Genomic DNA, 72,089 nt, shown 5'->3' with positions numbered 1-72,089 from the left:
GTGGCACTGGCAGATGGTGTGGCAACAAATGTTGTGGCCACAAAGGGAGGTGTGGACATGCTTGTGCTGGTTTGGCGGAGGCATAGGAGTATGTCTCGATGCACAGCAGTAAGTGCATCCCACTTTGCCTCCATGCGGGTATTGTGGGCAGCCTGCTCCTGTTGCATGTCCTTGAGGATCCCCACACCCTGGCCAAATCCTCTGTGCTATTCTGGTACGCATCTATGATCCGTGCCAGTTGGGGGTCATCATGCAGTCCAGACCCCTCTGCAAGGCGCGCCCTCTGCCTCCCACCCCTCCCAGCACCCCTACCCACACGGGCAGGACCAGCGGTGGCACGCACAGGTGACACTGGGACCCATTGGGTGGTGTTGCTGCTGGTGTTGTCTGTAGCTTCCTGGGGGTCCTGTGTCCCTGTGCTGTCGGTGTTCTGTGGCCTTGGTCTGTCTGTGTTGGTGGGGGTGCCCTGTCTGATTCCAGATGCTGGAGTGTGGGTACAGGGGGTGCAGATGTTGGAGCTGCTGATGCTGCATGATGACTCACACTGGAGGTGCCAGGTTGTTCGTCGTCATGCGATGAGGACAGAGACAGATTCAAACCAGAGAGCTGAGGGTCCACCACAGTCTGGGACCGGGACTCCTCTTCATTTGGCGCTGTGTCCCCAGCACCACCTGGAAGAGACACAAAATGTAAGTTAGATTTCTACAGGCATCAATGGTTCACATACATGACATTTTCTACTGCACGTCCAGATGCCTGCCTGTACACTGCTGTGTCCAAGGTTGTCACAGACAGATATTGATATTGTTGTTGCACATTGCCCAGCCAAAATGAAACATTTCAATGTGCATGTCGCAGTGTGTGCATGCCAAGCTCATGTATAGATTTGTCTGGACATGACCATTAGTACTCAAGGGCCATCACGTTGCTGACACAAGTGTGTCATCCCTGTACACATGTGAGCTTTAACAAGGACATACGTGCTATTCCACTGAGGATATGTTGTAAGATTGGGCATGTGTGGTAGCGGATTTTGCTTGTCTTTGTGTGCCACATTGGTGTATCGGTACGACATGGTCACAGTCCGGTATGCCTGTCATCTCTTTGGAGGGAAGTGTTTTTTGACTGTGTTCCTAGTTCTCATCTCATTTCATACAAGTGATGATGTCACCATCGTTAATGAGTCTGGTGCTGAGTTTTGTACATGTATATGTGATTTCACTTGTCAATGTTCTCCATGGTGACATGGGTGGTGGTGTGTGTGTTGCATTTTCGCTGCTGTGAGTAGCATGTCTCCTCCAATGCAGTCCAGGTGAGACCTTGTGTCTACAGTGTCTATGTCAGTGAGTGGTGTGTTGTGTGAAGGATGCATATGTTTCCGGATGATGTTGGAGTGGAATGCAGCTCACAACAGCACCGAGTGTGAATGAGATCAAGCTATGGTGTCGGCTATATTGGTGTGCCCATTTCATTCACTGTCAGATGTCCCTTGTCAATGATGTATATGTGAGTTCCTGTGTGTTATGTGCAATGTACCATATATGGCTCTCCACACTTGTCATCTGCAAGACACACATCCCCAGCCCGGCCAGGGGGCACCCCTGGACACTGCATCCCCAGACAATGAGTTTGAACTTTTGGTTGCAATGGCTGTGTGTGTGACCGTGTTTTGTTGGGTCAGTGCATATGTGTGATTGTCAGACACATCATTTCTCAGGCCCCGTGTCAGACATCTTGCCCGGGCATCATCATTGTGAGTGACTGGTACCACGTGTGCAATGTGTTTTAGCATAGAAGGTGTGTGTATTTCAAGCATCGGTGTTATTTGTTTACAAGTCAGGACCTCCGTCTGTCCCAGGCCAGTTAACCCATCATAAAGCATGCCAACATTGCAGTGGGTGCAGGTTAACTTTCAGGATGCCAGTCAGTGCAGTCCTGTTGTTTGTTGTTGCCCAGTTCCCAGCATGGACCTGTGCTCCCCACAACAGAGCCCAGTGTCAGACATCTTGTTAGTCCATTCCCACTCCCTGTGAGGCGAGCATGGTTCAGTGTGAGCTTGCTGGGCCATGTGGGTGGGTGGGGAATTTCTGTGACTGCAACTACCATCATGCTCTTGGCTACACCCTCCTTCCCAGCATGCCCATACTTCTTCCTTTTTGACTCTGCTTCCCTGTGAGGGGATGTGACAGCAATGGCAAGATGGCTGACTGTGCAGTCCTGGTGTTTGTTGTTGCCCAGTTCCCAGCATGGCCTTGTGCTCCCCACAACAGAGCCCAGTGTCAGACATCTTGTCAGTCCATTCCCAATCCCTGTGAGGCGAGCATGGTTCAGTGTGTGCTTGCTTGGCCATATGAGTGGGTGGGGAATGTCTGTGACTGCAACTCCCATCATGCTCTTGGCTACACCCTCCTTCCCAGCATGCCCATACTTCCTTCCTTTTGACTCTGCTTCCCTGTGAGGGGGTGTGACAGCAATGGCAAGATGGCTGACTGTGCAGTCCTGGTGTTTGTTGTTGCCCAGTTCCCAGCATAGCCTTGTGCTCCCCACAACAGAGCCCAGTGTCAGATATCTTGCCAGTCCATTCCCACTCCCTCTGAGGCGAGCATGGTTCAGTGTGAGCTTGCTGGGCCATGTGGGTGGGTGGGGAATGTCTGTGACTGTAACTCCCATCATGCTCTTGGCTACAACCTCCTTCCCAACATGCCCATTGTTAGACTTGGGGGTCTCTAGTTGGAACAGTTATGCCCTTGTGACAAATACGGACCTCCTCCTCTAGTCAGGGTAAAGGGGGTACACCCCTAAAATAACCCCTGCTCACACCCTTGGTAGCTTGGCAAGAGCAGCCAGGCTTATCTCAGAGGCAGTGTGTAAAGCATTTGTGAACACATACAGTAATCAAGTGACAACACTACAGATGGACACCACTCAGGTTTTTATATAAAAAATAAGTAATCTTTATATAGATTTACCACAAGACCAATAAACGACAAAAACACACAATATTGTTACTTCAGATGGTAGAATTTCGCTTAGTTCTCTTTAGTTCTTAAATTCGACACTTTAAGTCAATGTACCTTTTAGATGCGACACGCGGGGCAACGAAAGTGTTACAACGATGTTGATGCGATGAAGTTTTTGGTGCAAAGACATAAAGACGTGAAGATCTTCCAGATGTAGGACGCTTCTCTAATGTTGCGAGAAGACTCGAGTCAATGCTTCAGCTGCAGCGGTGACACCTTTACGCGATGCGACAACAGCAGCCTTGGCAGTGGCACTCTTCTCCGACGTTTGCGAGACGCTTCCGCTCGATGCGATGTTGCAGCGGTGACACTCCTTTACGCGATGCGACGACAGCAGCTCCGATGGCGGCACGCTTCTCCGTGGATGCAAGGCGCGTTTCTTGATGCGGTGCAATGCAACAACTACGATGGCTGCGATGGCGACATGCTTCTTCCTCATTGCAAGACTCTTCTCTTGATGCGGTGCAATGCGTCAGCTACGATGGCTGCGATGGCGACACGCTTCTTCGGCATTGCGAGGCACTTCCTGGATGATGCGAGATGCTTCCGCTCGATGCGATGCTGCAGCAGCGACACACACTTTACGAGACGCAACGCCAACAGCTCTGACGGCAGCACGCTTCTCCTTCTTGAGTCGCGCTTCCAGCTCCTTGCGACACGCCGTCCCCCAGTAGGCCCAACAACAGCAGCAGGCACTTCCAAAGAACTCTGGGGAGCTGGGGGGTGAAGTCTGTTGTTTCTGAGACTTCAGCAGGAGGCAAGCTCTTTTTCAAGCCCTTGGAGATCCTTCACAAGTTGAGCAAAAGTACACACAAAGTTCCTTTCTCCTCTCTTTGGCAGTAAGGCAACCACTGCAGGCCAATCCCCCAGGTTCAGGGATAGTTTCCTCCTCAGCTTCTTCTGGTTCCTACCTCATCAGAGGTTCTTCTTGTTTTCCCAAAGTGATCTAAATTCTTGGGATTAGGGTCCCAATACTTATACCCCAAAATCCTTTGTCTTCTGAGGGCAGAGGGGCCTTTGCCCAGTCCAAACCAGTTCCTGAGCACTCTGTTTACCATACTTCTCCTTTCCTTTCACAGTGTAGGGCAGAAACATTAGACGCCCCACAGGAGGTGGAGCCAGCATTGTGGAAGGCAAGTACAGCCCTGGAGCACTTTGTTGACAGGATTCCTTCTCTTCATTCACTGTGCAGGCCAGAGACATCAGCCGCTCCCCAGGAGGTGGAGCCAGCATTGTGGAAGGCAGGCACAGCCCTATTCAGGTCCCAGGTGAAACTCCTCCCACCCATCTAGATACAGATCTTTCTATTCACCACTGGGACGCCTCACCCTATCTCCTGGCATTCCCCAGCCCTGTCACTCAAAGAAACCAGACAAAGGAACACACAGCCTAGCAGAGGCAGGTTTGAATGGTTAGACAAGAAAATACCTACTTTCTAAAAGTGGCATTTTCAAACACAGAATGTTAAAACCGACTTCACTAAAAGATGTATTTTATCATCCTGAGTTCAGGCATACTAAATTCGAATTTCTACCATGTTCTCTGAGTCAGTTAAGATTATAAGATGTAATAACCAAACTGCCCATTCTGGCCTATGGAGAACAGGTAGCCTTGCAATAGTGAAAAACGAAAATGGCTGTATTTCACTATAAGAACATGCCACACACACCAGGGCATGTTCTACCTTATCCAATACAATGCACCCTGCCCTTGGGCCTACCATAGGGGTGTCTGATGTGAAGAAAAGGGAAGGTTTAGGGACTGGCAAGTGGGTGCACTTGCCCAGTCAGCATGCCAGTACCAGACTGCACGTAGGCTCTGCAATGGCAGACCTTAGACACATTTTTACAGGCTGCTTCTGTGGGTGGCACAACCAGTGCTGCAAGCCCAACAGCAGCATTTGGATTTACAAGCCCTGGGCACTCCTGGTGCACTGTAGTAGGGTCTGACAAGTAAACCAAACTAACCAATCATGGAATCACAAATCACACATCAATTTACAATAGGGAGCACTTGCACTGTGGCACTGGACAGCAGTGGCACAATGCCCTGAGCAGCTAACACCAGCAAAAATACATGAGGCAACAGCGAAAAATGGAAGGGAGACCCACGCCAAGGTGCCAGGTCTAACACCCATACTTCCTTCCTTTTGACACTGCTTCCCTGTGAGGGTGTGTGACAGCAATGGCAAGATGGCTGACTGTGTAGTTCTGTTGTTTGTTGGTGCCCAGTTCCCAGCAGGGCCTTGTGCTCCTAACAACAGAGCCCAGTGTCAGACATCTTGTCAGTCCATTCCCAATCCCTGTGAGGCGAGCATGGTTCAGTGTGAGCTTGCTGGGCCTTGTGGGTGGGTGGGGAATGTCTGTGACTGCAACTCCCATCGTGCTCTTGGCTACACACCCCTTCCCAGCATGCCCATATTTCCTTCCTTTTGACTCTGCTTCCCTGTGAGGGGGTGTGACAGCAATGGCAAGATGGCTGACTGTGAAGTCCTTGTGTTTGTTTGGCTACAAGTCCAAAGAGAGACCCTGTGCTTCACACAGCAGCACCCAGTACGGTGTATCTTCGGCTGATATTTCACTAAGGTGTGAGTCAATGACTTCTACCTGGTGAGTTGTGTGGGGTTTGTGTTGAGGGGTGTGTGTGTCTCCACATGCTGGTAAGTATGGTCAGAGCTGTCAGTCCTCCTTCCCACCCGGCCAGACATCCCACCATGAAACGTGCTTCTATTGGAGGGCGTGCAAGTTGTCTTTCAGGATGCCAGTCAGTGGTGTCCTGCTTCTGATTGACACACAAGCCGTACCAGGGCCTTGTGTTGCCCACAGCAGGACCCAGTATCAGACATCTTGTCAGTCATTTTCCACTCCCTGTGATGTGGGCATGGTTCAGAGTGGTCTTAATGGGCCAATTTGGAGGGGGAGCATTATCTGTGACTACAAACCCCATCATTCTTTTGGATACACTCACTTCACCTGCATACCCACTATTCCTTCCTGCCAGTCAGCTGCACTGTGAGATAGTGTGTTTGTGGTGGCAAACTGTCTGGCAGTGTTTATTTGGCTTTGTGCCACTGCCTTGCTCTATTTGTTTGTAGGTTGGTACATGTCATGACACAGTTCCAAGTCACTATGCGATAGCAGGTATTGTGTTTGTCTGATTAGCGTACACATCTGGGGATGATTATCTATTGGTTACTGTGGCTTTGCTAACGGTGCATGGTTTCTCTGTCCCCTTGCCACACAATATTGAGTATGTTGTTTGTGTACTCACCAGGCTCTGGTATGTCTGCTAGACCATGGACGCTCTCTGGTGGTAGGATGTCCCGCACCTTCTCCTCCCAGGTCCTGAAGTATATGGGTTTGGCAGGAGGGCCAGTACGCTGACTCAAGGCGTGATCTTTCTCAATGAGTTTCTTGACCCTCCTGCGCACATCATACCACCTGTTCTGGATATCGTCCTTTGTGTGCAACGTTGGTGCTTGTGCATTCACCTTGTCCACAATCATCGCCCACATCTTGGTTTTCTGTGAAATGGGGGTCCTTTGGACCAATGTACCATACAAATGTGGCTCTACTCTGATGATCTTGTCTACCAGCACTTCTAACTCATCATCTGTGAACTTTGGATTCTTCTTTGGGGGCATGGTGATGGGTGGTGGTGGTGAGTGATGTGTGTGTCAGGGTGCAAGTGAGGGTGGGTTAGTGTTGGTTGTGCTAGCTGTATGTGTGGGTGCTTTTGGTGAGGTGCTAATGGTGTGAAAGTTGTGTGATGGGTGAGTTGTGAGTGTTTCTATGGTTGCTGTGTGAAGACTGTGTTCTGCTGGCTGTTGTCTCCTATGATCCACACTAGCATTTTGAAGGTATGGTTGGAAGGTATGGAAAGATGTCTGTAGCTCATGCAGTTCCTTGGTAGAATAAGAGATATGCTTAAAGATGAGGAAGTACTTTTTTTGCCATACAAAACGATATGTGATTGGGAGTTGAACGAGCATAGAAGTGAAAACCAAGCTGCATTCCTACAGGATGTGTACAAAGGCCGGTCATTGGTGTTGTGGGATGTCTGCGACCATGGTTATCATGGATGAGATGCCCAGCACGTGGCACATGGGCGAGTTCACTGTGCGTTACATTGCCAAACAGCTGCCTCTCCCTCCCACGAGCCCCCACACTTTTCTACGGTGCGCTGTTGTATCTCGTGCACTCATACGGCACACAATTGTAATGCCTATTCAGCATGTCCTGCTACATTCAAACTACACGTTTGGAGGTGGTGCATGGCACTTTACAACATCAAGTGCTGTGGCCTTTGTGGCAGGCCACACCAGAATACAGAGACACACTTACCGCACTTCCTGTACACTGACATGTCCGAGACATCCTGTTCCCCTTGCCGGATAGGCACACCCCTGCGCTGACCTGTGTACTCCGGGCCAGCACATGCCGGCTGTGCATGCAGGAGGATGCATGCGTAGCTACATGTCCAGGCTCACTGCCAACACTGAGTTGACAGCACACTGTGATGCTGCAGGGCTTGTGCCTATCATGCTAAGACAATGACCACAGGGACACACTTGCTCAGATGCAAGTTTGGGGGGTGTTTGCGGTCCTGGAGTTGTTGCGATGAGTCTTGTGGCCCTCATGGGTATCCCTGCATCATGCTCATTGATTCTATGGCACCTGTGGGTGTTCTGGTGTGGCTCTTGGCTGTGTTCCGTTTCATGGTGTAGGTAGTCGTCCTGCTTAACACCAGCAGAAAGCAGGTGTAAAATACCTGGTGCTAACGTGGCTTATCGCTGGAATTTGTTTTGCATGGTAGTTGGTAAGGGTGGCCATCAAATTCCGTTACGCTTGCAGAATTTGCGATATTTTGACATTTTCGCGTTGCGCAGCGAGCCCGAAAATGCCCAAATTTCCGCTATTTGCCACGTTCCGAAGATTTTTTTCCTGTTCGCGCTTTGAAAATGCGCTCTCGTGCGCGTGATCGCCTTACCGGGATCCCTGCGTTCGCCAATAAGTTTTCCAATCCGTTCGCGTGCTCCTCGAGATGTTGATAGCCGGTCGCGCTATCCCGTGAGAGTTCGCGATCGCGATCACGTCATTCTCCTCGCCATCAGACACCGCGAGAGTCTGAAATCGCGAACACCTCATTTTCCACCGTGAGAGAGAGCGTGAGGTCGCAAACACGTCAATCTCCACCGCAACAAAGAGCATGGGATCGCAAACATGTCATTTTGGTCGCGCCATCAACAGCCGGCGGAAGTGTGGTGAAGGTCGAGATCGCGAACACGCAAAATTTTCAATTTGGAGAAGAATATTAACTCCAGCTACATAAAACCTTCTCTAAATGATGATTGTAATGGAAAAAACTCCTCAGATTGACATTTGGCTGTCCTTTTTTGTGCAAGGAGTCCTTTTTTAAAAAAAAACTTTTTGGGGGGAGAGGGAGGAAGTGCCACAGAGTCTCCAACTTCCTGTTCCTGTCCATCAGGCTCCTCCCAGCGCTCTGTCCATCTCCTTTTCATTCTGCCTTTGGATTTCAGCTGGATGGATCACTCTTTGTGTCTGCTGCATCATTATCATTGGATTTGAGGACTTTTGAATTTGATATTTTACAAGTAACTTGGTGTTGTGTCTGTTTGATTGGGGGCATTGCAGTTGCTGCAACTACAATTTTGGTACTTATCATTCTTTTTTTTAAATTGTTGGGGGTAGCCAGTAGGCCCAGAGCTAGTCATGGGTGGGTGCATGATGAAGCAACTATTCCTTTCCTTTGGTGTGTGTTGAATGTTTTTCAAACATCATTGAGGGCATGGATGGCATTGGATTGAGTTGGAAAAAGTTTTTTTTTTTTTTTCTGTTTTTGGGTGTGTGTTAAAGAAATGCCTTTGTTGTGTGTGCCTGGTGTGTTGGTGTGCACCCTGCAGACCTTGTTTTGCCCTGTGGATTTTCGTTTTTGCATTTTATTGTATTAAAAAGGCACATCAGTGTGGTTTAGCATGCATCTTTTGCCTGGCTTCTTTATAGGCCTTTTGGCAGTTCATTGTTTCCCAGGCCTCCTGCTTGTTGCTTGTGATTTGCGAGTGTCCATGTGGCTGGTGGCCTTTTCTGCTGGGAGTTATTAGTCTGCTGCTTTTTCCACATATAGGCCTGCTTGGTATTCCTTTGTGGCCTAGGCTTCTTGTTGTGGGCCTGGCCATAAGGCTGGCGGCCATTTTGAAGGCAGGCAGTGTGTTTTTTGCAACAGGCCTGCATTGTCTGTCTTCTGTTTCTTGTAGTTGGGTGGGCCTGGCCATGTGGCTGGTGGCCATTTTGAAGCCTAGGCCTGCAAACTTGTGTGGCCTTTTCTGCCCTATGGCCTGCTTTCATCCAGTAGGCTCAAAGCAGGTAGCCACAGGTGCATTAAACAAGTGTTTATCTGTGTGTTCTGTTGAATTTAAACATCATTTAGGGCATGGATGACATTGGATTGAGTTGGAAAATGTGTTTTTGGGGGGGTATTTCGGTTTTTGGTTGTGTGTTAAAGAAATGCCTTTGTTGTGTGTGCCTGGTGTGTTGGTGTGCACCCTGCAGACCTTGTTTTGCCCTGTGGATTTTTGTTTTTGCATTTTATTGCATTTAAAAGGCACAGCAGTGTGGTTTAGCATGCATCCTTTGCCTGGCTTCTTTTATAGGCCTTTTGGCAGTTAATTGTTTCCCAGGCCTCCTGCTTGTTGCTTGTGACTTGTGAGTGTCCATGTGGCTGGTAGCCTTTTCTTGTGGGAGTTATTAGTGTGCTGCTTTTGCCATATATAGGCCTGCATGGTATTCCTTTGTGGCCTAGGCTTCTTGTTGTGGGCCTGCCCATGAGGCTGGCGGCCATTTTGAAGGCCTCCTGCTTGTTGCTTGTGAGTGTCCATGTGGCTGGTGGCCTTTTCTGGTGGGAGTTAATATGGGTCTGCATGGTTTTCCCATTGGCTTACTGCTTCCATCCATCCCCTTTTCCAGCAGCAGCTCCCTTCCATTACATTTGTATTTTGGTTGTTGTTCTTATTCTTTCCTATCCTTCCTGAGAGTGTAGTGTGTACACTGTACACAGTAAGTAGTATACGATAGCCCTTATTGCCAAAGTCTCACAAATGGCTACACTATATCTTCTATTTTTTTCTTTGTACTAGTAGTAATTGAACCACAACAACAAATGCAACATTTCACTGATGTTCTTCTCCTGGCTTATTTGCTTTTAGGTTCACAAAAAGACAGAGGAGGAGGTAACTATCAACATCATCCGTTGTACTGCCAGACAGAAGTCCTGCTGCGCACCACATCACGTCCAACTGTGACCACAGACATCTCTGGACCTTGTGCACCTGCGTCCTGTCTGACCTCTGAAGAAAATGGGCCCAAAGAATGGTAACAGGTCCTCCAGAACCAAGAAAGATGCCTGTGAGAAGAAGAAGGAACAGAAAAATCAAGAGGCACTAACCATAAGTCTGCAGCAGCAGGCGCAGCCGTAAGAACAGCAGCAGCAGGCGCAGCCACAAGAACAGCAGCAGCTGCAAGAACAGACGCAGCCTCAAGAACAGCTGCAACCGCAAGAACAGCCGCAGCCGCAAGAACAGCCGCAAGAACAGCCGCAGCCGCAAGAACAGCCACAACAACAGCCCACAATAGTAGTTGTTCCTCCTGAAGTAGGGGCATTTCAGGAAATCAAGCTTCCTTCAGACGAAGAGGGGCAAGCCACTGTTTCAGAAGATCCATTGTCTTCCAGACCGCCAGCAAGGAAAAGGAGGGTTAGTCCATCATCTTCTTCTTCAAGCCCCGCTTCTGATGATCTTGATGCCACTTGGACGCCACCAGCTCAGTCTGAGAGGGATGCATGCCACAAGACAAGGCTACTGAAAAGGAAGGTTCCAGAAAGCCTTAGAGTTATGGAGGTAGATGTACAAGAGGGGCATGATGATGATAACAGGCCAATCATCACGGACATCACTCCCGGCCCAAAGGATATGGAGACCAACATTGTTACCCTATCCAAAATGGCTGCAAGGGATGTAGCACAGATACCACCAACACAGGTAACACCACCACGACCTCCATCTTCCATATTTTCATTTGCAAAGGAAAGGCAGGGACCTACATCCCGCTCAACCACCACCTAAGTAGGTAGTGGTAGAAGTCGCAGTGTAGATGCACAGAGTCACATTCCAAGCACACCCTTCAGTTCATCTGGTATTGAAAGTGGCATATCCATCAGCACCAGAACGCTCTCCTCCCCAGTTTGGGACTTCTTTTCGGTCAGCAGTAAGGAGGAGAACATTGCTATATGCTCAATTTGTTGACATACTGTTAGGCGGGGTAAGCTTAGTACAAACTATGGTGCCAGAGGCCAAACAATTCATCTCAAAATTCACCATACTGTCGTGTGGGAGGCTCACCTACTTCGCTTAGAACAAAGTAAAACTCAACCCATTGTTGTTGAGCATGAAGAATCAGGGGACGATATTATCGCGGTGGAAGGGGAACAAGAGGGAGACATTTCTAGCCCTGTCCCCAGTAGTGTAGTGGTACCGCCCCATCCTCCTCAGCAACATCTCAGTGGCACTGCAGTAAGAGTCAGAGTCAGCCTGAGACACCAAGGCGACTGAGTAGTACTGCAATGAAACAAAGTGCGTTGTTGAGCCTAACTGGGTTAAAGAAAACAACTGTACCACAAAGGAAAATAATCCAGCCTACCATTGACAGCATGCTTAGGTTGGAGGGGCAGTACCAATGCAACCACCCAACAGCACGGTTGTACAATTCTGGACCTTTTCCCTTTTTCATTTGTGGAAGGGGTGGGTTTCCTTGAATTTGTGTCAACCATCTGCCCTAAATGGAAGGTTCCCAGACGGTCCTATTTTGCAAGAGTTGCAGTTCCAGCACTACATCATGATGTGCTGGAATTGGTTGACAAGCTTTGCAGCAGAGTGCTGTTCACAATATCCACCTAACAACAGACATGTGGTCCAGTTGCCAAGCCACTGATTACATGTGCATCACTGCACACTGGGTCTTATTTGTGGGGGTTAGAGATAAACTATCTGAAGTAGGTGCTGTTGACACAGCTGAGTTTTTTAAAGCTACTCGGAAACATGCAACTGTATCCATGTTCGCTATGGAGAAATCTCATGCTGCTGTAAACATATTGGAAGACTTTCACAGCAAGGTTTTTGAATGGCTGTGCCCGAGAGGGCTTAAGATTGGTTTTGTTTCCACAGATAATGGCAGTAATGTAATTAAGGCCATGGAGCTTGGTTCCTATTTCAGGTTTCTGTGTTTGGCGCACTGCATTAACATTATTGTTCAAGACTTTCAGAAAAAAGAAGCCATAGTCAGCAACTTACTGAACACCTGCCAAAGAATATGCACTCATTTCAGCAATTCTTTTAAAGCTCGGAAGCAGCTGAGGATAATTCAACGTGACTATAGAATGCCAGTCAAAGCAATCGTCCAGGAGGTGGTAACACATTGGAACTTAACTTATTACATACTTGCCCATCTGTTTGAGCAGTACAGGCCAATCAATGAATATGTCATGCATAGAGGGGATGCTACTGTGAAAGGCATGGTCCTTCAGATGAACCAATGGTGCCTAGTTAAATGCCTGACTGAGATGCTTCTTCCTTTCGCGGTCTTCACACGTGAAGTCAGCAAGGAGGACTGTACTATGGGCCAAGCTATCACATTGTTGCAAATGCTAGAGCATCAGCTGAAGGAGGTGTCTGAAGCATACAAAGATGTAAAGGAAAAAAAAGAAGCATATGAGTTGCTGGAGAGCTTAGCCCGTCGCTTAGCTGACAATACAAGGGTGCAAAATAAGATTTTGTCACAAAAAACATTACATTTGTGCCACAAGTCTGGATCCACGGACAAAATGGGCACTGAAGACATTAATTCCTTTTTCAGAAATGGATGTTGCCCGGTACAAAACTTCGATAGCTGAGTCAGCGACTAAGTTGGAAAATGAACGGCTGCTAATTAAAAGCCCGCTAGATAAACCCACAACAAATACTGCAGCAGGGCATCCGGCATCAAGTTCAACTTTGGAGCCTGAGGGCAGTGCGTTTGGCTCAGAACACTCACCAACACTATTGACAACAGCAAGAACTGGATCTTCAGGCCCAGTAAAATCATTACAGGATTGGTATTTACAGCAAGGCATTGGTAAGTCCAGTTCTGATGCAATGAGAAAAGAGCCCGAAAAAAGTTTAGCACCCCTGAACAATGAGCGGATGGTCTAGGCCTAACGACCCAACAGCGGTGTACATTGATCAAAACCCATTGCGGTATTGGTATGGGAAAGGGGCCAATGGCCACTGCTCAGCAGGCTGACGATAAACTATCTGGTTTGCCCTGTCGCAAGTATCTCTTCGGAACGTGTTTTTAGTGCTGCTGGTTCCATTGTAACAGTGAGAAGGACCAGTCTCTCGCCCAAAAACGTGGAGAGGTTAACAATGATCAAAATGAATCAGCACTTTATACCACTGAATTACACAATACATGAATCAAGGGAGGAAGATGAGGACGGCGGCTCAGGTGATGGAAGTGGTGTGTTAGATGATGATTGCCTACTTCTGGTTGAACCCCCAGAGTTTGAGGACGAGCTATACTTCCCTGACAATTAGGCTTGCACTTCCAGTTCTTACTGTCTTCCTCCCTTATTTTCTTTTATTTTTGTGTCTGTTTTCCTGGTTAGAAACTTCGAATCACAACAAATCTATCACCACCGTCTTCTAATTGTTTTATTGCCATATACAAGTTTCGGCTGTCTGCCTATCACAGTACACTCCTCCGAATCCTGCTCCTCCATCCTACTGAATTTCCCTAAATCCATTGCCCTCAAGAAGACAGATGATGATTGAATGATGCAAAATAGAAGAAAAAAGAAAATATTTCCTAGTCCCTCCAAAAGAAGTGGAACATGATTGATGATGACTACTATAGCTATCCTCCTTTCTGATCTGAGAGAGACTGCCCATTAACTGAAGATGAGAAGGAACAGGTAATGAATGATGCCATGCATTGGACACTGACTGAGTGATTTTGTTGTTGTTTGTTGTGCATAAAGTTACTTCATTGTGTACTTTATGTAATAATCTACACACTAAAAGAAACTCAAGTCCCTTTTCCCTTCTTGTATTTTTAATAACACATTTGTACTTCTACTGCAGGCCAATACATTGCATTTTGAATTTAGGAAGGGGACTCACTCGGTACACTGCAGACTGAGTTGAACAACACCATCATGATGACCACAGTGACATAGTATCTTCACAGTCACTCAGTACACGGATCGGAGATGATTGATGGAAAAAGTCAGTGCGTTTCATGAGTGCCATAAAAGGTAAACAAGTAAACAACAACCACAGCAGACCTAAATGTCTGTGTAGCGATGGAGTCAAGTGTAGCTGTGGTATGACTGCGGTGCATTGATTTAGTCACTTAAATTGTAAATTGCTATGTTGCTGGATATGTGCTTTGTCCAAATCTTTCAAAAAATGTACGCTAAATGGAGGATGTGCAAAGGGTGCCGTCACCGTGGGCCTGCTCTGTCTTGTTGGTGTTGTAGGTTAATGCTGGAAACAGACTAGAGTAGAGATGATGCATCCATGCCACCTCGGAAAGTGTTCTTGTTGCACTACACCATAGCTTGTGCATTTTTTTCAACTTGGTTTCTCAATATCCCTTTTGTTTTTGCATCTATAATTACAGGCCGGGCCTTACCATGTGCTATACTTGGGAAAACAATGAACACTTACCATACCAATGAATCTACATCTGCCAGGCAGGCAGTGGCGTCACCCAAGATTGATGGACGGAGCATCCACGGAAGGGAGAACCAAGAGGAATGCCGAGATTCAACTTGCGCTTGCAACAGTATCAACTTTCATCATCTTTTAAATAATTTGATTCATTTTTTTGTCTACAATCATTACAACAGTGTGTTCTTGTTGTTATTACTATTATTATCATTAGGTTTGCTCTCTGTCTATAATTCATCCCTGCAGATATTTTACAATTTTCTTTGCTATCTGTAAAAGTAAGCCCGGTAACACTGAACACAAACTGTATGTAATCCGGTTCTCCTTATCATCATCATGCATACATTTCCTTTTTCTCCCTTAACACATTGATATGGATATGGTAGTCTGCAAAGATTCAGTCGTTTGATGTTTGTCCATGCATACTGTTTTTCTTTCTCAAACCTTTCCCCAAACCCCCCTTCCCAACCATTCAACAAACCCTAACCCTCTTCCCCCGGGCTGTGTGACTTATTGAGGTATGACTACAGCAAAAGCAACAGTACTTCAATTTCAAGGCAGGGTGGGGATCTTCTTCTGCTTGCCCACCCATGAGCAGTATATTTGTGAGGTAATTTTTTTACTAAAGGAACCTTATACATCAGCATTAATTGCCGGCATTGATTGGATTAATGGATTTCATTTGTTGTCATCCTCCTACACAGCACTAACAGTTACACTTGTGTCCAGTGTACTGTAGGCCTAGTCAAGTGACTCGACACAACTAGAGTTTATAACTCTGTGTACTACTAGGCTATCCCCACCACCATTATGTCTTGTTGAATTTTTGCATATTATTGTTTGGCAGTTAGTTCTGTACTGTACTTCATTCTACTACCCCTCGAAGAGTATCTCTCAGGCTACTGACTGTCTCATTTTCTTTTTTTGCAAATGCTGCTGCCAGTGTCTACTACTACTACTACCACCACCACAACCATGGCATGTTAGGAAAGAAAACCATCATCACCATGCAGCCATTGCTGTGCCTAAGTTAAACATCAAGCAAAGGTAAGAGAAGTTTGGGGGAGGCATAATTAATAATGGACATGTTTTCATTAATTCAATTTCACACACCCCTTTGAGTCCAGTTGCAGAGGGCCTAGAGTAGAAGAGACTGACAGTACTAGTAGGACAAGTCACTCAGTGAGGAGTGCCGCATCTATCTGTTTCTGTCTTACAAAGTCATCCAATTATTAAAATCAAACACTGGCTGTGGGCGGCCCTGCACCAGCAAGGAAAGAAGGATACAGTGTGATGTAAAACAGTAACCCCACCCAGAAAACATTAACAACATCGTATGTAAAGTAGAAATATATTATTTAATACCCTAACAAAAATAAACTATGTAAAAAAATCCCACAACACCTGACCCACCCCTCTCCCTAACCACAACCAATGTCCGTAAAGAAAATGTCCAATTGTCCAAAAGAGAAAAGCGAACGCCCGATTCCCACCCACCCAAAGAATAATTAAAAAAGGGGCAATAAACAGGGTCTAAGTTCGGCGGGCTTGACTCAGGAGGACAAGAACTTGCTCCTCCAGGCGGGCAACACGGCGCTTCAATGCGCGTCAGTTGCATCCACAGGGGGGGCAGCACTGATGGAGGGGCGGCGTCGGGCGGCTGCCAGATGGTGGCGCCGTACCACTGGAGGGCGGTGTCTGGGGCCCGGGGCACTGGAGGAGGCTGCAGCTGCTGCCGCCTCCTCCTCCTCCTCCTCTTCCAGAACCACCAGCCGACGATATTCAGTCTGTATGGCCTCCAGCTTCCGGCGCTGGGCCTTGGCTGCCAACTCCTTGCGGTCGGGTTTCCCCTTGGAAGGAGTAGCTATATATAAAGAAGAAAAAACAAGACTATTGTAAAATATACTCTTAGCAAAGCAGTAAGACAAATTATTTCTACACATAGTGTCACGGTAGCACTAGCAAGCACAGTACATAACATTTGTGGTATGTATCTATCCTCCCACTTTCTTGGACTTTAACATTTGTGGGAGTTTCAGGCATTCAACCAACCATGCATCTGATTCCTATCAGCCACCAATGCATGCTGCATGTATCCCACAAATCCTTCTCTGCCAGTCATAAATATTAAATCTCGCCCGTCCTTCTTCCTTCCACTCTTCCTTCCCTTTTTGTTCAACCCATCCATCAAGGTCATCTGATCTGACTTTTAGTCTTCTCCATAAAACTTTCACAGCTGAGTTGAAATCAGATAGAAGAGGCCATTGGTTACTCAACACTCCCGCCACTAATGCTTTTACTAATGCCAAGTAAAGGTTGTCTTCAACCGTTCACAATAACTTCTTACTTAGTAAGTCAAGTGTATAGTATTATACAGTACACCCTTGCAGTGAGTGTAATGTCAATAAGTAAGGATTAGTAGTCTAACTTACCACCGCCCGCCACTGCTGCTGGCTCACCCCCTGCAGCTCCTCCTGCAACTGCCGCATCCTCTCCTCTGTCAGCAGCCGTGTCGCCTTCGACACTGGCCCCGGCACTTGTGGTTGATGGAGCGCCTTGAAAACACATTACACATTTTTTAGGTGTCATATCCACCTTCCCCTATTTTTCACTGACAAGATTGAAAAATGAGTTAATAGTAATACATACATATACAACATTCATCACTAGTACAAATCAGGTAGTAGTAGAGTAGACACTAGTAGTTATATGGTCCCTAGGGTCATTCTAGTCTTTGCTTAGTTAGCCCGAGCCATGCTACCCTTTTACCTTAGTGTCTTTTATGTTAGCACCCGCATTGTTACCTCACAGCTTGTTGTATAAAGAGTGACGCCTTTGAGCCCACATGAGCTCATACTGCTACTGTCTAAGCGCTGCATACAAGGTCAAACAAAACAAGCCACTTTGTTATGGAGTTCTGGTGTTAGTCCATATTGCTTATCCAAAATGCTACACTTTTTTGGCACGACGGAGAAATGCTTGCAATATACTAACGCACACCATTTTTCTTCTAACAGACGGAAGATTCCCTTCTACGAACCAGAGCTTTGCAGAGCTTATGATGTAACCAATACTAGCTTCTTCTAAGGTGAGGGGTCCAAAGAATTCGCTCAGAGATCTTCATTTATAATTTTATATAAACTATATTCCTACAAAGGGGATGGTGGTGCTTCCACCACTGTTCAGTTATCATGATTTCGCATTTATTTTTCATCGTTCTATGGACTTGTAGTTGTTGTAAGTGTAACTAAGTGTAACAATGTTTATAGTTTTAATCGTATACATTTTGTTGTTGGTGCTGCATTATAGAACAACGTACAGAGCTTGTCAGTTGCAAATAAAAATTTTGAACTTACATAGACTCGGTGATATTTAGTGTGGATGGACTTACACGAGTGAGTGAGCGAAAGGAAGGGTGTGCAAACTGTGCATGTGCATTGCTTCCACGACTGAGAGGTCGGGAGTGTTATGTTCTAGGTTGTCTACTCATTGTGTATCTTGGGGGGTCCGGAGAGCTAATAATAATGAAACACTATTATAACTAGTCGGGCAGGGGATTGTGGTGGGTTCTGTTCTGATTGAGGTGTGAGGAAGGTCCAACCTGCCATCACCAACATCCTATTTTCTTGTGCAAAGTTCTGTATGTGGAAAATCCCTATAACTAGTAGTATGTCCTATCCTATCAAAATAGTAAAACCTGGTTGGGCATTTTGTTGGTGGGAATTGTCGAAAAACATCAAGATTAATAAAGCCTCAAAGATTAAGAAGAATAGAAGGAGTACAAGAGAACAACCCAAAGGACTGGACTCAATGGCTAGAGCTACTGGTGAATCTGAGTTTTATTTAAAACCTTTTAAATAAAGAGTGGCCAACTGGGCATGCTTAGCTACAGACAGGCTAGACTAATAGTAGTAGTACAGAGAGTCATAGCAGAGGCAGTTAGAGGCAGGGATAACAAGAATTTAGAAACAGAGGGGCAGATTTATGTTCCCTGGCACATCCCTGCAAATCAGCATGGATGCGCCAGGGAAGATGCGTCACAAAAGTTTACCCTTGCACCACAATAGATGCGCCGCATTTACAATGCAGCGCATCGTGGCGCAAGGATAAACAGATGCATGACGCATCTGATGGCGGAAGGTTGGCGCATTGCTGGAGTTGTGTCGCAAGCGCGACGCAGCTACAGCAAGGCTCGGGGGTGCCCTATCGTTGCAATGCTGCGTCAATCCTTACGCCTGCTTCAAGCAGGTGCAGGGTTTTGACACAGCATGGCCGGAAAAGTGACTGAGGGAAATCTTGTAGATTTCACTCAGCCACTTTCCAGAGGCGTTCCTGCGCCGGAACGCCCCCCCCCTGTGCAGGTACGCCCACATGTGGCGCAAGCTTTACAACGTGACGCATCTCCCTAGATGCGTCACGTTGTAAATGGGCAACATTGAGCAGGGTTTACGCCGCCGCTGCGTCACAAAACTGACGCAACTGTGGCGTAAAAGTGGCGCAAGTCTGTTATAAATCTGCCCCAGATAGTCTAGATCGAAGGATAATTGTTGGTAAAAATAGCATTAGGAAACGGAAACAATAGCTCGGAAAAAAAAATACGGTGCAGTAAAAGTTAGTGAATAAGAACTATTACATTTTAATATTAAAAACAGGAAGACTTACTGGGGCCAGCAGAAGAGCCCTCGTTCTGGTCCTCCTGTCCGACTGGAACTGCTCCCGCCGACTCTGCTCCCGTCTTCTTGCCCCTGGGTGCTGATCATGAAAGATATAAGAAAGAAAGAGACAAACATTGATGATTGGTGAGAAACAAATAAAATATTTTTATAAGACTGTCAAAAAAACATTTGTGTAAACAACAATTGCAATAAAATTTACCTATCTAATCTGGTCGACAAGTAGTATCTGGGGATTCGTGGACCGACTAGTTATTATTTATCTACACTAATCCAGTGTTCCATTCTGGTTCCAGAATACTAACTAAGGCTAAGTAGTACGCACCACCTGACCTAGCCCACCTATTCCAGGCGTGCCGATTGTACATTAAGTAAGCATTTCCACTTCTTTTAGTCCTCAAAAATGCATAAATGGAGGACATATGCATGCATTTTTGCAAACACCAAATTGTTGGTTGGTTGATGCACATGTTCTGCTAGTGCTAAGCCTATCACCACTCACTGAACAAGCTACAAAGGGTTCTACTAAGGACTGGGGTAAGCACTAGCAGCACTCAGCAGCACGTGACGTAACAGAGGGGGTGTCACGCATCGTAGACCACTAAAAAATTACAAACTTATAATAAGGAACTAAACCTATCTCTTAGTGACAGGACAAAGGAAGGACTAGAGTCACTCTAGCATTACCTGACTTAAGTTTTCTAAAATAAACTCTTACATAATCACGCAAAACGAGCGCAAACGCAAAGTTGCAAATAACAAGATTAGTAGCGCAGAGCACCTGAGTCATAACAATCACAGAAGTCTTTTAAACGTAAATTACCTGTAATGTAAGCAGCAGCATTCTAGCTGGTCGGAAAAAAATATATTCACAATATATAACACAGAGCAGAAGAACAGATACAAAGTAGTAATAATTAAATAGCTACTCACCAAGACCCGGGACCTCCGCTCCTAGCAGGTCCAGCAGGTCCTGCTCCCGGTCCAGGATATCGGACCACCGGTGCGTCAGCTGGTACTGGCTGCGCTGGACACCAGAGCAGCGAAACACTGCCCAGCGCACCTTTCCCCACCGCTGCCGATGCTCCCGGAGCCCATACCCGGACCCAGGCCTGCCGCCTGCTGCCAGGGTTAAGGGGAGGTGGCGCTGCACAAAAAAACCCAGTGCGGCCAACTCCACCTCCCCAAATAAGGCCCGTGCCTGCATCACTTGTGGGTGCCGCCATCTGCCAGGAAGGTGGTCGAGGCTCTGGCTGCGATGCGCCCTGTGGCCCTTTGCCATGGTTCTGGGGTAGGCGGGGGGCGGAAAAGAAAAGGTAAAAATTAAAAAAGTAAGTAAAAGAAATGAAAAAAGCAGGTAATAGAAAAAGAGTGAAAAAGTGGTTAAAAAACACACAAAAAGTAGACAAAAACAAAAAATATAGATTCAGGAAAATAGAGAGAGAGATAATAAATAAAAAAGATCAAAAAAGAGTTTTCAGAAACAAAGGATTGAAAAGATAGAGGGAGGAATGAAAAGCAGGCCCCAGAACCATAGCATAGAGTGAAAAACAAGATGGGCGCGCACATTGCGACTGCATGGGCAAGCTGGCGAGATATTTTCCCCCCGAGCAAGCAAAAAGCGTCGCAAACACGTATTACGCATTCCTGAACAGGAAATACCTTTCGCGAACGGGTGCGAGCATGCATTGCGTGACCCGGAAGAGGAAATAGCATCGCGAGCGGGCGGGACAAGTGAAAACAAGATGGCTGCGCCCATTAGCGACCGCATGGGCAAGTTGGCGACACATTTCCAACGCGATCACGCAAAAAACATCGCGAACATGCGGGACAAAAACATCTGCGTCTTCGCTATATTTCTGCGTGTTCGCGGAGATTTTTAACGTTTTTGTGAAGATTTGCGTAACGCGATTACACAATTTCCACCCACCCTTAGTAGTTGGTGTGAAAGTTGTGATGTGATTTTTTTCGTGTGCAGAACAATATACTAACTGAACAGTGTATCTCGTCAAGATCCAGCACTTGACGCACTATTCCCACTCAATATAAATACAAGGAGAGTTCTTAATTGATTTTGTGTGTACACTGTAAGTGCAGCCACTACCTCAGTGCAATTCAATACAGGATTTTAGTATTTAGAATAAATCGCAAAGGTGCACCTCGTGTCTTTTTGTACGGGAACGGCTAGTCTGCATTTCATTATCAGCACTTTAATGGAAGTAAAGTTAATATATATCTAACACACTATTCAGAAGTTGGTGTAAACTGCAGACATCACCAGTATTCCCACGATAAGTGCCCCAAAATTTAACACCACGGTGGACTCCATCAAAACACAGTAATAAGAACAAGAAAGAGTCACACAGCAGTGAAGAGAACAACCAAAAACGTTATTAATTTTTTTTTAAACTTATTTTTTTTATAAACGTATATGTAAACGATAAACGAAAAACTATTTGCAAAATTTATTTTTTTATTAACATATATAAATGATAGACTAATAAACACAATGTAACAGAAATATTAGAAAACAAGAAGGCGGAACACTCCTGTGGGGACCATTGATGTCGATGACAGAGCCGGGAAAATAAAGCACAAAATAAGGACGTGTGTAATGGGCATATCAAAGGAGAGAGGCACAGAGAAACAGAGAAGGAAAAAAAAGCCAGAGAGAAAAAGAGAGGGAAAGAAAGAAAGGGAGTGAGAAATGGAGAAGGAAGAGAGAGATTTAGAGAGATAGAAGAAAAAGAAGGAAGAGAGAGAGAGAGAGAGACAGACACTGCCGCCTCTGCGCATCCATGAGCAAATAATTACCTGGTGCCACCTGAGTGTGCAGCAGTGGGCACTCCACGTGCCCGTCAACACTCCGCGCATCCCAGATATGTCGCTGAGTCCTGAGTCATGAATGGTGGAGATAACATCAGCTTCTCCACAGATCTCACAGATGTCGCTGAGTCCTGAGTCATGAATGGCGGAGACCACATCATCTTCTCCACGTCCCGGCAGATCTCACATGTCACTATGTCCTGAGTCATCAACGGCGGAGACCACATCAGCTTCTCCGTGGCCCAGAAGATCTCACACATGTCGCTGAGTCCTGAGACCACATCAGCTTTTGGGGCCTCTAAGCCTGTGGAACTCAAGTGTGTGTGTATGTGGTGGTAGGCCTCTGATGGCCATATGAGGTTTGGGTGGTACTAACCCTGTGCATCTGAAGTCTGCGCAAAGGGGGTGGTAGGCCCCTGATGGCTATACAGATCAGGTAACCTTCTGCACAACTTTTCAAAGACTCTTTATGGTTGAGACATGTGGAGCGTCCTCCATCTAGTCAGCACCGGCAATAAAGGATGTGATGTTGTCGATCTATTATATTTGCTTGGCCACATGGCCTGTGACGCGTGTGCCGGATGGGTGTGGTGCAAACCTGCCCTGAGGGAGTGGCCGTGAGATGTTGAGAACTAGACCACTGACCTGCACACCAATAGCGAGTGCCCCTGCGACAGGAAGCTATGTGGGGCCAATGTCAGAACGTAATCGCAGTGGCGTGGCGTGGCGTGGCATACGATGGAACAGGGCAGGGATAGCTACAAGAACGCCGACGGTTCGTAGTACTGCGTCTGTGAGTCGAGCGGACAGGCCGCAGCTGGCCCTCTGCAAGCCTGTGTGCAAACTGTTTCTAACTCACACTACATAAGCATTGAAAAACCATTTTGTGATTCAGTCCGTCAGCTGGCATTTGTCCGAGGCATTTGTGAAAACATATCGGAGTTCTTTCTGTGATAGATACCCCTTTGACACTGCCTCTCCCCACATCAGCAGGTAACGCACTCTCTTCCCAACATTCACATCATACCCCCAACAACCTTCTTGGGCCTGGAAGTGTCCCTGTGTGGTTGGACAAAGAAGAATCTTAGTCATGTATAGATTTACATATAAAAAAAATTATTTAAAGAAAAGAACAACAAATAAGACCGAGGGGAGTCTGGTGCTGTGGTCGCTGCCACAAAGCTGGGGTCACTGCCATTCAGGACTCAGGACACAGTTACACATGTGGGATCGGTTTGTGTTAAAGAGGGTTAGTGGGAATACGTGTCGCCGGCCTTGCATATCGAAATATGCGTCACTGATCGAAGGGAGTGTGGTGCTGTGGTCGGTGTCACAGACTTGGGGTCACTGCCATTCAGGATTCAGTACACAGTTACACATGTGGGATTGGTTTGTGTTAAAGAGGGTTAGTGGTACCAGAAGTATTGAGACTGTATGAGCCTGTGATGATGCTTGGTGTGGACGGGCGGCCCTGGGAGCAATGTGTCTTGGCTACTGGACTGCGTCATGTGGAATTACATCTGTATCGGAATTGTGAGGCCTGCTGATCGTAGTGTAGGCCAGAGGTAGCAGTGAGCAAGGGTCCACAGCCACGTGTATACATTGGTGGCCTCACCGGCCTGCGTAGTACAGGTTCGGTGGCACCACTTGTCGCCAGCCTTCAATATGAAAATACTCCTCACTAATCGAAGGGAGTGTGGTGGTGTGGTCGCTGCCATGAAGTTTTGGGTCACTGCAAATGGAAATATGTCTAACTGATCAAAGAGAGTTTGCTGCTGTGGTGGCTGCCATGGACTTGGGGTCACTGCCATTCAGGACTCAGGACACAGTTGCACATGTGGGATCGGCTTGTGTTGGACAGTGTTAGTTGGCACCATGTGTCCAAAATTCAAATTGTGAGGTCTGCTGCCCACAGTGTAGACTGCTGAGTGTTCATTTGTACTTGAAAATGAATTTGGTCATTGTACTAAAGCTATAACTGATATAAAAAATGTTCAAGAAGAAAGGATACTAAAAGGATATTATGTAGATTTGAGGCCTGTAATAGTTACTTGCCTAGTGAATGAAGAAATAATTTTCATTGTGAGCCCTGCTGAGTGCAGTGTAGGCGTTTGAGGAAAAGATTACATAAGTATAGAATACATTGACGAAGTGATGTATTTTCTGAGTAAAATCTTGTTAGAAATTAGCATTTAAAATTGGAATTGCGAGCTGTACTGCCTGTAGTGTAGACTGCTATTCCATGTTAGTTTGCATTTGAAGATCAATTTGGTCATTGTAGTAAAGCTATAACTGACATAAAAAAAAAATCTTGAGCGAGGATGCTAAAAGGATAATATGTAGGGTGTAGGACTGTGATAGTTAGTTGCCTACTGGAGTCTGTAGTTGCATATGGAAATACCCCTCACTGATCAAAGTGAGTGTGGTGCTGTGGTCGCTGCCACAGACATGGGCTGACTGCTATTCAGGACTTAGGATACAGTTACACATGTGGGATCGGCTTGTGTTAAAGAGGGTTAGTGAGACTACGTGTTGCCGGCCTTGCATATCGAAATATGCCTCACTGATATAAGGGAGTGTGGTGCTGTGGTCGCTGCCACGGACTTGGGTCACTGCCATTCAGGACTCAGGATGCAGTTCCACATGTGGGATTGTTCGGCTTATGTTGAACAGAGTTATTGGCACCACGTGTAGCCACCGTTGCATATGGAAATATGCCTAACTAATCAGAGGGAGCATGCTGCTGTGGTCGCTGCCATGGACTTGGGGTCACTGTCATTCAGGACTCAGGACACATTCCACATGTGGGATTGTTCGGCTTGTGTTAAACAGAGTTATTGGCACCACGTGTCGCTGCCGTTGCATATGGAAATATACCTCACTAATCGAAGGGAGTCTGGTGCTGTGGTTGTCTCACGGAGTTAGGTTCACAACCATTCAGGTCTTAGGACACAGTTACACATGTGGGATTGGCTTGTGTTAAAGAGGGTTAGTGGCACCATTTGTCACCGGTCTTCCACAGTGTAGGCCAGAGGTAGCGGTGAGCAAGGGCCCACAGCCACGTGCATACGTTGGTCACCCCACCGGCCTGCGTAGTGCAGGTTCAGTGGCACCACGTGTCGCCGGCCTTCCATATGAATATACCCCTCACTGATCGAAGGGAGTCTGGTGCTGTGGTTACTGCAATTAAGGACTCAGGACACACATACACATGTGGGATCGGCTTGTGTTGAACATGGTTAGTTGGCACCACGTGTCGTCGGTCTTCCACATTGTAGGCCGGAGGCAGCGTTCAGCAAAGGCCCACAGGCAGGTGACGTTGACTTGAGCTGCACAGATTGGGAGCATGTGGTCTTCTTAACCCATTATAGTGTCTTACACAATTTGCGTCGCTACTAATCTTGAATTGCGAACCGTGTAACCCCAGTGTAGGGCAGAGGCAGCGGTCAGGATGGGCGCACAGCTACGTGGCAATGATTTATGGTGCAGTGAGTTAGTAGCACCTGAAGTACACAGCGTGTGCGCACTGTGTGATGATGCGTGTTCTGGGCGGGCCGCACTGGAAGCAAAGTGTCTTGCGAACTGGACTGCGAGATCTGAAATCGCCACTGCTTCTGAAAAAGTGTTATATTAGGGTCTGATAAGGTGCATCAGATTTTGATTTTGATGATATCATCAGTGATGTCATCAGTGATGTTGTTTGAGATGTCATCAGTGATGTCATCAGTGATGTCACTGACCATGTCATGAATGATGTAATATGTGACGCAATCAGCAGTGCATTGCGGGGCGCGAGTTATAGTTAGCTCAACTAACTATAACAGGGGAATTTCTATGGTTTTCTATGAGTTTAATGTCCAACTAACTATAACATCCCTGAAACCTATGGTTTTTCAGTGAATTTCAAAGGTTTTTTAAATGCTAATTTCTAACAATAACGTGCCTGAAATCTATGGTCACCTCAGGCCCGCCCCCTTCCTTCACCACTGTGCAAACACGTCGTGTGGCGTGATTTAAGTTGGGGAATTAATTCTCTTTCAATACTGAGGGTCTCTGAGGGCCAAATAGCTCAACAGGTATCTCCAGTATGCCCCAGGGAGCTGCGTTGCAGACAGGTGTTCAGAGGCCTCGGCCCTTTTTACACCTTTCTGCAAAGCAGCTCTGTGGTGCTTACTGGATGTACCTAGTGGGCTAGTTGGATTCTAGGGACCCTCAGGATTGAAGGGGAATCATTTCCCCAACTTAAAAAGCACCACAGGGTGTGTTTGCACAGTGGTGAAGCGAGGGGATGGTGTAGGAAAGTGGCTCTATATATACTGGACCGAAGTAAAATCAGTCAAACTACGAATTCCGATTTACTCACCTGTTATCAGGAGAGACCTCAGTGCTGCATCTTTGAGCCCAGTACTGATCCTGAAAAGTAATTCTAACTGTACTTACCAGTAACTTGAATTTCCTTACATAGGGTAACATTGATTTGTTTCACTTGGAAATTCTTCTAAGTGTGGCGTTTTGGAACTTTAAAATATTCCTCTAAAATCAGCCGAACTACGAATTCCGATTTACTCACCTGTTATCAGGAGAGACATCAGTGCTGCATCTTTGAGCCCAGTACTGATCCTGAAAAGTAATTCTAACTGTATTTACCAGTAACTTGAATTTCCTTCCATAGGCTAACATTGACTGGTTTCACTTGGAAATTCTTCTATGTGTGGCATTTTGGAACTTTAAAATTTTCACCTAAAATCACCCGAACAACGAATTCCGATGTACTCACCTGGTATCAGGAGAGACCTCTGTGCTGCATCTTTGAGCCCAGTACTGATCCTGAAAAGTAAATCTAACCGTACTTACCAGTAACTTGAATTTCCTTCCATAGGCTAACATTGACTGGTTTCACTTGGAAATTCTTCTAAGTGTGGAGTTTTGGAATTTTAAAATATTCACCTACAATCATCTGAACAACGAATTCCAATTTACTCACCTGTTATCAGAAGAGAACTCAGAGCTGCATCTTCTAGCCCAGCACTGACCCTGTAAACGAATTCTAACCGTACTTATGAGTAACTTGTATTTCCTTCCATAGGAATCCATTGTCTGGTTTTCACCTGAAAAGTTTCGAAGTGTCAACTTTTAAAATACAATAATATTCCTTAAAAATCACTAGTGTAACCAAAACTCTTTTACTCAACTGTTTACAGGAGATGTCCCAGGACTGAATCTAAGATCCAGTCCTGTGGTCAGAAAAGTGATCCATAAAGTAACTAATTGCATTTAACTAGAAATTCCCATTGAGCTCAATGTTGCATTGGGTTTGAAATTGTGTTGCCCGTTGCAACAACTGTAACTACTGTACTTAAAAGTCTATTGCCTATTTGCAAAGTATTTAAACTAAAGTAATTCATTCTGAGGAAGTGTATTTTGTAATGTAATGTATAATGTAATTATAATGTAATTTAAAAAATAAAATATCTAAAAATAAATAGTTTAAAAAAATGTAGTAAATTTGTATCAAAAAAATAAATATAACAATTAATACATTTGAAAATTTTCATTTACAAAACCTTTGAAATTCACTGAAAAAACCATAGGTTTCAGACATGTTATAGTTAGGAATTAGCATTTAAAAAACCTTAGAAGTTCACTGAAAAAACCATAGGTTTCAGACATGTTATAGTTAGGAATTAGCATTTAAAAAACCTTAGAAATTCACTGAAAAAACCATAGGTTTCTGGGGCATTATAGTTAGCTGGACATTTCCCTCGTACAAAACCCGTGAAATTCCCCCGTTATATTTAGCTCAGCTAACTATAACCCACACGCCCGCAATGCACTGCTGATGACGTCACATATTACATCACTCATGACATGGTCAGTGACATCACTGATGACGTCTCAAATGACATCACTCATGACATCATCCTTGTGATAGAGTGGCAGACCTCCTCTCACCCTAATATAACCTTTGATACACACACTCAAAAATAGAAACTAACATTTTCTAAACAATGGTCATACCAATACCAGTTACAACAACCTATTCAGTAATTCTAAGATCTACATACACATCCACTCATACACCAACAGTCCTATATAGTCCCTCATACATATACTCACTTATCATCTGTACTCATACACCTATACATCCTGTTACACACCGCCACTCATCCATAGAGTTACTCACACACATAGTCTCTCGTGCTAATAAAGAATCAAACATCCATTTACTTGCATATACAGATATACACACACCAGCACACTTACGTCTACAGAAAGTTACACATACTTACTCTTTTAAAAAATCACTTAAAGAAATACATACGTATTCATAGAGGAACTCTTCAAATCTCTCACTCATACTCACTTATATACAGCAATACTCACATATACTAGTTTAAAACATATGTAGTTACTTATAAAGACACTATTGAGACAGACATTCACTCACTAACACACCCATACACACACTCATCCACACATACAGTCCTGCACACATACTGTCTTCAACACATACAAATAGTGATGCACTCATTCATGCATCTATGCACTAAGTAATACCCTCCACTGAACCATAGAGACACTCAGACACTCATACTGATACTCGAAAAACCAAGTAATAACCCATATAGACACTCATGTAGCTACTCACCAACCCATGCAGTCACTTATACACAAAGTGAGAGACTGATACAGATATTTACATATTTAAACATTACTCAGTAACCCATGTTTTCACTAAGATACACTTAATCAGTCCGTTATACAATCAATTTTACACAAAAAAAATCATCCATTTAGACACTTATATACCCATTTATTCTTCCATCGACCTTGAGATCTACATATATAAAAAAATATTTAATTTTCAGAAAGACACACATTCACTGGTTGATGTCATCAGTGATGTCATGAGTGATGTCATTTGAGATGTCATCAGTGATGTCATGAGTGATGTCACTGACCATGTCATGAGTGATGTAATATGTGACATCATCAGCAGTGCATTGCGGGCACGCGAGTTATAGTCAGCTGAACTAACTATAACCGGGGAATTTCACGGGTTTTGTATGAGGGAAATGTCCAGCTATCTATAACACCACTGAAACCTATGTTTTTTTCAGTGAATATAATTAATATATATATATATATCTATATTCACTGAAAAAACAAAAGGTTTCAGGGGCGTTATAGTTAGGAATTGGCATTTAAAAAACCTTAGAAATTCACTGAAAAAACCATAGGTTTCAGGGGTGTTATAGTTAGCTGGACATTTCCCTCATACAAAACCGTAGAAATTCCCCTGTTATAGTTAGTTCAGCTAACTATAACTCGCGCCCCCGCAATGCACTGCTGATGACGTCACATATTACATCACTCAAGACATGGTCAGTGACATCACTGATGACATCACTGATGACATCACTGATGACATCCTCCAGTGAGAATGTGTTTCTGTACAGGGTTTTTCACGGTGCGTGCACCGTGCGTGCACCAGCAATTTTTTTTATTAAAGGAAATGTTTTTTTTTATTTACGAGGTCCTTTAGGGACCCCCTGAGAAGGTCTAGGGGGTCAGGGAGTGTCTTCCCTGCCTCCTTTTTATGTTTTAGAAATCGGGTTAAAAGTTAATCATTTCTAATGCGTGCGTGCACCGTGCGCGCATGCGTGCGAGCACCGGCAATTTTTTTTATTAAACAAAATGTTTTTTTTTTATTTACGAGGTCCTTTAGGGACCCCCTGAGAAGGTCTAGGGGGTCAGGGAGTGTTTTCCCTGCATCCTTTTCATGTTTTAGAAATCGGGTTAAAAGTAATTCATTTCTGATGCGTGCGTGCACCGTGCGCGCATGCGTGCGAGCACGGTGCGCTCATGGTGCGCGCATACGTGCGAGCACCGTGCGCGCACGGCAAGTCATGTGATTACGAAACAACACTTTTCATTGGTTCATAGTAGTTTCTGTTCCAGAATCTTCAAACACCACACCCACTCCCCTCACTATTTCTTCTTACTTCCTGGGACAAGGAGCTGAACAGCTACTCGAGTGAAATCTTACTTGAAAATGGCAGAACAGCAGTCAACTTCAGGGAGTGAGGAGGAGACCTTTGTGGAACCACCAAGGAAGAGCAAGCAAAAACACTCTTTCACCTGGAATTACTTCACCTTTCCAGAGGGCCAAAAGAAGGTGAATGCGCCAAAGGTGACATGCACTATTTGTGGAAAGTATCTTATCTAGAGAAGATCCCAGCAAGAAAAACTCCTTTAGTATTTATTCCATGCTGAGACACTTTAAAACAGTGCATCCTGTACGTTATGCTCATGAAACAACTAGAGCCCTAAGGGACAACCCTCCACCTGCTCAGCCGAGCACATCATCTGCGGCTGCAGATTCACCGTGTACCAGGCCACTGGACATCCGCCCCCTATTCCAGAATGTGCACATACATTGCAATGTGTGCAATGCTGTTCTTTGCTACGGTGAGATCAGTATAAACTTGATTGAAAACAGAATACAGCAGCACACATGCTCCAGTTTTTCATTACCAGTTTTTTTTTGGTGCTCTAAAAAAAAATACAAAATTGTAAAAAAACTAAAAAAAAAAAATATAAAACAAAAAAGACAAAAAAACAGTTCTTTTCAGAACTCACTTAACTTCTACAAGAAGAGCTATATTCCTAATATACTGTGTTGTAATTTTATTGAATTAATGTGTAGTGTATACATGAATGATTGAAATGATTGAAATGACTGAGTGAAGAGGAGGAAGGACAGACAGAATGAGTGAGAAAAGGAAAGTATGATCAGTCATGAAAGGGAAGTGAAAGACTGACTGCAACAAAAGGACTAAGGGTAGAGGATACAGGTAAGAAGAGTGAATGAGTAAGGGAATGGCAGTGAGTGATGGAGAGTGATGGAGGGGGAGTGAGAAAAGGGGAGTAAGGGACGGAGATAGGAAAAAGGAGTAACATATGAAGCGGATGAAGTACAGCAGGGTAAAGGGATTGAAAGTAAGAGAAGTGGAGTGATGGTGAGATAAGGGATATGAGGATTAGAAAAGGGGTAAGGGAAAGTGACAGATGGGGAGTGAGGGGATGGAGGGATTTAGGAAACTGGAGTGAGAGAAAGGGAGTCAGGATTTCAATGGGCAAAGGAGAGTGAGGGAGAGTGAAGGAAAGAATGCGAAAAGATGAAGGGGTGTGAGATACAGACATGAGGAAGTGAAGTAGGAGAATAGGAGTGACTATGAGTAAAGGATAGTGACAGTTAGGGAAGGTGAGGGAAGGAGAATGACGGAGAAGGTTACAAAATTAACATAGATGGAAAATGAGTGATGGAGAGAGGAGGAGTGGTAGAAACAGAGATGTTAAGGAAATTAAGGGTAAGACAGACAAAGGGAGAGAGACAGAAACAGAGACAGAGAGCAAGGAACTGAGAAGGAGTAAGGCAGTTAGAATGACTGAGACATATGGAGACAGGGAGAGAAACATGGCTGAAAAAATAGTGATGGAGGCAGTAAACCTAGTGGAGTAGTAGAGAAGGAGTGAGGGAGTTATGAAAGAGCAGTAAAGGAAGAAGAGAGAGGGAAGGGGAATGAGAAAAGCAGAGTGAGGAGAAGTGAAGAAAAGGGAGCATGAAAGTGAAGGGGTGAGAAATACAGATATTTTAAACTTACCTGACCAACAAAATAACTTAATTAGAAATAAATGTCTTTTTTTTAATTACAAGAAAAATGGATTCAATTTCCTAAATTTTCTTTCTAGATCTGAAAAAAAAGAAAAAAAGTAGTAATATTGAACAATACATTTTAGAATACAGTACACATATTTTCATATCTAACAAAGTAATTTTTTGCCCTTTTTTTGCTGTTTTCAGAATATATTGAATTTCACTGAAAATAGTGATATCAATTGCATTCATCACTTAACAGCGGGCAAAAAAATAAACAATCTGAAAGATTGTTTAAAAAGGCCCTGAATCTATCCTCAGTAAAACATACCTTGATAGAAATGTAACATATATATTAAAAATATCTTCTAAGAACAATAACTATTTGCAATAAATAACTTCTGTAAATCTTGTTGCTTAAGCACATACACCAAAATAATATCTGTCAAATAAGTCCACAATAGAAACATTTACCTTTCCATGAGGCCAAATGGTAATTTTTAAATCCTTTTTAGGTGAAATATCCAATGGTAATCCTATAAAATTGAAATAATGGTTTCTTCAGATGCTGCAATTTGTATCTAAAGTTTTGGTTTTAGAAAAATTAAGTAGGAATTTGGTAATTCTGCAGGCAAACATTGCTTGAAAATCAATTGAGAATCATTACACAGTGTCCACCCGCTTTCACATTTTAGATAAACTGTGTAATGACCAGAAGTTATAGAAGGTCCATCATGGAAAATTATTGCAACTGCAACAAAAGTCTTTCCTGATATTGATAATTGATTTCCTACAAACTTCTTTATTAAAGTGTCCAATTTTGTTCCATCAGCTCTACAACGTTGCATCATTAAAATTATATACTGTCCATATTTCTTTAAAAATAACGTTGATAACATTTCTGATTTACATTGAGAACATTCCATGTTGTGATTTGCATCTTTAACTAATTTACTAAAAGTCACTGATTTACTCTCTGGTAATGTTAAATGTATGAACCTTTCAGAATCAACATTAGTGCTGCATGTGTTCACACAGTTTTCACAACAATGTTCCCATTTATAAGAGAGACCAAACATATTTTCTATTTCTACCCCTTCATCTTCCAGTACCATAAGCATATACATTAAGAATTACTGTGCATCTTGCTGGACATTTTGTGTAAACTGTGTACATCCAGAACATACATTTAAAAGATTTCTAACATCAGAAGCACTTTCTATTTTAGTTTTATCATTACTCAACTTCTCATAAAGGAAACTCAGCAGAGAACAACATCTTTTTTCATGATTTAGTATTATCTGCTCTTGCAAACTTTCAAGATAAACTACAACATTCAGCACTACATTAGCGTAGCAGTTGACACCAGAGCTATTTTAAAAAATGACAACCAACAACCTCTTCAACATTGTCCTTTTTCTTTTTGCTTGCAATCACATCACTCTCCTTTTGTTTTCTCTTCTGTACATCCTCATTACAGATATTCTCAATTCTCCTTTTCCTGCAAACAACACGTTTTTCAAACACAGGATACTGACCTAAATGAGGAGCATAGCTTCTTCTTAATCTATTATACTCCTTTACACAATTTGCATCAGCACTAACTTTTGAGTCATCAAAGTCTATCATGAATAAACCAGATAATGTTTTCACTCGTGACACAGCAACATATGCCATACCTTCTTTAAACGCACTAGATCCAATGTTTACAAAAGCACTATCTACAGTTAATCCTTGAGATTTGTGAATAGTTACAGCATATGCTAGAGAAAACGGAAACTGCTTCCTACATACATATAAGTCTTTCACAAGCAAAAAACGAACTGAACAACGACTAATGTCTTTAACCTCTTCAATCTGATCAAATTTTATTTTTAAAAATTCAATTCCATCTTTTTTCTGGTAATTAACAAAACCCACAACTTTACCCATAGCTCCATTCACTAAACCTTTTTCTACATTCAAATTACGTCTTAAAATTACTCGACAGTTCATACATACATAAAGATTCTTTTCTAAACCAGCTGTTTTCGATATGTTTTTCTCTAGAGAATCCAATTTAGTTTTCAATTTGCCAGTCAATATAATAGTTATTCCTTCATGCTGTATTGTATCCATGGCTTCCATTTTCATAATCTCTTCATTTTCCAATTTCAAAAGTTCTTCATTGAATATAGAGCATTCATATAGCGTTGGCATTAAGCAGATTACAGTATTTTTTTCTGCAATTTCCTTGTATATTTTCTCTGGAACTATTTGTTCTGTTGGAAACAAATTACATAGTGATCGACTCTGTAAAGTTTTTCTGCCATGTTCTGTGAGTAGTCCAATTCTGATATCTTTGAGAATACTTGCATAATCATCATCATTTGCTTGCCGCATATTGGTAATGAGTTCTTTGTACTCAAAGTATGACCACATTTTCACATTACCTATACTTCCTAAGGACTTTTTCGTGTCTTCATGTGCAAGAGTATTAAATACTGGTTGTCCTTTAACAGGAGTGAGCTGCAGTAGATCCCCAAAAACTATAACATGTTTTCCTCCAAATAACACGTCATAGTCTGTCTTTAGAATTTGCTGCATTCTTAAATGCACAAAGGCAAGCATTAAGTTTGATACCATGCTTACCTCATCAATTATGAGAATTTTCATTTTCTTCAACACTCTTGAAACTTCAAAACATGCTTCTCCTGTTAGCTTGTGGTATTCTATTTTGTTCTCATGCTCTACTGGTAACATTAGCAAACAATGTAAGGTAATTCCTTTTATGTTATATGCTGCTAACCCAGTTGGAGCAGTAACAACACAAGACAAAGTTGAATCAGTTTCTTTCTGTATGTAGCTTCTAATTACTTTAATTAAAAAACTTTTTCCAGTTCCAGCTTGTCCACTCACATACATTCTGATTGGTTCAAATGATGTGCATGAGCACTCTTTACTTTCATGTAGTAATACATGATCAATTTGTTTTGTGACTTCTTCATAAATTTGTTGTTGTTCATCATTCAGTTGTTTTTCCAAATTTGGTAAGTCCATTAAATCTTCCTGAGCTTGATTCATAGCTGTTTCCACTTCAGTCATGGCTATTGCAGCTTCATTTTCTACGATTGGTTGTCCTAGGGGATCTTGACTGAGCGTACCAGAACTTTGACTGTCTTGAGAACTGTCTCTAGCTACTTCAGCTGCAATTGTAGCTTCTTGTTCAATTTCTTCATTTAACATTTATACATAATTTGTGAAAGTACTGCATTCTATGCTATCTTTACATGCATTAAAGGAATCTTCATAGCTCTGAAAATCTCCAAGTAATTCATCCTCTGAACGCCATGGTTTAAACAGCTGTAAAAGTGCTAAGTAGTAAAATTCCTTTTTGTCAGTAGTGTCACAACTCAGCTTCCTGTGATTAATCAAACTTCCTTTTGTTTGTTTCACCAAACATCCTTCCTCACAAATGACTTTATATTTTACATTGTTGATATCTTCTGTGGCATTCCGTGTAAAAATGTAGTTCTGCAGCACTTCATAGAGACACATGTTCTCAAGATGATGACTTCTGTTGGGGTAATATGTGTCCAACATATTTGTTTTCAAAATGTCTGTACTTTCTGGTTCGTTCTCTGCTAAATATTCAATTTCTCGAATAGATTTCAGTACCCGATTTCGCATTCCTGCAAGGCCTAAATTTACCCAAATTATTCTTCTGGATTTGGAGTACAGACTTGCAGATGAGAACCTATCTGAGCATTCGTATGACCCAATTTCTCGATGCGATAACATCTTTAAACTGAAACTGTATAGCTTTTTACTGACAGCCTTCTCGGGAGATATCTCTTCCCACATTTCTTTCAATTCCGTTTTCTGAGATTTAGTGATGTAAGATGTGACATACCGAGCAACAGCAATAGAATTGTCAGCTACATACTGAATATCCATGTTAGCATTCCACATGGAGAAAATGACTGGGTTGTAGTCATTTATATATTTTGACTCTTCTTTTCTTCTTAGGTTGTAGGTTTTTTTCGGAGATTTTCTTGTAATGGTATGTCGCAAAGCTGACATAAAACTGTTTACTCTTCCTTTTGAAAGAACAGGTTGTGGAAATCCAAATCGACATTTTGTGTAGAATTTATCTTTACTCTTGTACTTTCGTCGACAGTATTTTCCACACCGATGACTTTGGAAACGTAAAACTTGATCTTTTAAGTTTTTTTTTTCCTGTGCTTTTAGATATAGCACATGTTGCATATTCTTCAATGAAAGATAAAACTGCATCATCAGAATCTGTTCCAAATTTTGGGGCATACTTGATCCACAACAGCATATGAATATGAGGAGCACCTCTTGCTTGGTACTCTTTTCTCCAAAAGAAATCCACAACTTCTCCAAGAGGTGGATTTTTTTTATTGCAGATGAAGGACATCATAGCCTCAAATCTATGATTGAAATATCTGCAAACATTAACCGGATCCAATGAGCACAATTCTTGTGCTGTCTTGTATTGGATGTTTTCAATATTTGAATTTGCCTCTCGAAGAAAATCCAGTAAATCATCCCAAGCGTACTCAGCACAGCTGAGGGTAAGGAACCATGTAGGAGTTCCTAAATTCCGTAACATACATTTCAATTCTCCATGGCGTCAGTACCAATATTCATTAGTTCCACGCTGACAAGCCATCAGATTAATCAATTGAGATTCCAAATGATCATCTCGCTGTTGCACTTTGTTCATAAAATCCTTTGCAGACACATTATGTAGATGTACTCCAGTTTTTAAAATGCGATTTACTGCATAAGATAGTGCAGACAAGTCACTTTCAAATAAAAGATGTAACAAATAAGGAATACTTTGACGAAATCTTGGATCTTCTGCATATAATCTTGTAGTCCGATACTCAGAAGCAGGAATCTGTACTGGACGTTCATCATATCGTCCACCTTTTCCTGTAGGAAACAGCTGGGGAAAACAACGAGCTTCCAAGCTCTCCTCCCATACACTCACGGGAGTTCCTTTTGCTTTTTTCATCTGAAACAGATCAATAGTGTTTCCCATAACTTCTTTAGAATGAAGAGGATGTATGCTGAAATGTTCATAAATTTCTTCTTCTTTTGACTTATCCACTTTTTCAATTTGCTCAGTTGGTATTCCTGTGTCTGCTAGTAAAACTTCTTCATCTTCATCCATATAAATTGATTCATAGTACTTATTATTTCTTTTCAAATATAAATTTGCTCTTTGTACTTTTCGTACATCTACTAGCTCCTGCCAAATTTTCTTATTCTTTGTAGGTACACCATTAACCAGAATAACTAATGGTTCAGTTTCCAAACTACCTGCATCAATTGTTTCAATATTTTTTTTCAAATCTAATGGCAAATAGACAACTCTTCTTTTTAAACCTCTTTGTAAATCTGAAGGAGGTAATTTACCTGTTTTGGGCTCCATACGAACTATAGTCTGAAACGGATGGACACATTGAATGAGTATAGACTCATACGTATTTAAATCACTAAGTTCTGCAGGAATATCAACCAATTCTAAATTATTATGTACAGCTCTAGCTGGCATTTTATTTTCTTCTAACTTGTTATAACAGTATTTACAAATACGCTGATCTTCACCCAAATCAAAACAATTTTCCAGAAACAAATATGTAGCAAAATCCTTCCACTCATAATTATTTTCTTTTTCACTTTTTTTATAGAGATCAACATTCCTTGTTTGAGTTTTATAATGGCTTCTCCGGCAACAAATACAAGTAATATTTGGTCTTTCATTAGAGATGATAGTAAATTTTGTCATTTGTTCTTCAACATTTTTACTAACAGTGGGTTCTACATTCTCTTCCACATTTTCTTCAATAACTGTGTCATTTCCTGCACTTTCTTGTTCTGGACCAAAGTAACAAAACTGAATATCATCAGTAACCTTCTCTACATCTGATACAGATCCACGCAACAGAGCACTATTCAACTCATTTAACTTTAGTGCTGGACTTTTAGCAAAATACAATCTTCTCACAAACTTTCTCATTTCAGTATGATGTCCTGCCAGCATCCTAAAATGGTGAAAAACACTTTGACAAACTTTACTAGAAAGACAAGCCAGAGAATGTCCTTGCAAACCAGTATTCTTTCTCACTCTGCATGGATCTAGTCTTTGAAGCACCTTAATCTTCTGTTTAACACTTTTTTTTACTATATTCTCTTAGAAAGTCACATGATTTATCAATAGATTCTTGTCGTACAGTACAAATACTACTACAATTCCAAGTGTACACTGGGGCTTTAGGACGTTTCCCCATATCCTCATCAGCTAACACTTCTTCCTCATTTCTTGGAACCATTTTCTCCTTTTCCATTTCACAACCACCTTTAACTTCATAACTTCGACCACTGGTGTCAACTGCATGCAGCAAACTATTACTTTGAAGATAACTCTCTTCATTAAAAAATGGTTCAGTACTTGAACTATGCTTCCATTCTCCTGAGAACAAATTACAAATTTTTGTTTTTTCACTACTCTTTTCCTTTTGCTTTTTGACTTCATTACATTGACTATTTTATCTAATGTACGGATCCTGTTTAAAATTAAAATGAATAGTTTTCTTTTTAATTCCAAAGCCTTTGCAACAATTGATTCAATATGTTTCTCTTTCTTATAAAATATTGCTTTCTTCCTATATTTTTTCACATCATTTAGCAAATTGAACACCACTCTTCTCTGAAACATTTTTTTACGAATGTTTTGAAATTCTGTTTTTCTTTTTAAGTCATTCTTTCTTGCTTCTGATTGTAAATTAGCATTTAGTAATTTCTTTCTATTGTCTTGTTGTTTTCTTCTTGAAACACTATTTGCAGTGGATATACTTTCTACATTTTTTCTATGTTTGAGGATATTTTAAAAAAAATCCTTAGTCTGCTTACCAGAAGAATTTTTCTTTTTTACAACATGAGGTTCTAATTTCTGTTGTCCAGTTGTCTTCAAATATAGATGTTTTTGCTGTTATTTTCTCTTTCTTGATTTTATAGGCATGTTTAATTTATTTCTGTGTTGTTCAGCAATACCTAAAGGAAACTAAAAAAAAAATACCTTTATGTAATTTAAATATATTACTATATTTTTTTTTAGCTTTTCAAATCCTATTATATGAGCTGCCCCTTTGCTACGAGTGCAAGTCTTACAGAACAAGAGCAACACAAATTAAAACTCTGACAACAATTCCTGTGTGCAGACAGACTCATGGTGTGATTCTAGGCAGAAAACGATATTTGATTGGCAATTTCAAAGCACATTTACTACTGTGGTAGAGCAAGTCATAATTACTGTAACAGCCTGACATATTATCCTTATAGTTTAGAGAGGCAGAAAAGAGCACATGTCCTAACAGCTACTTGAGACCATGAGCATGTGGAACCTGGGTGAGTGATTAGACTAGAGCAAAGAAAATGAGCCTTGGTGATGTTGAATGTGTTAGCGTTACGCACTGCTATCTGAAATACCACACAGTGCTGAATAGTAAGCATGGGAATGCAGGAGAAGCAGCTGCCTGTGTGCTAAGAGTGTGTTTCTGGAGACTGTGTATTGTCAGGTGCAAGAGAGATCTGCATGGACGCTTGCACAACTGCATGAAGACTGCAGAGATGTATGAAAGAGCACATGTGGTAAGGGTTAATTTGGCTTATGAACATGTAGGAACTACCTCACTAATTACAGTACTGCAAGGAAAATCTACCCTGTTGTTTTCAAATGTGTTAGTATTTGCCTCTCATCTGTGAGATGGTGATGTGTGCTGCATGTTAACCATCACAGTTCAAGAAAACAAGCTGCCCCTTTACTACGAGTGCAAGTCTTACAGAACAAGAGCAACACGAATTAAATCTCTGACAACAATTCCTGTGTGCACACAGACTCATGGTGTGATTCTAAGCAGAAAACGATATTTGATTGGCAATTTCAAAGCACATTTACTACTGTGGTAGAGCAAGTGATAATTACTGTAACAGCCTGACACATTTTCCTTGTAGTTTAGAGAGGCAGAAAAGAGCACATGTCCTAACAGCTACTTGAGACCATGAGCATGTGGAACCTGGGTGAGTGATTAGACTAGAGCAAAGGAAATGAGCCTTGGTGATGTTGAATGTGTTAGCGTTACACACTGCTATGTGAAATACCTCACAGTGCTGAATAGTAAGCATGGGAGTGCAGGAGAAGCAGCTGCCTGTGTGCTAAGAGTGTGTTTCTGGAGACTGTGTATTGTCAGGTGCAAGAGAAATCTGCATGGACGCTTACACAACTGCATGAAGACTGCAGAGATGTATGTAAGATCACCTGTGGTAAGGGTTAATTGGAGTTTTGAACATGTAGGAACTACCTCGCCCATTGCAGGAGTGGAAGGAAAATCTACCCTGTTGTTTTCAAATGTGTTAGAATTTGTCTCTCATCTGTGAGATAGTGATTTGTGCTGAATGCTAACCATCACAGTTCAAGAAAACAAGCTGCCCCTTTCCTATGAGTGCAAGTCTTACAGAACAAGAGCAACACAAATTAAATCTCTGACAACAATTCCGGTGTGCACACAGAGTCATGGTGTGATTCTAGGCAGAAAACGATATTTGATTGGCAATTTCAAAGCACATTTACTACTGTGGTAGAGCAAGTGATAATTACTGTAACAGACTGACACATTTTCCTTATAGTTTAGAGAGGCAGAAAAGAGCACATGTCCTAACAGCTACTTGAGACCATGAGCATGTGGAACCTGGGTGAGTGATTAGACTAGAGCAAAGGAAATGAGCCTTGGTGATGTTGAATGTGTTAGCATTACACTCTGCTATGTGAAATACCACACAGTGCTGAATAGTAAGCATGGGAGTGCAGGAGAAACAGCTGCCTGTGTGCTAAGAGTGTGTTTCTGGAGACTGTGTATTGTCAGGTGCAAGAGAGATCTGCATGGACGCTTACACAACTGCATGAAGACTGCAGAGATGTATGTAAGATCACCTGTGTTAAGGGTTAATTGGAGTTTTGAACATGTAGGAACTACCTCACCCATTGCAGGAGTGGAAGGAAAATCTAACCTGTTGGTTTCAAACGTGTTAGCATTTCTCTCTCATCTGTGAGATAGTGATTTGTGCTGAATGCTAACCATCACAGTTCAAGAAAACAAGCTGCCCCTTTCCTACGAGTGCAAGTCTTACAGAACAAGAGCAACACAAATTAAATCTCTGACAACAATTCCTGTGTGCACACAGACTCATGGTGTGATTCTAGGCATAAAACAGTATTCCTGGGTGATACCAGTACACCTTAACTTATGGTGAAGACATACTCCATAATATCTTACAAGTTCAAGGCAGTTAAATATCTTCCAAAACATAAAATGTAAAACACAACTTTAAAAGAAGAAACAAATTTCTATTATTTATATCAAAATACACCACATACATCCCCTCTCAAATTCATAACTCACCTTTAAAAGTAGTTAGTTGAGAAAGAAATGAGCCACTCACAAAGCAGATTATCAGAGCCAGAATCTCCGAGCTGTACTCCTCTCACCAAAACCACTAAATTGCAAAATGTCCCTCTCTTTTTTCACACATATACATGTTAACTTCAAATCACATTGCTTCCCACATTTTTTTAAATGGAAACAAACATTTCTATTGGTTGCAAATTTCAACGCTTTCCAAATGATTCCTATCCCCAACATGACTTCTGCCTGCTACCATAGCAACAGATCATGGAACACTGGTGTGAGCAGAGAGGTCAGAAGTTCAGCACACAATGTTTCTAATCCAAAGAGCAAGAGTGCTTGACTTTTCAAACCTAACAGCATATCCAAAGTAATCTTCTGTGGGAACACATTTTTCTGAACCAATACAAAACATGCTTTACAGCCTAGTTTTTAGTGTTGAATGGTCTGAAACAGCCAATGAGCTCTTTTTATAAAAAAAAAAGTATGTAAGCCTCCATTTTACAACTATCTTTCTTTTCATATTGCCATTCTACTGAAAGACACCTTCTGAGTGCATCCAGATCTCCTTGAAAGATGTTCACAGTGTGGATTGTAGGTCATACCTATGTCTACTGGAGTGAAAAGTATGCAGAAAAAAGAGGTATTGTGAAAGACCTTGCTTTGCCAAATGTAGACATTAAATGGATTGGTCAGAGAGGGTTAAAGTGGCACCAATTAATGCCTTTGGTGAAATCCTTTCTACATCTCCCACAGCCTGACCTTATAATGGTGCACTGTGGTGGAAATGACCTAGGCACTTTAACTGGGGTAGGTCTGGAAATGCTTGTTAAGGACACCTTTGTGCAATTGATGTCACTTTTTCCACAAACTACCTTTGTATATTCTAATATATGCCAAAGGCAAAAGTGGAACTGGTCCAACCAATATTGTCCGCAGTTTGAGAAAGCAAAAAAGCACGTCAATAAGTCTGTTTCTGCTTCCCTCAGAGACTATGGTATGGGTTCTATATACCACAACAACTGCGTTACAACATGCAAGGCATTTATAGAGGAGACGGTGTTCATTTCACAGAGGAAGGGAACAGAGTCTTCCTCTTGAACATTAGACTCTGCATCGGTACTTACTTGTAGGTACAAAAAAACACTCAATGAACACAAAGGCTCTTTTTAGAGCCAACCAACATCTAAACACTTGAACTTGTTTTTTGATTCTATTTCTTTTATGAATTTTTTGCCGCCGTGCGCGCACCGTGCGCGCACCGTGTACACACCGCGCAATATTTATAATTTTATTTTTCATTTTTTTGGGACCTTAGGGGCTTTCATGGTCCCCCTGAGAAGGCCTAGGGGGTCAGGGACTCTCTACCCTGCCCCCTTTTCACGTTCTCCACTTGTGTTTTTAGCTCTCTTCTGCCTCTAAAACTCAAAATGGCTGCTGGGGGGTGCGCGCACGGTGCGCGCACCCCGTGATTTAAAAAAAAAAAAAAAATGTTATTTTCACCCTTCGGGGTCCTTCAGGGACCCCCTGACAAAGGCTAGGGGGTCAGGAACTCTCTACCCTGCCCCCTTTTCATGTTCTTCACCTTTCTTTTTCACTGCCACACACAAAATGGCGTCCGACACTTCCTGATTTCGACCGATTCGAATGTTGACTGACATCTAACCACCAATCAGAAATACGCTCGCGCACGGCACCGTGCCGCACGGTGCTCGCACCGTGCGCGCTTGGTGCACGCATATAGATATTTATGTACTTTTAACTGCAATTTTCTCAGGAACTACTGAACAGATTGACACCATATATGCAAAAGGCACATCCCTGACCTGAGGACTACCTCTTTGCCAAATTTCAAGTAATTCTGTTCAGCCGTTCGGGCTGTACCTTCGACTAAAGGTCCTATGGGAAAATGCATGGGGAAAACGCGTTTTGGGATCCCCCTTTTTTCTCAGCCCCCGCTTGACGAATCACCCCGAGACTTTCAGGGTAGGAGCTGAGCGGAGCGCCCCATTAGTTTTGAAAATTTCACGAAGATAAGTCAACCGGCGCCAAAGTTATTCAAAATAGAATTTTCAGATTTCCTATGGGAACTCGGTCCGAACTATAACTATCTACTGGCGACTGCCAGTAGATAATAGATATGTATATATATGTGTGTGTATAAATATATATATACATATATATATGTCTGTTTGTGTGTGTATATATACATATCTATATCTTATCCTTCTGCCCCACTGCTAACTTTGACATTGCCAAAACGCGTAGTGATCTCTTTTTGCTTTTGCGTAAACTAAAGCTTTTGAAAATACACACTTTGAAACATAATTCAATTACCCCTAATAGCATACCAATACCAATGACCACCACTCGGGTTCTAATGGATGAAACCCTCTCTTTAAGGGATGTTGACACCCTGGCAGGTATGAGGGAAATACAACTTGGTATGAGAGACTGGGAGTCAGACCGGGACCTCCTCATTAACATGGGTATGGAGGTGAACAAAAGATCTAGAAATGATTTTAAACCGGTCTCTAAATTCAACCCTGTAACATTGCATGATGGACTGGACACGTTCCAGGAGGCTGTCCTATGCGATCTCTTGTCCCAATGGAAAAATGAGGACAATCACTTTGCCAGGAACCTTACTAATGCCCAAAGGGTTGGTTTACAGTCATTAAAGGCAGCAACAGATTTTGTTATTAATCCTTCTGACAAAGGGGGTAATGTGGTTCTCTGGGACATTAATAAATACCGAACAGAGGCCAAGAGACAACTCGAATTTTCGGGCTGTTATCTCAGATCCAGCTTGGCAAGATATAACAAGACCATCCTGGAATACCATAAACTATTAAATAGGTGGCGTGAGGATGAGATGCTGAGCCAGAATGAATTTTTATTTTTACTGGTTAAAAAACCCGTCACTCCAGTCTTTTATATGCTTCCCAAAGTACATAAGCATACAACTGACCCTCCCGGTCGACCTATCATATCGGCCAAGCAGAGCCTCCTGGAGAATACATCCATATACCTTGACTATTTTCTCTGCCCCTATGTCCTGAACTTACCATCGTATTGTAGGGACACGATGGACTTCCTCTCAAAAGTACAGGAAATTCCATGGAAAGACACTTACATCCTAGCAACAGTTGATGTGGCTGCATTATACACATGCATTGAACATGATTTAGGCCTACAAGCTTGTAAATACTTTCTTAGAGATAGGCCAACCACCATGTACGACCATACTGAAATTTTGCTGCAGATGCTACAATTTTGTCTGTATAACAATTGTTTTTTATTTGAAGATTATTGGTATGAGCAGTACACTGGTACTGCTATGGGAAGTTGCTTCGCTCCTTCGTACGCCTGTCTTTTCATGGGGTGGGGGGAGGCTGAGCACCTGTGGCATGACGATAATTTACAGTACATGCACAATGTCATGATGTGGACCCGCTATGTAGATGATATTTTTCTAATATGGGATGGCCCACAAGTTGCTCTCAATGCTTTCAACCAAGGTCTTTCAGTGAACACATTAAATCTACAATTCACCAGCATGACCAGCAAGAGCAGCATTGAAGTTCTTGACATCTTAGTGGAAATAGTACAAGGCACTTTGAACACCAGTCTTTTTAGAAAACCAACATCCAGTAACAGCATATTGCATGCACACAGTCATCATCCAACAGGACTTAAGGACAGTATCCCCTATGGGGAACTTTTAAGAGCAAAGCGCAATTGCAGCACAACAGTTTCTTTTGAAAAAGAGGCAAGACATATGAGGGGTTGTTTCAAGAACAGAGGTTATTCAGGCAAATCTATCAGAATAGCGACAGAGAAAGCAGAAAAAAAAAGTAGGAATAGCCTTTTGATTTTCCAAAGAAAAGGATAGTGGGAAACATGAGGTCAGACTCATTACCACTTTCAACCATGCTTCACAGGAAATTCATCATATAGTTAAGAAGCATTGGCACATAATCAGAAATGACACTGTAATAGGGAAAATGGTTAGTCCAACCCCACATATTACATATAAGAAGTGCCAATCCCTACAGGACATTCTAGTATATAGTCATCTTACTACTAAATCAAGGACACGTGGAACCTGGTTGAGGGAACTCCCAGGATTCCACAAATGTGGAAAATGTAGAGCATGCAACAGCAGTACAAATGTTAAAACCTTTACTCTAGCTAATGGAAAAACAGGAAAAATCAACTGCTTTATCAATTGAAACACAGAATATGTTGTTTATGTCTTGAATTGCATTTGCGGCTTACGCTTTGTGGGAAGAACAATTTTCCCGGTGAAGAAACGTGTGCTGGAACATCTGCGCGCAATTAAAAATGGCAATATGTCATATGCCATAGCCAAACATTGTGACTTGATGCATCCAAATATCAAAGAGGTCAGCACTAAAATATCATTTTTTGGCATCGATAGGGTTGCATTGTCAACGAGAGGAGGAGACCGGGAACGTCACTTACGACGTCTGGAATCAGAATACATAGTGAAACTACAGAGCAAGAGCCCAGGAGGCCTCAACCATGAGGAAGATCTCTATGTCCACGTAGGCCGATCTCTACACTACCTTGAGGACTCAACTTCTGTCTCCATACCCCCTTCTGTCTAGACCCCCTGTGTAATTTGATGCTGGGGTGCCTTCCTGATGTTTACGGTCATTTTTAGTAATGACTTATCCACGGTTTTTGACTTTTTCGATATATCTATTGAATCTTTTCAACCTCAGCCTATGTGTCATTCCGATACTTACCTATGTTATATATTCTTTTCTTCCCTATATGATGACTATGGGCGGACCGAATTGATTGTCTTTTTGTTTTTTCCCCTAACCTTAGTATCATATAGGACATAGAATCCGTGTTTTCCTGTCAACATTTGGCTTTTGGGCACTTGCCCATATTTTGTTCTTTCACTGACTGAGCAGTTGCAGGGCTTTCTAATGAAGTGATAAGATAAAAATTATCGTTTATGTATTTTTTCTCTGTCACTGGACATGGTTGATTATTATTACTTTTGTTAGTATTTAACAATTCAAAAAAATTCATGTACTTTTAACGTTTTGATAAAGTTTTGTACATGGTATTTGACAGTCTGTCTTCTCACTTGAGATGCACAGGAGCTGATGGTTGCAACATGGTATGTTTTCTATGTCTATTGTTTTGTAAACAGGAAATACTTTTTTAAAAGACATGGCCGCCCTTTCATAAGTGTATGACTTTTTGACAAAGACTGTGTGTCGAAATGCGTCAAGTCAATAAATACCTTTTCCTGTCCATCAACAGACCCTGAGTGCGACTCTTTCTTGCGTTGCTTGCAGCGCGAGACTTTCACATACATATCTATATATATATATATATATACTACAGAACTCAAGGTCAACAAAGAAAATATCGGCGGCAAGATCAAAAATACAATGAGCTCATGATTAAATTAAAAGAGAATAAAACTATAATCATACGCAATTCTGACAAAGGAGGCAACATCGTGATTTGGAGCAAAACTGAATACAACAAAGAGGCATACTCCCAATTGAATGATAGGGAATGCTATACCAGAATCAGTAGCACCAACTTAAAAATGATTTATGAACAATACCATCAGATGCTACGTTCATGGCACAAACAGGACCTCATAACAACTCAGGAATATACATTTCTAAGGAATGAACATCCTGTGACACCAACGATCTACTTCATTCCCAAAACCCATAAGGATCCTTTGAAACCGCCTGGACGCCCCATCATCTCAGCACGTAACAGTTTGCTCGAACACACATCGCAATATGTTGACCATTTCCTCCAGCCACATGTTAAATCACTTCCTTCCTACATACGAGACACCAGTGACTTCCTTAACAAACTACAAAATATTGTATGGGACCACACATATATCATGATGGCGCTGGACGTGTCTTCCCTATACACCAGTATAAGACACGAAGATGGTATTACAGCGATTGAACATTATTTGAACAAAGAACCAGACCACTGTTCAAAACATCAAACAATGCTTATTGAAATGATACGCTTTTGTCTTGAAAATAACATCTTTATGTTCAATAATGTACTGTATCGGCAGACAAGAGGTGTAGCCATGGGGGCCAGCTTTTCCCCAAGCTACGCCTGTCTCCATATGGGGAGATGGGAGGAGCTGGTCCTCAATAAGCTATTACAAAATAATCTGGGAGTGGTAACATGGCTTAGATACATAGACGATCTGTTCGTCATATGGAGGGGAACCAAAGAGTCAGCAATACAATTTGTATCTGATATCAACATCAATGACCTTAACCTACACGTTACTGCCACCATTAGTGAGCAATCTGTGACGTTTTTAGACACCGAAATCTACATCGAGCATAACAGGATAGAGACCAAACTGTTCCGTAAGCCTACCTCAGGGAACTCTACTCTCCATGCAGGGAGCGCACATCCGCAGCACCTTATCCACAGCATCCCATATGGTGAGATGTTGCGGATGAGGAGACTCCATAGCAATGACAATGATCTCAAACAAGCCCAAGAAGACAGCAAATTGAGGTTTTTAGCGAGGGGTTACACACCGAACAACATTGAAGCTGCAATTAAGAAATCTATGCTTCAATCACGAGCTGAATTACTCAAAGTGAAAGATAACCATACATGCGAGAATCTCATCACATCAGATTCAGACAACACCATTACAGAACCTAACACATTGAGAGTAGTTTTACAATACAGCAGACAGCACAAAGAAATCAAAGCAATTCTACAGAAGAATTGGCCATTGGTGGTAAATGATCCAATTATTGGACCTGAATTACCGTCTAGAGTGTTGGTTACTTACAGCAGAGGGCCATCCATGAGGGACCGTTTAGTCTCAACAAATCCTGAAACAATTGAGAATTCCAGCTGGCTTTCTCAACATAAGGGTTTCTTTCGCTGTAAAATGTGTAAGGCCTGCCAACAGGGCATCAACATGATTGAATACAAAACCCCTTTCAGCGATAAAAAACGTGTTATACGCAAACTACTCACATGTAAAACTGACCACGTAATTTATGTCCTTATTTGCCCCTGCAATTTAACATATGTAGGCAGCACCAAGCTCCCCGCACACAAACGCATACTACAACATCTCAGGGCAATTAACAACCAAGACAACACGTATCCTGTTGCACGCCACTTCAAAGAACATCATTCATCAAACAACAAAGAACTCAAATACTTTCTGATCGATGCTATACCACCTAGCAGACGTGGCGGCAACAGAGAGAGTGCCCTTAGGCGTTTGGAAACACAGTATATCCTCGAACTAGACACTAAACAACCCAATGGTTTGAACATTACGGAGGACCTGTACACCTGTCTATGAAAAACAATGAGTGTACTTGAGTATTACACTAACTCATAGACATTTCAGGACCTAACTTACAAAGCCAATCTATACCAGCATTGTTAGAACAAATGTTCAATCCCTTGATACGAATACAGACAACATAAGCATTAGCAAGGATACACGACCAAATACAATACTGTTACATGTGGAAGCCTATTGTAGTGGAGGAATACAGCATTACATACAAAGCATACATTGATTATTCATTATGATAGCTAATTTTTAACATTGGGATTTTAGGATTATTTATTATTAATAACTGTTTAGGTTTAAAATATTTTCCTGTATACCATGTTATTTAATAATTTAATAACTTATAATATTTATTGCTATTTATTGTCAATGTACAAATATTGCACTGTAAGTAAGTCCACTTCCCTCTACACACAACGAATAATGTGCTTTCCCATGACAGACAGGGCTAACATTGCATCTTAACATCGCCCTTGTTCAGTACTTGCAAATATCTTTTTACCTATGTATTTTACACATACATATCAATGATTTGACCAATTATGAATTTAGACATATATCCTTTTGGGGTGTATCGTTGGTTTTTCACATCTGACCTAGAATTATCACATATTCTTTAGCACTAACATTACAATCACTAAATCACCATGTCTCTGCACATTTCTTTACATTTTCTATTTTTCACATTTAGCACTGCAGTGAGGGAGCATACCACTAAGGTCCAAATCTCGTCATAGAGTCGCACTAAGGTGCCTCAGGACACGAAGTAATTGCTAAACTGTTTATTGACTTAATAATCTTATGTTTTTTATATACTGTCATATATTTAAGATTTTAGCATTTTAACATGTGTCTTCTATATCTACATATGTTGTTTATCAGCCGCAAGGCATACACAAGTCTTTTTACCTTGTCTATGCTGACCTCATTGCACTGTCACTTTAAATATTGTAAGGTTACGCTGTACCCCTGTCATGTGATCAAGGTTCATTTTTCGAACCGAAACGCGTCAGACCGAACAAGCTAAATAAATCACGCTATCTGGCACTTAACTGTGGTCCGTCTCCGTCTTTGGCGCGAAGCTGCAGAGGGACGGAGTATTTTGATATTACAAGTCGAACAACCTCCGACGACTACCGACGGACCCCCTCTCTGGATTTGGTCAATGCTAGCAAGGAGGAGTCTGGCAACGAGGCAACCCGGAACCAGAATCAGCGATACTTCCTGTGAAGGAATTGAGCATTCGACCCCCCGAAGCCTGATTATCGCCGTAATTCCTGTTTAATCTACGACTCACCGCGAGTCGGAGGACCCGAGGTGTGGAGCAGCTTACCAGGTAGGATTGATTGCGGCAAATTTTGGGGTAGAGAGGCGTGCCAACTGAGGGGTTTTATCAAGCTTACAGTGTTTGGTGAAGACGTTTGTGAACAGCGCTGTCTTCCCCCTCGCACCACAACGATTTCAACTTTTAGCCATGTCGGATGACACGGTACGGAGCAGAGAAGCGGCGGCAATAGACATCTTCAGTGATTCAACACCAGCCGCCGAATGTCAAGACACGACAGTCAGATCTAAGACCAACTTTACAAATACTTTGAAGGATAAATTCAAAATTTTAGAAAAAAAGAGCAAGGCTGAACAAAGCAAATGGTGGGAATCCCGATCACTTCAATGTTACATCGATGTAGGGAGAGTCCCGCGTGGATTAAGGATTTTCTTGGCACCAAGTTATGAAAACCCTAATGTAGAAATGATGCGAGAATGGGCAGAATGCAACCTTGATTCCTCAAAACGTCTCATTTTGATACTTATCAAGTATGCGGATATTGACAGAGCCACTTTACTCGAGGAAATCAACAAATTGAATGAGGAAATAGAGGAAATGGGCACTATTGAAGAACGTAATAAATTACGTAAAGAAATGACAACAAGGCTCATCAAAGAGGAGGAGCTGATAAAAGAACGTAAAAAATACAAGTTCAACCGTGACAAAAATGACTACGAGCGAGGTCAAATTTTTACGTTCGCCAAAAGATATGAGGCACTGCGCACATCAAAAGACAAAACTACAATACCACCTAAAATTGGAATAACTGCAAGTGGCACTACAGGCTCCAATTCTACAATCTCAGACCTCAGTTCCCCGGCTGAAAGTGGCTCAGATAATGAAATTTCAGGTATCACAGGAAGCATTTCTACCAAACCCAATACCCTTGTACAAGAGCTGTCTTTTTTATACCAAGATCGGAGACAAACCCTACGCCCCAGGAAACAGCGGAGCAACGAAGAAGAATCAAGAACTACAGGAGGAGACAAAGAAGACAAGCGAACAGGCAAAGGGCCAAGAACCAGGCAACAAAGAGGACGCCGCTGGTAAACAATGACACAGACACTGCTGACAAGACCATCATCAATCTGTCTAACATCAACCTTAATGAAGAAGAAAAAAAGATCTTGGGTTTGGGCTTATCATATTGCCCCAATAACAACTTTAATTATGGAAGAACTCGCACAGACATCTACAAAACAGTAAGGAAGCTGAAATTAAGAAAATTTCATAAGACAGCTACTAAAACCAAAATACCACCCCTTGGAGAAACACTGAAGGAGATAACACAGAGTGACGGTCCCCTAGAGGAGATTCTGGAGGAACTTTGGATTCAACCACAGCACATGTCTGAAACAGTGGCAACACAAATATCCACTACAAGTCAAGAGACAGCTATGCCTTCCAATAGACCAACAAAACACAGAACGAATTTCAGACCGAAATCGACTTTTAATCCTATTATGCTTAGAGATTCTATCGATGTCTTCCATGAACTAGTAACTGAACAAATTAAAAAACTTAACTACAGAACTCAAGGTCAACAAAGAAAATATCGGCGGCAAGATCAAAAATACAATGAGCTCATGATTAAATTAAAAGAGAATAAAACTATAATCATACGCAATTCTGACAAAGGAGGCAACATCGTGATTTGGAGCAAAACTGAATACAACAAAGAGGCATACTCCCAATTGAATGATAGGGAATGCTATACCAGAATCAGTAGCACCAACTTAAAAATGATTTATGAACAATACCATCAGATGCTACGTTCATGGCACAAACAGGACCTCATAACAACTCAGGAATATAAATTTCTAAGGAATGAACATCCTGTGACACCAACGATCTACTTCATTCCCAAAACCCATAAGGATCCTTTAAAACCGCCTGGACGCCCCATCATCTCAGCACGTAACAGTTTGCTCGAACACACATCGCAATATGTTGACCATTTCCTCCAGCCACATGTTAAATCACTTCCTTCCTACATACGAGACACCAGTGACTTCCTTAACAAACTACAAAATATTGTATGGGACCACACATACATCATGATGGCGCTGGACGTGTCTTCCCTATACACCAGTATAAGACACGAAGATGGTATTACAGCGATTGAACATTATTTGAACAAAGAACCAGACCACTGTTCAAAACATCAAACAATGCTTATCGAAATGATACGCTTTTGTCTTGAAAATAACATCTTTATGTTCAATAATGTACTGTATCGGCAGACAAGAGGTGTAGCCATGGGGGCCAGCTTTTCCCCAAGCTACGCCTGTCTCCATATGGGGAGATGGGAGGAGCTGGTCCTCAATAAGCTATTACAAAATAATCTGGGAGTGGTAACATGGCTTAGATACATAGACGATCTGTTCGTCATATGGAGGGGAACCAAAGAGTCAGCAATACAATTTGTATCTGATATCAACATCAATGACCTTAACCTACACTTTACTGCCACCATTAGTGAGCAATCTGTGACGTTTTTAGACACCGAAATCTACATCGAGCATAACAGGATAGAGACCAAACTGTTCCGTAAGCCTACCTCAGGGAACTCTACTCTCCATGCAGGGAGCGCACATCCGCAGCACCTTATCCACAGCATCCCATATGGTGAGATGTTGCGGATGAGGAGACTCCATAGCAATGACAAGGATCTCAAACAAGCCCAAGAAGACAGCAAATTGAGGTTTTTAGCGAGGGGTTACACACCGAACAACATTGAAGCTGCAATTAAGAAATCTATGCTTCAATCACGAGCTGAATTACTCAAAGTGAAAGATAACCATACATGCGAGAATCTCATCACATCAGATTCAGACAACACCATTACAGAACCTAACACATTGAGAGTAGTTTTACAATACAGCAGACAGCACAAAGAAATCAAAGCAATTCTACAGAAGAATTGGCCATTGGTGGTAAATGATCCAATTATTGGACCTGAATTACCGTCTAGAGTGTTGGTTACTTACAGCAGAGGGCCATCCATGAGGGACCGTTTAGTCTCAACAAATCCTGAAACAATTGAGAATTCCAGCTGGCTTTCTCAACATAAGGGTTTCTTTCGCTGTAAAACGTGTAAGGCCTGCCAACAGGGCATCAACATGACTGAATACAAAACCCCTTTCAGCGATAAAAAACGTGTTATACGCAAACTACTCACATGTAAAACTGACCACGTAATTTATGTCCTTATTTGCCCCTGCAATTTAACATATGTAGGCAGCACCAAGCTCCCCGCACACAAACGCATACTACAACATCTCAGGGCAATTAACAACCAAGACAACACGTATCCTGTTGCACGCCACTTCAAAGAACATCATTCATCAAACAACAAAGAACTCAAATACTTTCTGATCGATGCTATACCACCTAGCAGACGTGGCGGCAACAGAGAGAGTGCCCTTAGGCGTTTGGAAACACAGTATATCCTCGAACTAGACACTAAACAACCCAATGGTTTGAACATTACGGAGGACCTGTACACCTGTCTATGAAAAACAATGAGTGTACTTGAGTATTACACTAACTCATAGACATTTCAGGACCTAACTTACAAAGTCAATCTATACCAGCATTGTTAGAACAAATGTTCAATCCCTTGATACGAATACAGACAACATAAGCATTAGCAAGGATACACGACCAAATACAATACTGTTACATGTGGAAGCCTATTGTAGTGGAGGAATACAGCATTACATACAAAGCATACATTGATTATTCATTATGATAGCTAATTTTTAACATTGGGATTTTAGGATTATTTATTATTAATAACTGTTTAGGTTTTAAATATTTTCCTGTATACCATGTTATTTAATAATTTAATAACTTATAATATTTATTGCTATTTATTGTCAATGTACAAATATTGCACTGTAAGTAAGTCCACTTCCCTCTACACACAACGAATAATGTGCTTTCCCATGACAAACAGGGCTAACATTGCATCTTAACATCGCCCTTGTTCAGTACTTGCAAATATCTTTTTACCTATGTATTTTACACATACATATCAATGATTTGACCAATTATGAATTTAGACATATATCCTTTTGGGGTGTATCGTTGGTTTTTCACATCTGACCTAGAATTATCACATATTCTTTAGCACTAACATTACAATCACTAAATCACCATGTCTCTGCACATTTCTTTACATTTTCTATTTTTCACATTTAGCACTACAGTGAGGGAGCATACCACTAAGGTCCAAATCTCGTCATAGAGTCGCACTAAGGTGCCTCAGGACACGAAGTAATTGCTAAACTGTTTATTGACTTAATAATCTTATGTTTTTTATATACTGTCATATATTTAAGATTTTAGCATTTTAACATGTGTCTTCTATATCTACATTAACCCTGGGCGCGACACTACGCTTCGCCCACGTAGTGTACGTAGCGCTGCCTGCTTCGCAGTTTTCGAAGTAGGCGAAGCAGGCAGCGCCTACGCACACTACGTGGGCGAAGCGTAGCTGCCTGCCGCCCACCACCCGCCTCCCGCCCGCCGTACTTTTAAAAGAAAAAAATAATTTGTAATAAAGGAAATTAGGCACTTACCTGACCCGCGGCGTCACCCGGGGCTCCCTCTTCCTGTTTTTCAATTTTCCTGACTAATGCACATGCGCGGATAGCCGCGCATGCGCATTTCTCGCAAGAAATGCGCATGCGCGGGCGTCCGCGCATGCGCATTTGTCAGGAAAATTGAAAAACAGGAAGAGGGAGCCCCGGGAGACGCCGCGCGTCAGGTAAGTGCCTTTAATTTCCTTTATTACAAATTAATTTAATCTTTTAAAAGTAGGGTGGTGTACTGCTCGATTTTCCCGGCCTTCCGGTGTTGCAGAGCAATCCATATGACTTCAGTCTCTTTCCATCCGAGTCTAAGGATTGGAGTAGTGAGTAGGGCCTATCTATTAGACACTTGTGACATCTTCCCGTGCTCCTACCCTTAGCTCAGGGCCTATATACATAGCCTAGGGAATAGATTCGTTAGCCTTGAGGATAATTTGCCCTATAGTGAGGTTGTTTCATGGAGCTGTGTTGAATTCAGGCCTGGTAGGCCTCAATTGGGAGAGACTCCATCTTTCTTTCTGCTCCGGCAGCCCGGGACCTTTCCAGAGGGAGGGGGATGTTTTAGTTATGAGGTGTTATTCGCTCGGAGAGAACCGGTCCAGGCCCTTATCGAAGGATTGTATTTTTCTTCGTGCCGAAGACACTACATCAGGCCGGCCGGCTGGGAAAGTGTCCTTGGTACGGGGAGGTACAGGAATTTGGTGGGCGGCAGGTTTCGAGCTGGAAATTTCCATGAGGGAATGCACTTCTATATTAGTGAAAGTCTGAGTGAGATAAGGGCACTTGCTTCTAGACCATAGGCGGCATCTGGCCGTTAGCAGAAAAGCTATTACTTATTCCAGGGAAGACTGATGATGAACTTGAATCCAAAGAGGAGAGAGTAGCCGATAAGGACGAGGTTCCAGTGACTTGGAGAGGGAGAAGGGAGCAGACCCACAACTGCAGAGGGGTGACTTCCAGGCTAAGCCGAGGCATAGACGAGAAGGGAACCTAGATGACCATTGAGCACGGGCTACGTACCATAAAGGTGACGTCGACCCCTTTTTCTTTAGAGTATACAACTTAACCTTTCATTTTCCTTGCAGGTTGTATATATATATAATGTATTCTGCTAATGTGCATGTGGCATTTAAATAAAGTATTTAGCTTGTTGTACGTTAGCATGTGTTGTGTACTTTTGTATAGGAGGATAGCCTATCCTTTAGTCAGCGTTGCCTTAAAATGAACAGAGGTTGATCCTGGTCAGGTAAGTGGTAACTGGATGAGGGAGAAAACAAGCCCCTCGAACTAGAGAACAGGTTGTGCTCAACTAATAGTCTTTGTGTGATCTGATATATGATAACCCCGATTACCGCAGTAATAATAGGATGAGCTCGTGCTAAGGCTGCCGTGTAGGTAGGAGATTCTGGGTCTGACTGAGGCCGCGAGACTTTGTGTGTCGCTGCCGGATGGGTAGGAGATTCTGGGTCTGACTAAGGCCGCGAGACTTTGTGTGTCGCTGCCGAATGGGTAGGAGATTCTGGGTCTGACTAAGGCCGCGAGACTTTGTGTGTCGCTGCCGAATGGGTAGGAGATTCTGGGTCTGACTAAGGCCGCGAGACTTTGTGTGTCGCTGCCGAATGGGTAGGAGATTCTGGGTCTGACTAAGGCCGCGAGACTTTGTGTATCGCTGCCGAATGGGTAGGAGATTCTGGGTCTGACTAAGGCCGCGAGACTTTGTGTGTCGCTGCCGAATGGGTAGGAGATTCTGGGTCTGACTAAGGCCGCGAGACTTTGTGTGTCGCTGCCGAATGGGTAGGAGATTCTGGGTCTGACTAAGGCAGCGAGACTTTGTGTGTCGCTGCCGAATGGGTAGGAGATTCTGGGTCTGCCTAAGGCCGCGAGACTGTGGTTGCTGAGATTGCAAGGCTGTGAGGTCTTGATATATATATATATAATAGGAATTCCCTGTCCTTAGGTGGTACGTATATATGTGGTTATTTAGGTGTAAAAAGACCCTAGGGAGGGGGTAACGTTCTGTTTTGGGTCAAAAGGGCTCTGTAGAGCGGGTTCCACCCGATCCAAAAACCCAAGCAGAACATTTGGCGTCACAAACTGTTTACGTAACCTGTGTGCGTTGTGGTTGTCTTGTGTTTGCTTTTGGCGTGTGCGTGATTTTCTTTTTTGTGTATTTGCGTGTATACTTTTTCTTTCTCTTTCTTTCTCTCTTCCTTTCTTTTCTCTGCGTTTCTTTTTCTTTTTTTTTTTTTCTTTCGCGATGTTTTCTAGGAAATCGAAATCTACTCTTAAATTGTCCGTTGATATTCCCGGATGGGATTCGACGCCTTATGGTGCCTTGGCCCGAGAGTGGGCTGATTCTACTGGTCTGAGTGAAAATTGGAATTCTTCTTTGGAGTCGGCGGAACCGGCTGACGTGATTACTTGTTTGCAGACGGCACCTGTCTTGAAGGGTGAGGAGGTTCCCGCTTTGGGGCGCAGAGGTTGGGTTATTCTGTCTGCGTATCGGATTCTGCATGAGAGGTTGCTGAAATTGCAGGTCTCTTTTAAGGATGCGGAATCACACCTTGTTGAGATTCAGAATTCTAACACTTTATTGCGGTGTCAAAATAAGTTGCTTTCCGACAAACTTGACACTTACCAAACGGTTGCCGAAAGGGCGGCTGTGCGGATTGCTCGTTATAAGTACAAGAACAGGCGTGGTCGTGTTTCGTCGCGTAAAGTGCGTTTGGTCGTGGCGAAAGCTGGACTGGATTGGAATCCTGATGAATGGGATGGTAATATCTGGGACTCGACTTCGTCTTGTTCCTCGGGTGAGGAGTGTGCTATGCATGAGTCTTCTCGTTCCCGTCATGAATGTAAGTCTGCTTCTCGCACCTCTGATGGTGCACCCCGTGATTACGCTCGCTCTTCGGGCGGCATCGATGCTTCTTACACTGATTGTCCCTCTACTAGTACTGCTCGAGCTCCTTGTGATGCTCGTCCCGTGGTCTCTGCGCATCCGGTTTTTCGTCGGAAGTTGCAGCAGTCTCCCAATGCTCCGCAGGGTATTTCTTTAGACTGTTTAGAAGATTTTACCCAACAAGAAATTAGTGACATTTTGCTGCGCTTTCGGCAGCGGACTGGGGAGGCTTTGCTCACATGGATCGTGCGCCTTTATGAACTAGGCGCTGCTGGTATTATGTTGGATACTGGCGATTGTTTGAAATTTTGTTCTTTGAGTTTGGATTCTACTGTGCAAGATCATTTTCGTAACTATAATGGTGGTGGTCAAATTTCTTTGCTCCAATTGGCGACTGAGGGTTGTAATTTGAAGTATCCTACTGAATCTGACTGGCCTGTCAATGACAAGCCGTGGTATACCTTGCGTGATGCTGCGCAACGTCTTAAGGAAGAAGTGATGAAAACGGCTATTTTTCTGGGCACTGCTGACAGGTTGCTTGATGGGATGTTGACTTCTTCTGTGCGAAATCGTATCATTCGCTCTTCTCCTGTTGCCTACAAGCAGGTCATGATGACTTTGTTGATTAACCAGACTGGTAATGTACTATCTATAGTGTTGGAATCGGTACGCCAACTCGGTGAGTTGGGTGAGTGGTCTAAACCTGAACGTCAGTCCCGGTCTGACACTCGTACTCCTGGTGAATATAAATTTACTAGACGTGATATCTTTACTGGTCTTTTGGCTGATGGTGTGCGTCGGGAGGATATTGATGGTGAGACTACTGCTCGTTTGTGGGAAATGTTTCGCAAACGGGGCTTGGACCGGAAGGAGGGTGCCCGGCGTGTTCGGACGACTGAGTGTGATCGTGGTTGTTCTGATGGTAGCGGTGATGATGATCGCCGTGGGCGCTTTGATCGTCGTGATGATCGGCGTCCTGTACGTGATCTGTCCCCTCGTCGAGAGCGGGACAGGGAGAGAGAGGGGGAAAAGGAAAGGGGGAGAAATGATCATGCTTACAGCAGACGTAGAGATGATAGGGATCAATCCCCTGAATTGAGAAGGAGGGAGGATCGATACAGTTTGGATGATCGAAACTCGCAGTGCAATGTAGAGGACAGGAATCCATTTCGTAATAGAGATGGATATGAACAGGAGGTACCGATACCTAAGAAACGTGAGAGTCTTTATCCTGATTTGTCCTGGTACACAGAATGCAGTAAGAATGACTAGGAAATAGGTCAAGCTCCGGTACACAGATGGGCTCACAGAGATAATAGACCCTATGTAGATATTGATATTTTTTGGAGACATCGTAATATCCAAAGGGCCCGAGCATTAGTTGATACAGGAGCGGAGGCCACTCTTATTCATGGAAAATCAAAGAAATTTACAGGGCAGCCTTTCACTATTACCGGATTAGGAGGAAAGGAAACCCCTGCAGTTCAAACTTTGCTTGAAATGAGAATAGGTAGAATCCCTAGAAAGGAATATTCTGTATTAGTGGTGCCACTTCTAGAATTCATAATTGGAATTGATATTTTGAAGGGAATGACATTGCATCTTGATGATGGGTGTTACCAATTTGGAACGACGCATTATATTTCGTCCAAACCTATACGGGTTGGTCGTTTAAGGATGCCCCCCATACAAGTTCCCCAGGCGACCAAAGTGGTTTGTCAGAAGCAGTATCGTATTCCGGGTGGTCATGAAGAGATTAGTACCACCATTCAGGAGTTGGTTGATGCAGGCGTTATAACTCCAGTTACTTCTGCTTGGAATAATCCTGTTTGGCCGGTGCGTAAAAGTGATAATTCTTGGCGCATGACTGTTGATTATAGAGAATTGAACAAACACACACCCTCTTTGACTGCTGCAGTACCGGATGTTATCACCCTGATTGAAAGAATCCAAACACATCCAGGTACATGGTATGCGTCCATCGATATTGCTAATGCTTTCTTTTCTATTCCACTTGCCCCTGAGTGTCAGGAACAGTTCAGTTTTACGTGGAACGGGCGTCAGATGACGTTCAGAAGTCTTCCTCAGGGCTATGTGCATAGCCCTACGATCTGTCACCGGCTGGTGGCAGAACACTTGACTGAGGTACCAGTTCATCCCAAAATCCAGATATGTCATTATATTGATGATGTTTTGATCCAAGGCGAAACACAAGAGGATGTTCAGACACAATTAGATAGAGTCATTGAGTGTCTGCGTGGGAAAGGTTGGGAGATCAACCCGGACAAATAACAAGGTCCGTCTCAAGCTGTAAAATTTTTAGGTATTAATTGGCATGAGGGACACCGCGAGGTGATCCCTCAAGTTAAACAGAAAATTCTTGATTTTTCGGTTCCGAGGAATAGGAAGGAAGCCCAAAGATTCATTGGTTTGTTCGGTTTTTGGCGCCAGCATATTCCTCATTTGAGTCAAATATTGGCCCCTTTGTACCGAGTTACACGTAAAAAGAATGCATTTGAATGGGGTAAGCAACAGCAAGATGCATTTAATCTGGCGAAAGAGGCAATTCAACATGCTATGGATCTTTGGCCTGTACGTGATGGTGATGTGGATTTGAATGTGTCTGTGCAAGGCCCTTATGCAAACTGGAGTCTGTGGCAGAAACAAGGCAGGTGCAAAGTACCATTAGGGTTTTGGACCAAAAAGCTACCTGATGCTGGTGAGCGTTATACACCCTTTGAGAAACAGTTACTTGCTTGTTATTGGGCTTTGGTGGATACCGAGCAATTAACATTGGGACATGACATATTCTTGCGTCCTGAAATTCCTATTATGCAGTGGGTTTTGAGTTCACCAAAAACTCATCGAATTGGGCATGCTCAGGAGGTGAGTGTGATTAAATGGAAATGGTACATACAAGACAGGGCACGTGTGGGTCCGAAAGGAGTTGCGTCTTTACATGAGCAAGTGGCGCAAGCACCATCGACTGAGACTGAGAGTGAGTGTTCTGTACCTTTAGAACAGGAGTCTCCTGTCAAGTGGGGTAAACCTTTTGATGATTTGTCCGTCGAGGACAGGAACCATGTGTGGTTCACAGATGGGTCAGCAAAATTTATTGGAACTACACGGCACTGGAAGGCGGTGTCTTATAATCCGATCACACAGAAACTGTTGAGCACAACTGGTGAAGGGAAGAGTAGTCAGTTCGCAGAACTCTATGCCGTTTATCAAGTTTTGAAACAGGAGTTACCTGGTGTATGCCATATTTTCACCGACTCCTGGTCCACTGCCAATGGCCTGGCCGTTTGGTTACCGACCTGGCATTCCCATAATTGGAGGTTACACTCCAAAGAGTTATGGGGAAAAGAGTTATGGCAAGAGATTTGGGAAATGCTTCCACAGAGTACTGTTACCATCTTCCATGTGGATGCTCACACCCCAATAGATTCCCTTGACAAATTTTTTCATAACATTGCAGATGAGCAATCTAAAATTGCCGAGGCAGTGGTGGACAGACAAGATCCTGATATTGCGGGATTGGCGAAATGGGCACACCAGAAGGCAGGACACTTTGGAGAGAAGGCCACTAGCAGGTGGGCTGCTGATAGAGGAATTTATATTCCCCTAGACCTAATCAAAAATGTTATTTTACATTGTCCCGTCTGTCAGCATATCAGACAGCGTAAAGTACCCCAAATTGTTAGAGGTCATTTACATCGCGGGAAATTGCCCGCTCAAATCTGGCAGATTGATTACATCGGACCCCTTCCCATGAGCAGAAACTGCCAATATGTTTGCACAATTGTCGATACATATAGTGGTTTGCTAGTAGCTTTTCCATGTAAGCAAGCCACCCAATTGAATACCATTAAAACATTAGAATTGATTATGATGTATTATGGTGTGCCATTCCAAATTCAATCTGATAATGCATCCCATTTTCGTGGAAGATTGGTACAGGAATTCTGTGTAGAAAATAATATCGAATGGATCTTTCATATACCTTACTACCCACAGGCCTCGGGCCTGGTGGAGAGATTGAATGGCCTGTTAAAGGATCAGCTACGTAAATTAACAGATGACAAGTATAAAAATTGGCGAGACTTTTTACCCCAAGCACTATTAATCCTAAATAATCGTCCTTTTTTAAATGCTGAATCTCCACTTATGCGTTTGTTCCCCCCAAAGGTTGAGACTATGCCTAATGTAATTAATGAAACTGTGATGTACTGGGAAATTACTTCCGGAGCTCTGGCTCCATGCAGAGCGACCCCAGGGTCGGCAGGCTTAGATTTGCATGCCATGGATGACACCGTTCTGAAAAGCAAAAATCGGGTCATCATTGCTACCGGTGTTGGTATTCATATACCACCGGGGAATTTTGGATTGATCGCCCCTAGATCGGGGCTGGCTGTAAAAGGCATCCAGGTACTTGGAGGGGTAATTGACAGCGACTATCAGGGAGAGATTAAGGTACTTCTGCTAAATAGCAGTGAGAATGACTTGCTGATATACCGCACCGACCGAGTGGCTCAATTACTCATTATGCCTGTTTTCAGTGGTGAAATAATGAAAGGCACTGCCCCAACTTTGCTAACTGTACGAGGCCAGAAAGGCTTTGGCTCTACGGATAACCCTGGAACCAAGATTTGGGTGCAATCGCCTAAGAATCCCCCTGAACAAGCAGAGGTTATTGCCACCGGTCAGGATAACACCATTTTGGTTATGAGGCCAGGGAAAGATAGCTGGGAAGCTGTCCCAGCTGATAAATGTTATTTACGAGAATGATTAATGCCTGTGTTTGGTTCTTTTTCAGATCATTCTTTGGATTGTTGCTGCAGGATGTGTCGGTACTGGACACCGTTCGGTCTACTTCGGAGAGAGAGAAGGGATCCCATTAACCCGGGATGAATTGGGAACCAGAGTGTTGCGTTCCTTCAATGCGTGGGACTCGTCATCGAACTTTTGGACACTGCTGGCGAAAAGAGTAACTGATGCCCCTCACTTCTGTTTGACACCGATGAGATCTGTGCACGATATCTTAGCGACGTGCCTAGTTGCTGTCCCCGCCTCGCTGGAGACGTTAATAAGCATCTTTAATGTTTCAAAGGCTCGTCCGAATATTATTCTGGGTGATTTTGCTACCCATGCATATTGTCCTTTATGTACCGAACTGCCGAATGAGCAACTTCCCATCCAATCCCAAATAACTACGTATAACATTACACAAGGTGATCTATGTTTTTTCCTCACATGTAATCCTAATGCAATTTCTGAATGTCTACGTCTCAAGTTAAGAGGCGCCACTGTTCTCACATCTCATGAACGAACTCTGTGTTTCCAGAGGACACCGACCACATGTGTTTCAGTCCAGAATAATATGACTTGCAATAGTTTGGTAGTTACTCCCAGTCACTATCGTGCAATATTGCTACCTGCCGGATGGCTTTTCTCATGTGGTAATACTTCCTGGCCCTATGTCCCTGCGAACATTTCCGGAGGCCCGTGTGCCATTACTAGACTCAGTTTACTTATGTTCTCATCACATCCAAATGACAACTCTCGTGTGCTCCGAGATACAACTACGTTACAGGAGGATTGTGACTCATCTTTGCATTTATATTCCAAGTCTGAATACCTTAGTCTAGCTGTTTCAATTATTGGTGTTCCTGCTTTGGCGGTTTATAATGCTAAATCCATTGGGAAAATGGCTTGCTGGATGGTCAAATCTATTAATCATACTTCCACAGTCTTATCTGACTTACTATTAGACGCCCAGGGTGAACGTAGAGCCATCTTGCAAAATAGAGCAGCCATTGATTATCTTCTGCTTAAACATGGACATGGATGCTCGGACTTTGAAGGCCTTTGCTGTTTTAACTTATCTGATCATACACAATCCATTCGTGCACAAATAGATAAATTGCATGACCTAACTAATGAAGTTAGGAAACACATTGATCAGAGCTGGTTTGACTGGCTCTTTAACTGGTTGCCAGACATGAATATGCTACGCCACACATTAGGTGGCATTTTGATTGCTCTTGTTGTTTTAATTTCTATCTGTTGTTTTAGTCAGTGTATCCCTTCACTGCTTCAATTCTGCACATCTGGTACTAGACATAGATCAGTTAGTTTTGTTTCATATTATTCTTCCACAGATGTTAGTTCCACTTAGTATATATATATAATAGACTGAAGTCAAGGGTGGAATGTACTGCTCGATTTTCCCGGGCCTTCCGGTGTTGCAGAGCAATCCATATGACTTCAGTCTCTTTCCATCCGAGTCTAAGGATTGGAGTAGTGAGTAGGGCCTATCTATTAGACACTTGTGACATCTTCCCGTGCTCCTACCCTTAGCTCAGGGCCTATATACATAGCCTAGGGAATAGATTCGTTAGCCTTGAGGATAATTTGCCCTATAGTGAGGTTGTTTCATGGAGCTGTGTTGAATTCAGGCCTGGTAGGCCTCAAACGGGAGAGACTCCATCTTTCTTTCTGCTCCGGCAGCCCGGGACCTTTCCAGAGGGAGGGGGATGTTTTAGTTATGAGGTGTTATTCGCTCGGAGAGAACCGGTCCAGGCCGGCCCTTATCGAAGGATTGTATTTTTCTTCGTGCCGAAGACACTACATCAGGCCGGCCGGCTGGGAAAGTGTCCTTGGTACGGGGAGGTACAGGAATTTGGTGGGCGGCAGGTTTCGAGCTGGAAATTTCCATGAGGGAATGCACTTCTATATTAGTGAAAGTCTGAGTGAGATAAGGGCACTTGCTTCTAGACCATAGGCGGCATCTGGCCGTTAGCAGAAAAGCTATTACTTATTCCAGGGAAGACTGATGATGAACTTGAATCCAAAGAGGAGAGAGTAGCCGATAAGGACGAGGTTCCAGTGACTCGGAGAGGGAGAAGGGAGCAGACCCACAACTGCAGAGGGGTGACTTCCAGGCTAAGCCGAGGCATAGACGAGAAGGGAACCTAGATGACCATTGAGCACGGGCTACATACCATAAAGGTGACGTCGACCCCTTTTTCTTTAGAGTATACAACTTAACCTTTCATTTTCCTTGCAGGTTGTATATATATATAATGTATTCTGCGAATGTGCATGTGGCATTTAAATAAAGTATTTAGCTTGTTGTACGTTAGCATGTGTTGTGTACTTTTGTATAGGAGGATAGCCTATCCTTTAGTCAGCGTTGCCTTAAAATGAACAGAGGTTGATCCTGGTCAGGTAAGTGGTAACTGGATGAGGGAGAAAACAAGCCCCTCGAACTAGAGAACAGGTTGTGCTCAACTAATAGTCTTTATGTGATCTGATATATGATAACCCCGATTACCGCAGTAATAATAGGATGAGCTCGTGCTAAGGCTGCCGTGTAGGTAGGAGATTCTGGGTCTGACTGAGGCCGCGAGACTTTGTGTGTCGCTGCCGGATGGGTAGGAGATTCTGGGTCTGACTAAGGCCGCGAGACTTTGTGTGTCGCTGCCGAATGGGTAGGAGATTCTGGGTCTGACTAAGGCCGCGAGACTTTGTGTGTCGCTGCCGAATGGGTAGGAGATTCTGGGTCCGACTAAGGCCGCGAGACTTTGTGTGTCGCTGCCGAATGGGTAGGAGATTCTGGGTCTGACTAAGGCCGCGAGACTTTGTGTATCGCTGCCGAATGGGTAGGAGATTCTGGGTCTGACTAAGGCCGCGAGACTTTGTGTGTCGCTGCCGAATGGGTAGGAGATTCTGGGTCTGACTAAGGCCGCGAGACTTTGTGTGTCGCTGCCGAATGGGTAGGAGATTCTGGGTCTGACTAAGGCCGCGAGACTTTGTGTGTCGCTGCCGAATGGGTAGGAGATTCTGGGTCTGCCTAAGGCCGCGAGACTGTGGTTGCTGAGATTGCAAGGCTGTGAGGTCTTGATATATATATATATAATAGGAATTCCCTGTCCTTAGGTGGTACGTATATATGTGGTTATTTAGGTGTAAAAAGACCCTAGGGAGGGGGTAACGTTCTGTTTTGGGTCAAAAGGGCTCTGTAGAGCGGGTTCCACCCGATCCAAAAACCCAAGCAGAACAGGTGGGTGGGTGGCGGGTGGCGCGTAGTGGGGCTACGCGAAGCGCGTAGTGTGCATAGATTTGGGCACACTACGTGCTGCTTCACGTAGCCCCACTACGCCCACTACGCCCACCCTTAATCTACATATGTTGTTTATCAGCCGCAAGGCATACACAAGTCTTTTTACCTTGTCTATGCTGACCTCATTGCACTGTCACTTTAAATATTGTAAGGTTACGCTGTACCCCTGTCATGTGATCAAGGTTCATTTTTCGAACCGAAACGCGTCAGACCGAACAAGCTAAATAAATCACGCTATCTGGCACTTAACTGTGGTCCGTCTCCGTCTTTGGCGCGAAGCTGCAGAGGGACGGAGTATTTTGATATATATATATATATATATATATATTCACTGAAAAAAACCATAGGTTTTACAGACAATATAGTTAGGATTTAGCATTTAAAAAACCTTTGAAATTCACAAAAAAACCATAGGTTTCAGGGACATTATAGTTAGTTGAGCTAACTATAACTTGCGCGCCCGCAATGCACTGCTGATGACGTCACATATTACATCACTCATGACATAGCCAGTGACATCACTGATGACATCACTGATGACATCATCCAGCGAATGTGTGTTTCAGTAAAGTTTAAATATTTTTCATATATATCTATGCCAAGGTGTATTGAAGAATGAGTGGATTTACAAGTGCCTGAAGGGATTATTTAGTAGGTGTGTGACTGACTGTATTAGTGAGTGATTGAACGTGTCTTACTGAATGCATGGGTTAGTGACTAAACTGTGTGAAAGTCTGTATTAGTCTCTCAGTTGTTGTGTAAGAGGCTGCATGGGTTGGTGAGTAGCTACATGAGTGTCTATATGGGTTATTGATTTGTTGTCTGAGTATCTGTATGGGTGCCTGAGTGTCTGTGTAGGTGGGTGGGGGTGTGTGTGACTCTGTGCATAGATGTCTGAGTAGGGGATTCACTGGTGATATGGATTCAAAAGTGCATCTGCAAAGGGCTGTATCGGTGAATTAGTGTGTGTATGGGTGTGTTGGTGAGTGAATGAATGTCTCAGTTGTATATGTGTGAGTAACTACATATGTTTTAAGGCAGTATATGTGAGTGTTGGAGTATATAAATGACTAAACGTGAGAGTAAGTTATTTGAAGAGTGGGTGTATAAATTAGTGTCTGCTTGTATCAGTGATTGTATAAGACAGTAAGTATATGTTAGTATCTGCATAAATAAGTGATGTGGTGTGTGTATAAATAACTGAGTTGGTTTATATAACTGTATACATGAGTAAATGGGTATGTGATTGATTCTTTGCATGACTGACTAGGTGTGTGAGTAACTCTATGGATAAGTGGCGGAGTGTGACTGTATGTATAGGTGTATGAGTGCATATTATAGTACTGTATTGATGAGTAACTGCATGTATAGGTGACTGGATGTGTGTGTAGACCAAGGAAATAGTGGGTGGTATGTAGTATCTGGCATTGTTGTGTGTATTTCAAAAATAGTAGTTTGTATTTTAGAGTATGTGTATCAAAGTTTATAAGTGATGTCATCAGTGTTGTCACTGACCATGTCATGAGTGATGTAATATGTGATGTCATCAGCAGTGCATTGGCATTGCGGGCGTGCAAGTTATAGTTAGCTCAACTAACTATAATGGGCGAATTTCTATGGTTTTATATGAGTCAAATGTCCAACTAACTATAACGTCCCTGAAACCTATGGTTTTTTAGTGAATATATATATATATATATATATATATATATATATATATATATATATATATATATATATATATATATACATACAACTTCCTCCACACAATGACAGCTGCAGTGCACATGAACGAGGGGGCGGGCAGTATACAGCACCAGCCGTTTCCTGAAAAAAAGTCCATCCACAACTTGTTCAAAAGTAAAAACAGGCTCCGACATAGCACAGGATAGAGTTTTGAACCACCGTCTTTATTTAAGCGAAACATGAAATATGTACACATTTTGTCCATGCGCCTGTCCTATTTGAAATGTTGAAACCATCTGCACAAGGATATTTCCTGCTGAAAACAACTCATTTTATGGAACCTTATTTAGTAACTGTGAAAATCAATAGGAATAGATTCCTGCATACCAATTTCAGATTCAGCATGTTGCTTACCTCTCCAAGAGGTTGGCAAGAGATTTGGTCTCTGGCTTCTAGCAGCTGCAACAACCTCTCCAAGATGTTGGCAAGAGATTTGGTCTCTGGCTCCTATCAGCTGCAACAATGTGTCTCTGCAAGATACAATACATTTTACTATATTTTATAGCTATTTTAACATACCCAGAAAAATGTTTATTGTCACATTATTTAAAGCATTGAATGTTTTAAAAGTTCAACCCACTCTTTTGTTTTTCCAGCTTTTAGCTGAAGAATTCGTCATTTTTAATGTAAGTTTTCTAAAATCTGTTTTTAGATTGAGATATACCAAGAATGATTAATTATGCTGCTTATCTTTTAGAGTATCACTATTTTTAATGTACTTATGATATGTTAATGTGTTATACTTTTATGATAAACAAATAAAGTTTTATTGATTATGATGATCTTCCTACCCTACACACATACAAATATAGCAGCCCACAACTAAAATCTAACTTAAAAATAAGTATACCATATTTTACATATTTAAAATCAGTTAAATAATTGATTAAGAATTAGTATTTGATTTTAAATTAGTTATTTATTAATCAACTTCCATCCTAGAGCCCTGCAAATCTAGCTGCCCGCAACTAAAATCATTAAAATTACTAAATAGTCCATCATTTAAATATTTAAAATGCAATGAAATGACTAAAATCCCAAAAATAATTAATAACAAATTAGTTATTAATTAAATACCTTACCAAAATATGCCCCTATATACCTATCCCATAAATAACATATCTGTACTATGATTCAGCATTCCATATTTTGCATAATTACACATTCATTAAATATTTAATTGGACATTATTATTAAATTATTAATATAATTTTACTTAAATTCCCACCCTAGATACTTTGAAACCTAGCAGCCCACAACTAAAGTATAAGTAAAATATATATGTATTCCATAAATTACATAACCAAAATGAAATACATAATTAAAAAATAATTGATAATTATTATGTAATTACTTCACACCCTATCAACCTACAAACTCAAAAACCCACTACAACAATATGAAACTATGAATTATTAGAAAAAATGAAATAGAACATTTGAAGTCACTTAAAATTACAAACTATATTTAAAAACAAATAACTTTTATATAAACAACGATAAAACTAAAACACATTCAAATAATTAAAAAAGCAATATTTTTACCACTTTATTATTTAAAACAATATTGCAAACATTGATATTATTAAAAACCAGATAACTTACCTTACCAAAACAATATTCTTGTCAACGATATTTGTGCATCAGGATATTTATTTTCCGATATTTCTGCCTCGAGATATTTTTAATCCAAGAACCGATAATGTGACTAAATAGATTAACAACATCTGGAATCAGCTTGACACAACAATCAATGGATCTTTTGGTAAGTAATTCCTTTTTAGTAAACCCAGTAAAAATATCCAAGATGTTGTATAGAATGATGTTAGTTGAGCTCTAAATTCAACAGGTCTTTTCTCAATCTCTTCAGAGTCCTTGATAGTTGAAGAATGATTTAAAAGTGATTATTGATACAGAGATTCTGATCAAAGTAACAGAATGATAGTTCTAATATGTTGTTAGTCTAATTAATGTGCAGGTTATTTCTTGCTAGATATTAAATGCCCAGAATGATAGTTATAATGAGGAGCAGAAATCAAATCAAAAGTGTTCATTTCATAATGGCCCAGTGTTAGAACAGGGGGTCTCTATTTGGCAGAGGTAAGTACCTTTGTCCAAATAGGGACCCTTGCTTCTAGTTAGGGTAAGGGGGATACACACTGTTGATAACCCCCTGCTCACCCCCTTGGTAGCTTGGCACGAGCAGACAGGCTGATCCCATAGGCAATGTGTAAAGTATTTGTACCAACACTCACAGTAATCCAGTGAAACACCACAAATAAACGCCACACAAGTTATTTATAAAAATATAAATCTCTTTATCTGATTAGGCAAGATCAAAATGGCATAAAACCACATACAAAAAACTAGTTTCTCTCTAGCAATGTTTCTTTGGTAAAGGTTCACTTTTAGCAATGTTCTCTTTTAATTCTTTCAAACCCAAAAACGTGGGCTCAACAGTTCAGTTCTTAGTGGAAAACGGGTGCAGAGATGATCCCTCTTGATTATCTCGCTACAGTTTCGCTGATCCCTTTGCAAGCACCTGCACTGTCCGGTTCGTGAGCCACGGATTTCCCCCACTGCACTTTATGAAACCAAAAGGACGCTGTCCTTAAATGTTGCCCCCGCTGTACTTTATGAGACCAAAAGGACGCTGCCCAATGTTGCCCTCTCTGTACTTTATATCACAGATGCCCCCGCGGTACGAACAGCCAATGCTGGCTCTCCACCCTCTCCCAGCCTTGCACAGACACAGCGCGGCTGGGAGCGTTTACTTGGGGCTGCTCTTGCGATGTATCCTCCTTCCTTGCGGACCTCCGACAGGAGCCCTTCTCCTCCTGCTGTACGGCTGCTGTGGAGACGGGACTTCCTTCTTCCGCTCTGCTTCGAGGTGACGTAGTCGCGGGAGTCCCGGTTGCTAGGAAACCCTTCAGCTTTGTTCGCACGGCAACGCGGCTCCTCTCTGATCACGGACCCGGCCTCAGGTAGGCAGCTCGAGTAGCGGCAGTGATTAAAAAGTGACCGCGCAGCAATCCTAGAGATCGGGGGCCAGTGGTGATGCAATACCGGCCCTCAGTATTTCACTTGGGTCACAGGCCGGCGGCAGTGATGCTCGCAGCACCCTCGGTGCTCCTGGAGAGTTGACAGGTGTGTAAGTCAGGCAGGCTGCACGACGGCACCAGCGACACCCTGGGGACACAAAATTATCCTCAGAGACAGCAGAAGCAGCGGAGCACGGTGCAGTGCGAGTTGTAGGAGTTGCAGGCAAAACTTTTATATCCCTGAGTTTGCAACAGGAGGCCAGCTCTTCTCAGGCTCTTGTAGACAGGTTCACCTAAGAGGGACAAAGCACAAAACCCAGTTCATCTTCAAGTAGGGGGACACAGCACACAGCACAAAGTCCCTTAGTCCTCTTCCTTAGCAATAACAGTAACTGCAGGTCAGCTTCCAGACACACAGCAATGGCAGCACTTTTCGTCAGTCTTCCTGGCTGTTCTTCTTTGGCAGGGATTTCTTCTTGATCACAAAGTTTTTCCTAGTCTAAAGTCTAGGAGTTTCAGCTCAGATATTTATACCCCAAACGTCTTTGTTATTCATGTGTGAGGGGTCCCTGACCCAGTCCAAACCAGTTCTGGGTGCAATCTGCCAGTGCACATCTTCTACCTTAGTGAGTGTGGGCCAGGGCCATCAGACGCACCGCAGGAGGTGGAGCCAGCATTGTGGAAGGCAGGCAAAGCCCTATTCAGACCCAGCTGCTTCTCCTCCCACCACTGTACATGCAGATGGGTCTATTCAGACTAGTGCTGACTCACCCAGCCTCCTGGAGCCACCCCAGTCCCTGTCACTCACAACCCAGACAGTCAATCCACAAACAGGCAGAGGCACACAGAAAGGTTGAAAAAGAAAATAGTCACATTCTAAAAGTGCCATTTCCAAACTCAGAATTTATGTGGTAATAAAGTCTGAGTTCAGGGATACCAGATTCCAACGTTCTATCTTGCTGCTATGGGAAGATATGCAGGTAAACATGTTACACAGCATTCCCCATTCTACCCTATGGGCAAGATAGCCTTTCAATAGTGAAAAATGAAATTGGCAGTATTTCACTATCAGGACATGTGGCCCACACTAGTACATGTCCTACCTTTCACATACACTGCACCCTGCCCAGGGGGTACCGTGGGCCTAACATTGGGGTGTTCAATGTGTAAGAGAAGGGAAGGGTCAGGCCTGGCAAGTGAGTACACTGGCAAGGACAACATGGTAATTACCAAACTGCACAAAGGCACTGCAGTGGCAGGCCTGAGACACGATTTTAGGGCTACTCATGTGGGTGGCACACTCAGTGCACTTTACTAGGTACCTCCTGGTAAAACAAATATGCCAATCATGGATAACCAATCACAATAATAATTTAACCATGGAGCACTTGCACTTTGGCATTGATCAGCAGTGGCAAAGTGCCCAAAGCATCTGAACCAGCAATAACAAATTTCAGCACAGTGTCGAAAATACAGGAGGTAGAGGCAAAAAGTCAGGGGAAACCACGCCAAGGATGCCAGGTCTAACAACCAGTAAGAAGCAA

The sequence above is a fragment of the Triturus cristatus genome, chromosome 4_2 (assembly GCF_964204655.1).
Source record: "Triturus cristatus chromosome 4_2, aTriCri1.1, whole genome shotgun sequence".
NCBI classification, from domain to species: domain Eukaryota; kingdom Metazoa; phylum Chordata; class Amphibia; order Caudata; family Salamandridae; genus Triturus; species Triturus cristatus.
Note: the sequence above shows the minus strand (reverse complement) of the source record.